At 44.6% G+C, this 51,259-nt stretch overlaps 2 protein-coding genes across 10 annotated transcripts; both read right to left on the minus strand.

Moving 5' to 3' along the window:
* Nucleotides 1-19,642: 19,642 nt before the first annotated feature.
* LOC126981002 (WSC domain-containing protein 1-like) lies at nt 19,643-29,427 on the minus strand. Of its 9 annotated transcripts, XM_050831548.1 has the most exons (11): nt 28,936-29,165; nt 28,722-28,767; nt 28,311-28,398; nt 27,699-27,757; nt 27,518-27,577; nt 22,839-22,935; nt 22,371-22,507; nt 21,841-21,988; nt 21,109-21,284; nt 20,245-20,398; nt 19,643-19,920 (listed from the first exon to the last, which is right to left on the minus strand). In XM_050831548.1, exons 3-11 carry the CDS (start codon nt 28,388-28,390, stop codon nt 19,734-19,736), a joined length of 1,098 nt encoding a protein of 365 aa, XP_050687505.1. In that variant the 5' UTR covers nt 28,391-28,398; nt 28,722-28,767; nt 28,936-29,165; the 3' UTR covers nt 19,643-19,733. The 9 variants fall into 9 exon arrangements, with proteins under 9 accessions (XP_050687505.1, XP_050687501.1, XP_050687508.1 ...); XM_050831544.1 differs by lacking the exons at nt 28,722-28,767; nt 28,936-29,165 and adding an exon at nt 29,291-29,427; XM_050831551.1 differs by lacking the exons at nt 28,722-28,767; nt 28,936-29,165 and adding an exon at nt 29,291-29,425 and having other exon boundaries at nt 21,109-21,188.
* A 5,792-nt stretch (nt 29,428-35,219) lies between these two features.
* Nucleotides 35,220-50,649, minus strand: LOC126981005 (WSC domain-containing protein 1-like). Its single transcript, XM_050831557.1, has 11 exons — nt 50,565-50,649; nt 48,998-49,054; nt 45,335-45,425; nt 44,751-44,809; nt 44,573-44,632; nt 39,861-39,957; nt 39,353-39,489; nt 38,768-38,915; nt 37,231-37,310; nt 36,728-36,881; nt 35,220-36,464 (listed from the first exon to the last, which is right to left on the minus strand). Exons 3-11 carry the CDS (start codon nt 45,415-45,417, stop codon nt 36,284-36,286), a joined length of 999 nt encoding a protein of 332 aa, XP_050687514.1. The 5' UTR covers nt 45,418-45,425; nt 48,998-49,054; nt 50,565-50,649; the 3' UTR covers nt 35,220-36,283.
* Nucleotides 50,650-51,259: the final 610 nt, after the last annotated feature.

Below are 51,259 nucleotides of genomic sequence, written 5' to 3' on the forward strand. Positions count from 1 at the left end.
AGCCAAAGGAAGGGTGCGTGGGTTCTGCTTTCATCTTTAATTAATAAACGCTGCGCCCCCTCGCGATGGCCGACTCCCCGCGTAAGTATAAATATTAATGAACAAATAAATGACACACACCTGGACGACACCTTTAAGAGAGGGCGCCGGAGGAGGAGGAGGAGGAGAAGGGGGGATGAAGGTGATGATGATGATGGGGAAGAATATGAGAAAGTGAAGAGGGTAAAAAGAGGGTGATGAGAGAGAGAGAGAGAGAGAGAGAGAGAGAGACTGAACGTACACACTCCAATGACATGTCTCTTAAGCGTCTGGCACTGCAGTACACTCACTCTCTCTCTCTCTCCATCCATTCCACTTCATTCTCCTTCCTCCCTTACACTTCTCTCTTCTCCTTCCTTCCTCTTCTCCCTTTCCTCTTCACTTCCTCCTCCCCACCCCCATGTCCTTTGGCTTTCCTTCCTTCATCGCTCCCTCACCATCTCCTCCTTCCTCTCTCTCTCTCCCTTTCCAGCAGCCAGCCAGTGTCAGTCAGAGTCAACTAATGAATTGGGTCTGTTTGCTTGTCGAAAGTCTCTCTCTCTCTCTCTCTCTCTCTCTTAATTGCCTACGAAGGAGAGTGGGAGTGAGGGGGGGAGATGGGAGGAGAGTTGAAATGGAAGGAAGGGGGGAACAGGGAAGAACAAAGAATAGGAGGAAGGCAATTGAAGGGAAGAGAGTGGGAAGGGAATGGAGTGAGTGGTCTGAACACGCCGAGGTTGAAAGGCGAATGGTCGAAAGTGAAAAGGAAGGGAAAGAGAGAGGAAGGAAAAGAGAAAAAGGAAGGCAAAGAGAAACGGGAAAGGGAAAGAGAAAGAAGGGAAAGAGGAGGGGAAAGAGAAAAAAAGGGAAAGAAAAAGAGGAAGGGAAAGAGAAAGGGGGATGGAAAAGAGAAAGAAGAAGGGAAATAAGAAGGGAAAGAGGAAGGGAAAGAGAAGGAGGAAGGTAAAGAGAAAGAAAGAGAAAAGAGGAAAGAGAAAAGGGGGAAAACTAAATAACAGATGAGAAATTAAACAAAAAATAAGAAGAAAAATAAAATCAAATAAATAAAAGAGGAGAAAGAAAAAAAAAGAAAGAAAGAAGAAAAAGAGGAAGGGAAAGAGATTAAGGGAAAGAGAAAGGAAGGGAAAGGGAGGATGCAGTGAGTGAAAAGGCAAGAAATGTAGTACGAATGGGGAGAGGGAGGGAGGGAGGGAGAAAGGGAGAAAGGGAGCGCAAAAAACAAATAATGGAAAGATGAAAGAAGTAAAAATTGGAACGAAACAGAGAAAACAGAAGAGAATGCACGATTTATAGAGCAAAGGAAAGGGGGAAGGGAGGAGGGAAGAGAGGGGGAGATGGGAAAGGAAGGAATATACGAAGGAGCAAAAAAGCGAAAGGAAGCAGAAAGAATTGAAGGAGATAGAAGGAAGTGAAAGAGAAGATTGAGTCGGAGTGAAACGAATGAACAGGAGAAAACTAGGACGAGGAAAGAGGAAGTGGGAGGGAAGAAAGAAAGTAGCCAGCGAAATGGAGAGAGAGAGAGAGAGAGAGAGAGAGAGAGAGAGAGAGAGAGAGAGAGAGAGAGAGAGAGAGAGAGAGAGAGAGAGAGAGAGAGAGAGAGAGAGAGAGAGAGAGAGAGAGAGAGAGAGAGAGAGAGAGAGAGAGAGAGAGAGAGAGAGAGAGAGAGAGAGAGAGAGAGAGAGAGAGAGACAGAGAGAGCGAGAGAGAGAGAGAGAGAGAGAGAGAGAGAGAGAGAGAGAGAGAGAGAGAGAGAGAGAGAGAGAGAGAAGGGGGGGAGGAACGTAGGGAGGGAAAAGAGGATTATGACGAAGAGCAAAGAGTGTGAAAGGAGAAATAAATAAAAAGTGTGTGTGTGTGTGTGTGTGTGTGTGTGTGTGTGTGTGTGTGTGTGTGTGTGTGTGTGTGTGTGTGTGTGTGTGTGTGTGTGTGTGTGTGTGTGTGTGTGTGTGTGTGTGTGTGTGTGTGTGTGTGTGTGTGTGTGTGTGTGTGTGTGTGTGTGTGTGTTTGATTTCCTGTTCGTCTGGCTGGCTGTTTGTCTGTCTGTGTCTATCTGTCTGTCTGTCTGTCTGTCTGTCTTTCTGTCTGTCTGTATAAAGCCAGAAATATAAAATAAAAACAAGGCAAACCTGCATGCATTTTATATATTTTCTGTCTGCCTCAGTGAATGTTGCGCTTTCAAGATTTTTTTACAAAGTGACAAAATATAAATTAAAAAAAATAACCCACGTTACAAAACTACACCTTCAAGCAGACATATAAAAATTTAGAATATGTGAACATCAGGAATTTATTGAGGAAACGTATCCGAGTGTTAAGAGGAAATAGACGAATGAAGAATAGAAGAAAGAAAAATTCCGTAAAAGTCTGGTGTCCAAAGAGAGAATAATCAAAGAAATGGTGGATTGAGGTACAAAACTCCCTCCCCCTCCATCCAGACACACACACACACACACACACACACACACACACACACACACACACACACACACACACACACACACACGAGAAAAAAAACACAAAATAAACAAGAGCATGAAAGAAGACATATAAAGGAAAGCAAAGGAAGAGTGGCAGAAATAAAGAATAAGTAGGAATGAATGTAAGAATGGAAGGAAGGTAAGAAGAGTCAAATGATGAGAGTATAGGGAAATAGGTGCGAAAAAGGAGGCAAGAAGGATTGAAATAAGGATACATGGTGTCCAAGGAGGAAGAAAAGAGAAATTAAAGAAGAAAGTAAATGAAAAGAAAGAACAGATACGAAAATAAGGGAAAACAGAGGTGAAAAAGAGGATCAAAGAGGGATACATGAAAGAGAGGAACGATATAGAAGGCGGTGACTGAGTGGTAAGCGTACGGGCGTAGTTTCTTGTAGGACCCGGGTTGAAGTTCCGCTCGCCGGTACGAACTGACAATTTTAAGTCATCGCTGAGTGGCCTAAGCTTACCCACAAGCTGTCCTGACAACCACAAATGAACCCGAGTACTATCGAAACTCTCTAGAAAGGAGGAAAGATGAGTTCCGTGGGTAGGATAACCAAAGCAAAAAGACACCACTATAAAACACTTGCCGGTGACACGAAAGGGGTGGGACCGTAGCCGTACCGGAGCCATAGGACGAACGTTGAAAAAAAGAAGGGATGGTAAAGGAGGGAGGATTGGAGAAGAGGATTAATGAAGGATGGAAGGGAGGCCTAGAGGGAGGAAAAGAAGGAGAGAGGAGAGGATGGAGACGGAGAAAGAAGGACGAAAAAGTGATGCCAATAAAATAACATGTGAGAGGATGCCTGGAGTCAGCATCTGTAAGTCACTCCTGATGCGGCAGGGAATATGAATCCAATCTCTCTCTCTCTCTCTCTCTCTCTCTCTCCAATATCACAGCAGACCAATTTGGGCTATAGATGGTCTGGGACAATGTGGTCTGTTTTGTATATATGACCCCCCCCCCCTTCTCTCTCTCTCTCTCTAAGGATATTTCGCAATCTAAAATGTCATCAGAGAGAGAGAGAGAGAGAGAGAGAGAGAGAGAGAGAGAGAGAGAGAGAGAGAGAGAGAGAGAGAGAGAGAGAGAGAGAGAGATGTACATATCAAGAGGGATTCTGCCAGATGATTCTACGAGTGTCAAAGGTTGAAGTGTGAGAAGAGGGAGAGGAGAGTCGGAAGGAGGAGGAGGAGGAGGAGGACGAAGGTGATGATGATGATGATGATGATGATGATGACTATGATTATGATGACTATGACAACGATTATGAGTGGAGGAGAAGAAGGAGGAGGAGAAGGAGGGATTATGAGAAGTAAGGATAAGTGAAAAAAAGCAAGATTAACGGACGTAGACAGAAATATATGTAGCTTATGATAAAGACAGAAAAAGACACTAGGACATAAATTATAAGGGGAGTATAAATAGTCAAGTTATGGGCCGTGAAACTGAAAACAACACAAAAAAATGAAAGAAGTGAATAAATAAAAGCCTGTAAGAAATTAAGACTGGAAAAATACAAAAATAATGCCAAGTAAAGAGAAAAACAAACCGTGACAAAATAGAAGACTGCCAAAAACACTGATAAATTGTGATAGACTGATTGTAATAGAGAAAAAAAAACAGAAAAAAAAAACATTACTGAAACTGATCAATCACGAACATCCAAGCAGCAAAACATAAACCAAAAAAACAAAACAAAAAATAAAAACAAATACAAAAAAAATCGAGACTATTGAAACAAAATAAATAAAGGAGAAAAGAATAAAGGAGAGGTAGGTATAGAAAGGTGAGGAGGCAACAATTCGCAGCGATAGTGGGGAAGGAGGGAAAGAGTGAGAGTGAGAGCGAGACAGACAAACAGACATACAGACAGCCGGTGTGGGGGACAGACAGACACACGGACGGGGAGCGACAGACACAATCCATCGAGACGCAGAGACACTGGAAGCCACTTTAAGGCAGAAGAGAGTGAAGGGGGAAAGAGGAAGGGAAGGAGGAAGGGAGGGAGGAAGAGGGGAAAGAAGGGAAGGAGGGAATACGGAAGAGAGGAGGGGGTAGAGGAGGAGAACAGAGAGGGAGGGAGGCAGGAGAGAGAAGTAGCAAAAGGAGGAGAAGGGGAGAGATAAGAGAGAAGCAGACAGGGTAGGCAACATGGAGAGAAAGAGGGACAAAATGGAGAGAGAGAAAAAAAAAGAGTCATAGAAGAGATAACAGAGGGAGAAGAAGGCAGGAAAGAGAGAGAAGTAGAGAACGGAGGAGAAAGAGGAAGAAATAAGAGAGAGGAGGGCAGGGTAGATAACACGACGGAAAGAAGGAGCGAAGAAGGGGGACAAAAAAAAGAGAAGGAAGGAAGAGAGAGAAAACAACAATAAGTCTATACAAATAACAAAGACTTGACGGAGGGAGGAGAAGAAGGATGAAGAAAAGGAAAGAAGAAAGCCGTTTAAAGTAGAAGCAAGGAACAGGGAAAAGTGGAAGAAGCGAAGGAGTGGATAGCAGGAAATGTGACGGCGTAGTAATGGAGGAGAGGAAGAAGGAGTAAAAATAAATAGCAAGGGAGTGTGTGTGAAAAGATGTCGAGGGAAATAGAAAGAAATTATGAAGAATGAGAGAGAGCGAGAGAGCAAGAGCAAGAGAGAGGGAGAGAGAGAGAGAGAGGGGGGGGGGGGGGCAACGGAGATGTGTATGGATTTTTGGAGGAAGAGATTGAAGGAAGGAAAATAGAAAAAGGCTGCCGAGGGAGATGGAGGAAGACAAGTGTATACGGACTGGACGGAAGCGGACTAAACAAACACGAATTTACAAGAGAATGAGACGCGCATACATATCAAAACCGTGTGTGTGTGTGTGTGTGTGTGTGTGTGTGTGTGTGTGTGTGTGCGTGCGTGCGCCAATCGTGTCCCTCTCACTCTCTTGATCATCCTTTCTTCCCTGTGTTCCACCTTCTCCTTTCTCCCCACTTCCTCCTCCACCTCCTCCATTTCTTTCTCCCCAATAATATTACCTTCCCTCTTCTCCCTTTCCTCCTCCTCCTTCTCTTCCTCCTCCGTTTTCTCTTCTATTCATCACTCATCTACAGTACCACTTCCTTCTTCCTGTTGCTCCTCCTTTTCGTCCCTCTTTCTCCCTTTTCCTTAATTCTCCATTGCTTTATCTCCCTCATCCCCTCATTCTTCGCCCTCCTCTTCTACTGGTTTCTCTATTCCCTTCCCCTCCATTCTCTCCTCCTAGTCCCCCTCCCTCCCCCTCCTACTTCTCCTCCTACTCCAGGGATCGATCGTGGGCCAATAGGATTATTCGGGCGGGGACGCAAGCCTTGTGCATTGATTTGTGTTTAGCATTTGTCTTCCTCCACTCAGAGCCTCCCTGGGCCCTTAAGGTGACTGTAAATTGAATGGCTAAGCGCGTAGGAGGCGCTAAGAGGAGGAAGAAGACGAGGAACAGGAGGAAGAGGAGGAGGAGGAGGAGGAGGAACAAGAGGAACAGGAAGAAGAAAAGGAGAATGAGGAATGAGACGAAGACGAGAAGGATAAGAAGGAGGAACAGGAAAAGAAACCGGAGGAAGAGGAAGAGGACGAAAGACAATGAGGAGGACGAGGATGAGAAGGAACAGGAAGAAGAACTGAAGGAAGAGATATGAGACGAAGAGGAAGACGAGGAGGACGAGGAGGAGGAGAAACAGGAAGAACAGGAGGAAGAGGAGTGCAACGAAAGATAACTAAGAGGACAAGGAGGAGGAGGAACGGGAAGAAGAACGGAAGAAAGAGGAATAAGACGAAGATGAGGAGGACAAGGAACAAGAAGTAACAGGAGGGAAAGGAATGACACGAAGAGGAGGAGGAGGAAAACGAGGATCAGGAGGGAAGAACAGAAGAAAGAGGAATAAGATGAAGAGGAGGAGAACGTGGAACAAGAGGAGGAAAAGGAGGAATAGGAATAGGACTAAGGGCAATGAGGAGGAGGAGGAGGAGGAGGAGAGCGAGCAGAACGAAGCCTGACTGACCCGCGAGCCATAACATAGACGTTCCCTTGCATTTGTCCGGTTGAATAAAGGAGGAAAGAAAGAGGAAAGAGTGGGTCTCTCGTCTCTCCCTCTCCCTCTCTCTCTCTCTCCCCCTGGCATTACCCCTTCCCTCTCTTCAGTTTCATGCCCTCAAAACGAAAGTAAAATAAATATGACGTCACGTGCCAGTCAGGATGTCAGTCAAGATGGCGCCACTATAAACATTCGCCTGCGTCAGAACGGGCTGGGCCGACCATCAGGACCCACCGGAAAGAAGCCTTGGACCGACCATCAGGATCCACCGGGAAGAAGCCTATCGGCGCAATAGGCCGCAATGAAAAAAAATAATAATAATCTAGGGATATTATTATTGGATGCAGAAGAAGGGTGCAGAGAGGGAAGGGAAGGGAAGGGAAGGGAAGGGAAGGGAAGGGAAGGGATGGGAAGGGATGGGATGGGATGGGATGGGATGGGAAGGGAAGGGCAGGGGACGGTAAGGGAAGAGAAGGGAAGGGATGGGAAGGGAAGGGGAGGGGACGGAAGGGAAGGAAAGGAAACGAAAGGCAAGGCAAGGCAAGGCAAGGCAAGGCAAGGCAAGGCAAGGCAAGAGAAGAGAAGAGAAGAGAAGAGAGAGAGAGAGAGAGAGAGAGAGAGAGAGAGAGAGAGAGAGAGAGAGAGAGAGAGAGAGAGAGAGAGAGAGAGAGAGCGAGAGAGAGAGAGAGAGAGAGAGAGAGAGAGAGAGAGAGAGAGAGAGAGAGAGAGAGAGAGAGAGAGAGAGAGAGAGAGAGAGAGAGAGAGAGAGAGAGAGAGAGAGAGAGAGAGAGAGAGAGAGAGAGAGAGAGAGAGAGAGAGCGTGCAAGACATGGGAAGGGGAAAAGATTACAAAGATTACTGGAAAATATTTGGAATGTAGAAAAAGAGAGACAAAAGGACAAAAGATAGCTATTAAAATTACAATTCTGAATACTCTGTGCGAGATAACAATGATGGTAGAAATGATAATGATAAAAATAGAAAAAAATAATAACAGTAAATAATAATAACAATGGAATGAAAACTGTCAGAGATAAAAGGAAGAATAAGACTGAAAAAAAAAGAGGGATAACTACTAAAATAATGAGAGTTCAAGATAATAACTGATAAATGATACAAGAAGGGAGAAATATACAAACACAAGAGAATCGAACACCACAACTTAACACCATCATCACCACCATAATCACCTCCATTACTGTCACCACCTTCACTGTCACCTCCCACCGCATATCTACCACCACGGACATCACCATCGTTTCTCCTTTCTTCACGACCACCACCACCACCATCACCACCTCCTTTTCAGCACCGTGGGCATTATGACAAACATGATTATAAAAACTACTTACACGCACACACACACACACACACACAAAAAAAAATCTAGCTACACAGTTTATACAGATTTGGACCAGAAACTTTCCATTTACATAAACTATTTGTCTCTACTTTTTACCTCATTCTAAACCAAAAGAAAAACAAAGGGAAAAAAAAGACCTACTATACCTTCCTTATTCCTTCCTCGCTTTCCTTATTCCCGTGCATGCTTGGAAAGGGGGAAAGGGAGAAACGGGAGGTAGGGAGGAGGGAGGGAGGAAAAGAGAGAGAGAGGAAGGAGACAGGGAGGAAGGGAGGAAAGGAGGAGGGGAAGGAGGGAAGAGGGAGAGTATGGTTATCTTGGATGTTTACGAGCAGTGACATAATTACTGCTATGGGAGGCCGGAGGAGGAGGCGGCGGAGGGAGGAAGGTAATGAGTGTATGCAAATCAGGTAGGAAGATCAGGTGTTTCGGCAGCCAGGAGGAGACCTTAAGGTAAATAGCAGTGAACAACGGGCCAATTAAGGTAAGAGGAGGAGGAGGAGGAGGGGGAGGAGGAGTAAGAGGAGAAGTAGCAGTAGTTGGAGGAAGAGGAAGAGAATGAAAACAGGAACAAAAATCGAGGGTGCCGGGGAATGGAAGAGGAATAGAGGAATAAAGAAGAAAATAGTGAAAAGGAATAGGGTATGGAAATTAAAACGGATACAGTAGGAACAATATAAGAGTGAGGGAAAGGAAGAGGAAGAAAAAAAAAGCTTGGACATTGAACATTTAACAGTTGGTGTTGACGGAAAAGAGAAAGATGGAACGAATCATTCACTTCACAAATACATGAAGTTATACTAATAAAAATAACATGGTCAAGGAATTTACCTGATGTGTTTTAGAGTTGCCGGCATGATCCCTGACTCACACACTTAAGCGAACTACAAGGTTTTAGTGCAGAGGAATGCTTTTGAAGTCGTTTTAGAGCATTTACCTTATGCATCAATTTCTCGAAGGCAAAATCTTTCACTAACAAACACAGACACACACACACTCACACACACGTAGGCAAACAAGCTACACCCCGTTAGTAGACAGCGGGTTTGTGAGTTTGCTGTTGTTTGCCGTTTCATTTCCTGGCCTTTCACGTTTTCATCCGCGAGCCTTCCTGACAGTCTCTTCTGACAACACTAAAACGTTCCAAACCAGATTAAGACTCGCGAGAATCAAAACCTCTGAAAACCGTTTACAATTTACCTGCACACACACACACACACACACACACACACACACACACACACACACACACACTGCTACCGTCCTCACCCCGCACAACCACACACAGCCCCCCCCCCCCCACACACACACTGCTACCGTCCTCACCCCGCACAACCACACACAGGCCCCCCCCCCACACACACACACACCCACACCCACGCCGCCACCCACACTGTATCAAACTCTTTACGTCTTCAATGAATCGCAAATGAATCGGGAGACCAGCGTGTAATGTATTCTGAGGCGTAAGTGATTCACGGCGAAATTGTTTGCATTGCGATATAGCCGGAAAGAGTGAGTGATTCATGTCGGGTTTGAATTGGCCGTGATATATTCTGAAATGTATATGCATGTAATTCGTTCGTGTCAAAGTTTCCTGTACTGGGGATTATTATTATTTTTTCATTAAGTGAGCCGTGTAAGGATTCTACATACCATAGTTTATATCGGCAAGGTTAAGTCTTCTTCCGCTCCCCTATTCAAGACATAGAGGAAGGAAGGGCATGTTCAATTCGGTGGAGGTAGTAGTCGGAGCGTGGTGTGGTGTGGTGGTTGTGTGTGTGTTTGCGTGTGTGGGGAGGGAGGCGGGGGTGTTGAGGACATGCCACCACATATTCATTCTCCCGGTAATTGGTCACACTTACAAAAGAAGAAAACTTGGTCCTGTGAAAATTCGTGTTAATAAGTATCTAAAACTAACTTATATCTTAACTAAAACTAAACACACGTAATGTATAAACAAAAAAATAGGCACTTTCAAATTAACTCATGTTCCTGCTAACACATATAGTAGCTAAAGCTATACATTTTTATTACAAGTTACCACTGGAGTAGCGGACAAACCTAATATTCTCTTGGCTGTGTATAACTACGAGACAACATCAAATGACGCGGGAGCATAGGACAAAACAACTCTTCACTGGTTATAGATTTTCACTTGAAGCGGATTGCGGAGGAGGTACATAACAACGAGGGCGAGTCTTGGAAGAAACTCACCCACTTCTCCGCCTTTGACCCGCCCATGAATAGGTCGTGGTTATCAAGTGTCTCATCCTTATTCTGGGAAATCCACACACGCGAGGCAGACTGTAGAAGGGAAGAGAGCAGCTCTCAAAGGATTTAGCATTGAGGTGCAAAGATAAAATGCTGAAAGACGGATGAGTTATATTAAGCTTCGTTAGCAGGATATAGCGTACCCGAGCGTGTTGTTTCCTCGAGTGTCACTAGAGAAAATAATTGCTCAGAGGAAGGCACTCAGACGGACTGAGTGTATATAAACACGGATTATAAGACAGTTGAAGCTGGAGGAGGGTTTTGCGCACTAATAAGAGAGTGGAAAGTCGTAAGCTAAGGGTTCAGAGACCAGCGAGAGAGCGGAGTTCCAGTGACAGAGCCGCAGGGATAAAGTCTGATAGGAGTTACGATGGACAAATAACCATACTTTTGGTACACATAGAAGTATTTTTTTTTTTTTTTAGTCTCACGCAAAATAAACTACAGACAGAAAACACTCACGAAAAAAAAAATAATGACAAAATTAAGGCGATTTACGTAAACTACTAATTATCATCGAGCTCTACGCAATCTAAAAACTGTATTACGAGTATGCCTTGACACGCGCGCACAAGCACCGGGGAAAGGAATCCGACTCTGTGTTACTTTTATCATGATCCCACTCCACTCAAACTTAACCCAATCCATCTCTTGAACCATATTCCGAACTCCATCTGTACCTCTTCTCGTAACACTGTGATGCTAAGTGCAGTGTTATTAAAGAATCACAGGAATTCAGGATCACAGTATTTAGTGTTAATGAGTGAGCAAAGCAAACACGTGCACTTCTACATACATACATTAAGGGAAGATGCTTGAGACATAAAAAAAAAATATAGCTTCCCGCAAAGAAACATAGAGGTTTGGAATAGACTAAGTGAGGAAGTAGTTTCGGCGAATGTGCACAACTTTAAACCAAAACTGGACAAGTACATATATGGAGACGGGACCACACGAGCGTAAGCCCAGCCTGTAAAATTGCAACTAGGTAAATACACACACACACACACACACACACACACACACACACACACACACACACACACACACACACATACATAATGAATGGTATAATAACGTAATCACAATTTATAGCCGTGCATTGTCTGAAGTATATTAATGGTATAATTACGTAACGACAAGTTATATCCGTGCATTGTCTGAAGTATATTTAATTATTCTTATACTCTTTCAGTAAGCAATCCTCGCTAGTCTCATTCTACAATACATAATTATTTAGATCTTGAATCTAATAGAAATTATTCTAAACAGCCTTCTTACATTTTTATTTGCAGTAAGGATGAAAGAAAATACGTAGGAATGAACGGAATGAAGGAATAATGGAGAGAAGGAAGGAAAGGGAAGGAGAGCAAGAAGGAAAGAAGGAAAAGTGGAAGGAAGGAAGAAAGGGACGAACTAACGAAGCAAGATGAAAATCGATGTATACGAAGAAAAGTAAGGAGGGAAGCAAGTGACAATATACTAAATGAAAGAAAGGAGGAAGGAAGGCGGAAGGGAAGAAAGAAAATATAAAAAAAAAGGAGGCATGATTATGAGGGAGAAATGAGGAGAGAAAGCTACATACACGAGATGAAAGGATTGGTAAGTAACGAAGGAGGAAGGAGGCGGAGGAAGGAGAAAAAAAAATAGGTTACGGAAGAAGGAAGAAAGGAGGAGGAGGAAGATAGAGGGGGACCACCGAAAGCTGAAGGACACGGAAGACTAAAAACCTGAAGAAAAAAAAGAAAATGCATGGAGAGAGATGATAGAGGTTCAGAATGCAAGGAGGCATGGCGGAAGGAGGCATGACGATGGAGAAGAAAATATAGTAATGATAATGAGGAAGATGATGATGGTAAGGAAGAGGACGATGCTGAAGATGATGAGGAGGAGGAAGAGCTTAAAAGACGGGATGATGATTGCTGAGATGATACCAATGCTTAACGAAGAAATTAAAGGGAATAGGTAAATGACACAATTGAAAGAAGAAGAAGAAGAAGAAGAAGAAGAACCTCGAATACACTAGAAGAAGAAAAGAACAAGACAATGATGATGTAGATAAAGAAAATAAAGACCTTCACCCACACTAACCGTAAAAATATTCATAAACACATACCTCAGTGCAGACAAGTACTTAGTGGTAAAAAGATGAATGGAGAAAAAAGTAATATGAAAAAAAGATAAATGAAGATAAGTGCTACAAGGAAGAAGAGAAAAACGAGGAGAGCGCATAAGGGAGGAGGAAAGGAGATGAGTGTGTGAGGAGGAGGAGGAGGAGGAGGAGGCAGAAAATTCTCGCCTCTCCCCCAGCGAAGGAGAATGCGCCCAGGTGATAAATGGAGATTGGACAACAGCCTCCGGTGATCCCAGGCGGCGCACAGCTGCTGCCGCCCCCCCATCGCCCCCCCTGCCCTGCCGATGCCCTCCTCACGCCGACACTGTATTATCAACTACGCCTTATGTACTGCCGCTGCTGATGATGCTGGCACTACTACAACTACTTCTACTACTACTACTACTACTAATACTAATACTAATACTGCCGGTGGTCCAACTATTACATTATGTTCCAGAGCATCTAAAAAATTAAGATCGTCATGCACTCGAAGGCTCCTAACCATTCCTTTTGAGTCCTAGGCTTTGTTACAACGTCTACGTGGCACATTTTCGTGCTTGGAGGAACAAATGCAATCTAATATTTTCTTTAACACTGACACATAATGAATAATAATAATAATAATAATAATAATAATAATAATAATAATAATAATAATAATAATAATAATAATAATAATAATAATAATAATAATAATAATAATAATAGCAATAACAGTTAGCTTAGCCTCAGACCACACTATTATTTCCGATTGGGGCAAGAAGAACCTGGTGTCCTTCAACGCCTCAAAAACTCAGTTTCTCCACCTATCCACTCGACACAATCTTCCAAACACCTATCCCCTATTCTTCAACAACACTCAGGTATCACCTTCTTCAACACTAAACATCCTCGGTCTATCCTTAACTCAAAATCTCAACTGGCAACTTCCTATCTCTTTTCTCACTAAATCAGCTTCCTCGAGGCTGGGCGTTCTGTACCGTCTCCGCCAGTCCTTCAGGCTTCTGCTGCTGCCATTTTTAACAGTGTTGGTGGAAGTGATGAAGCTGAAGACGATACTGCTTTTGCTACTACTACTGTTGAGTTTAGCAGCTTAATCAATGTTTAATAATAATAATTAATAATAATAATAATAATAATAATAATAATAATAATAATAATAATAATAATAATAATAATAATAATAATGATAATAGCAATTAAAAGCGTTCCTTCACTTATCAGACTTCAACAACTACTTTTTTTTCACGTTCTGTACTTTTCTGTATTTCACTCTTGTAAACAAACAAACAAACGAGATCCAACCATTCATGAAAGCCTCCCCTTCCCCCCACAAATGCCTTCTTCCTTTATCCCAACTCACCACCTATTTCACACACACACACACACACACACACACACACACACACACACACACGCAATAAACTCATCAATTACTCTTCTCACATATACTTTTCCCGGCGCCGCCCCCTCACCCTCGCCCCACCTCTCTCTCCTTAATTCCTCTCCGTAACAGGTTATTTCCTCCTCCTTCCCCTCGCCTCCCCCAATTACGGCCCCAAACTCACCGCGGCGTGCCCAGGGCGGTCAACTGGCGGCCACGCGCATGATCTCTCTCGCGTCTCCCTGCCGACCCTGTTTAAATTGGTTTTGGGAGATCTCGGCGCCGGGGTAAATATTCGGCACTGCCTGGCTTTCATCTGTTTCTGTTGGTGCCTTTGGTTATGTCTGTCTCTCTTTCTTCGTCTTTTTGCAGGTTTGTCTCTATATGTCATTTTTTTATCTGTTTATGTCTGTCTGTTTATGCTTCCGTCTCTGTCTGTCTTTGTTCGTCTGTCTATCTGTCTACATATCTATCTGTGTCAATGTGTCTGTTTGTCTGTGTTTGTCCGTATACAGTTCCCGTTGTTTTTATTTTGTTTATTTTTTAAAAGTCCCATCATTGCGCTCATCCTCGTGTGTGTGTGTGTGTGTGTGTGTGTGTGTGTGTGTGTGTGTGTGTGTGTTTACGCACGCGCATGCTTCGGGCGAAGATACTCAATTTAGCGACAAATTTAAGGAAATGAGCAAGTTCCTTCCTCCCCGCCGCCCTGCCCAGAAAAAAGTGAAGCAACGCCTCCTCAACACTGTGATAGAGGTGACACAGACACACACACACACACACACACACACACACACACACACACACACACATTTTTACAATACAAGGTGTCGGAAGGTATTACAGCAATAAGCATCAAAATTAATACCTGAACGCGGTAAATTTCACTACAAAAACATTACATTAACACCGTGATATTGGCGTGTTGCAGTTGGTGTCGCTGTTGTTGTTGTTGATGGTGGTGGTGGCTGGGAATTGAAGAGTCAAGTATTCTAATAACATGAAGAAAAATGGATAAATAAATAGGCTGAAAATGTTACACTTCAGCACAGAAAGCCATGATGGAAAATACGGTCTACAAAACGTTATACACCATTTCTCGTTCTTCTCTCTCTCTCTCTCTCTCTCTCATTCCATCGTATTCCTCCTTCATTCTTCCCTCGTTCCCATTTTGCCTGCATTCTTTTTTTCTCCCATTATTCCGTCCTATTTCTCTTCCGTTCTTGCCTCCTTTCCCTCCTTCCTACATTCTTTCTTCTCTCTTTTTATTCCTTGTTATTCCTCCCCCTTCCTTTCCCTCCTTCCTCCTATATTTCTTCTCTTTTAATCATCCGTTTCATGCCTCCTACTTTTTTCTTCTCCTTCCAATCTTCCCTCCTTTTTTCTATTTTGTTTCTTTTCATCCATGCTCATTTATTTTCTCCTAGATCCATGTTCTCTTTTCTTCTCTCCTTATCCTTCATGCTATCCCTCCTATTATCACTCGTATTTTCTTTCATTTCCTTCCACTCAGATTTCTCCTTTCCATCTTATCGATCCTTCATACTCTCCTTTCTTTCGTTCCTGCCTCTCCTACCTTCAATCCGTCCCTACCTTCCACTTACCTTACATTCCTCCATCTTCCTTTACTAACATTCTTCCCCACTTCATCATTGCATCTTTACACTGGGTAAGGCGGACGGGAGCCGCACTGATTTAGCACCTGAAACCTGGGACCCACCTGGATGGTCTGTGGTTCACGTTATGGCCGACGGGTAACACGATTTTGCCAGCTCGTTGATGTGCGCTTCTTCCTACAACTTATAACGTCACAGTGGTTAGGTAGGAAGAAAAGCGGGTAGATAGGAAGAAAAGTGGGTAGGTAAGAGGATAAGTGGGTCGTGTCGGAAGAAAAGTAGGTAGGTAGGAAGAAAAGTGAGTAGGTATCGGAGGAAAAGTGTGTAGGGAGGAAGAAAAATGGTTAACTTAACGCCAGAAAAAGAGTCAAAAACATCGTCTACAGATTCGTAAACACACAATCTCGCTAATTTCTGCCAGCCATTTCCCAAAACTTCCCATGTGTTACAATTCGTCCCAACACAGTTCGTCTCGTCACCCTTTGCCCAGCTCCGCTTAGACCGCACAATGAGGGCCACGATAAGTACCAGCCTCCAGCATCCCCACCGACGTGTATCTGTTGTCTTGGGCTTCAGTGAGTAAGACTTTCTTGTTATTATATTACTGCGGGTATGATTATCTTAGTCCCGCAGGTCACAGGCGTTAAGAAGCGTTTATCCACTCCAAACACACACACACACACACACACACACACACACACACACACCACATAAATCAACTAATCAGTGCATGTTTGTCTACATGGGCGCCACAGCTGCTGGGACCACAAGTGTCGACGCGGAAGGATGTTAAGCTGTTCCGTCATGTTTCCGAAGATGAAAGGAAAAAAAAACTGATTGAAGGAAAAACGTACTTCTCAGACATTAGAAAATCCAACATAGTTCCTAGGCAGTGGCTGAGTGGTTAGGGTGCTGGGCTCACATTCACCACGCCATGGACAACGTCGGTTCGAATCCCAACGCTACCACCTGGGATTTTTCAATCCCCGCCGAGTGGCCTAAGACTACCTACATGCTGTCCAGAAAACCACCCATCAACCAGACCTCTAGAAGAAACAGTCCAGTGAATCAAGATTGAGTTCCGGGGGGCAGCATGAGCCGAGCATAGCGGGCGCCACCATAAAAATTGCCTGCGCCATGACGGGCTTGGGATGACCATCTGGCCCCTGAATAAAGCCTACCGGCGCTATAGGTGGGGATGTAAAATTAAAAAAAAAAAAAAAAAAAAAAAAAAAAAAGGACGGGTCAGAGGATGCAACTGTACCCACGAAGGTAAATCTCAAGAATCACCACTCCACCCCCTACACCACCCCAGCCCTCCCTACCCCCCAAAACAAGCCTGGGGACCTGTGTGGAACCGTTTTTTTTTTGGGGGGGAGCCCAAATCACTGAAAAATGGCTACCAAAATTTTCCTACAAAAATCCCTAAATTAGGGAAAATTCCCTAGTCTCGAAATTAAGGAAAGTCCCTAACGCATACTATTGAAATCTATTACAGTATAACCTAGCAGCCGCCGCAGCCAGTCTGTTGACGAGTGTCGGGCGTGTCATTAGATGCCCAGCGTAGTGGCCGCTGGCGCCCCACTCCGTCCCGCGTAATTTTCGACGGCCCACACCGCATGTCAAATATATTTAAACTACTCCAACCGAACTTTATAACCTAACAGCTAACGGGGGGGGCTTCCCTCCCTCGACTCCCCTGCTATCCACGGGGGCTGTGCCCCCCCTGGACCCCCCCCCCCACAAGAAGGATGCGCCGGAAATCGGTTCTTTAGGGGGGGGTAAGCATATTTAAACTACTTTAACCGAACTTAACCTAACCTAACCTGGACCCTCTTGCTAACCAGAGGGGGGGGCTGTGCCCCCCCTGAAACTCCCCCCACATGTATGATGCGCCGGAAATCGGTTCTTTACGGTCGGTGAGCATATTTAAACTACTCTAACCGAACTTTACATAACCTAACCTCAACCCCCCTGCTAACCAGGGGAGACTGTGCCCCCTCTGGAAACCCCCCCAAATGTATAATGCGCTCGATTAATCCCTGTAGGGATCTGTGGTTTTGGTGGTGGAAGGCCAAATCACTGAAATATGGGCTTCCAAAATGTCCCTAAAAAAAACAGAAATAGGGAAAATTCCCTAGTCTCTACAGTAAAGAAAGTCCCTAACGTATACTCTTGTAAACAATTCCAATAAAACCTAGCAGCCGCCGCAGCTGGTCTGTTGACGGGTAACGGGCGTGTCATTGGATGGTCAGCGTAGTATTTTTGAGTTCCCTACCTTGAGACCCACTAATTTTCTTAGAATATCAAAACACTTATTTAACAAATGATTAAGCCCTGCCAATGTGCTTTAAAAAATGGTGCATAACTTTTCCCTACTCCCAGTAGTTTCGTCGCTAGAGCTCGAAACGTAAACCCTGTCGAGAGCCATTTTGACGAACTCCAGACATTTTGCCGTTTTTGTCTAGTGTGGCCTTGCTATTGCCTCTAGAAGGCTGTAATTTGGCATGTACCCCCTCTTGGCAATGTACTTTGACCAACTCAAACGATGTTTTGGTAGCTTGATTCTACGTTCGTCGTCGAGCCGTCACAATGTATCCTGTGTTTCGGCCCTTTTGCCGCGATTTGGACACGTCTTTGTTTTTTTGCTTATAACGTTTTTATTTATTTGAAGTTTTCTAATTTTTCTTTTCTGATTATTAATCTGTATTAAAGATCTTTCATTTGCCACCAAACACGCCTTCCTAGCTTTAGTAGTTTTCGCTGGAGCTCGACCGGAAATCGCGACGAACATTCCCGAATCTGACTCATTTCACGCGCCACGACGAAAAACCTTCATGACGCCGCAAAAAAAATATATCTGCATAAAAATCCATATATGAACACTTCAATATGTTGACTATCTTGTATTAAAACTATTTTAAGATATCCCTATAAAAAAGTTACTATTGTTATATAATCATTTCACTATATAAATCAACCAATGTAAAGTTCGACGACGAACGTAGAATCGAGCTATCAAAACATCCTTCGAGTTAGTCAGACTGCATTGCCAGGAGGAGCGACGTGCCAAATTACAGTCTTCTAGAGGCAATAGCAAGGGCACACTAGACAAAAACGGCAAAATGTCTGGAGTTCGTCAAAATCGCTCTCGACAGGGTTTACGTTTCGAGCTCCAGCGACGAAACTACTGGGAGTAGGGAAAAGTTATGCACCATTTTGATAAGCACATTGGCAGGGCTAAATCCTTTGTTTAATAAGTTTTTGGAAATTATAGTGCAGACCGTAAATTGATGATATTATTTTGCGATATAAAAGGAAAAATCGATGTTCCTGAAGCTGATCATGTTATAGTATATTGGAATGATTATCGCACATCTGGGAACGTCGCTACACTGCTGCTGCCATCATGCGGCAACTTACCTGAAAACAAGTATGGCGTGTATAGCCACATCTCCTTTATATAGCATTTATAATCACAATATGCACCGCTGTCTCTGCAAGCGCTAACACGAATATCAGGATGTTGTAAGATGTGAGTAAAGATGGTGGTAGGCCCAAGCCTGCAAGATTGTGACATTGGTGCTCAGCTCCATATATATATATATATATATATATATATATATATATATATATATATATATATATATATATATATATATATATATATATATATATATATATATATATTGTGTGTGTGTGTGTGTGTGTGTGTGTGTGTGTGTGTGTGTGTGTGTGTGTGTGTGTGTGCACCAGCCTCATTACCCATACACCAATTAAACTTTACCTTAATTGTCACCGTAAATCAGGTGGCAATCTAACATCACCATTAACATACATAAATTTCCCGCACCAGACCATTAATTACACCCGAAATATTATATTGCCGCTCAGCTTTAATGTAATAATACTTTTCCGTTCATAAATATCGGGCCAAATGAAGAACAGATATTCACGATAAACACTTGGACACACTCATATCTTTGAGCGAATGGCTTCCTGGGTTCAATAAACATCTCACCACTAAAACACGGTACATACTAATAATACTTTCGCCCCACCTTTTCAGTACCTTCTTTTCCGTAACAGGTTGCTGCTTGATCTTGCTTTCCTGTCCATAGTTTCCATTGGTACATACTAATAATACTTTTCACTTTCCGCATTTCCAATACCTTTTGAGGAGGTACTGATGCGCAGGAGACAGATTGTCGGGTAAGCTAATTTGTATTATACAAAACTGTTATTATCCACGAAAAGTACAGAAAACATTCATAAGCGATGTCAAGGACGAATTAGAATATAAAGTTGTGAAGGAGGAATGCAAAATAACATGCAAATCTGAAGGCCACAATGCAATCATGCTTTATGGAAAACTGACCGTACCATCTTATTCTGTGATACGTATATTATTTAAGTTCAGAAGTCTGCACTCAGTGGTAGGTCGGAAGGGGTGGGTAGCCCATCATCAGGAGGGTCCTGTTGACAGCTGCCGCCTCTATCGCCATCGCCGCCTTCTCCTCGGCGGTATAGGGGTCGAAGGCCGCGTTGCCTTTCCTTTTGAAGCTGCCGTCCAAGTGTGAGGCGATGCACTCCATCCTGCCCTCGTCCCAAGGCACCCTGGAGAACAAGAACAGTGCCAAACGTTGATGGTTCTGTGAATCCAAGCAAATTATTTCTCAGTATTATGCATCCTTTAATATGACCTTTACTTTTTTGTAATTGTTTTACATAAGTCTAAGTATCAAGAAAAAGTGCAAAGAACAAGCCATTAAAATGTCTGCATGTGAGGTCCAAATGATGCATTTACTAAGCTGCAAGTTTGATGGGTTTTTGTGCTGCCATAAGAAGTAAACATAGAAATGAGTAAGAAGAAAAAGGTGAAAGAGAGGAGCATGAGTGGCAGGAGATGGGACGAGATGTAGGTGTTGGCAGTAACAGTACCCGAGGAAGGCGAGGAGGGCGGTGAGCTCCTTGATGGGCTCCTGCACCAGACGTTCGTAGTGCATCACGTACAGCGGCGCTTCGGTCCACAGAAGGCGGTCCAGGGCCAGCTCCGTCCAATACCGTATGTTTTTGCTCACAAAGGAGCGGAACGCTGCATGAGATGAAAAAAATATTGAAGGTGGAAGAAAGTTCATATAACTTATTTTACAAGACATTTGTGGCACGCAAATTCTGGTTTGCCATTTTTTTTCAGTGTTCGCCTATAGTGCCGGTAGGCTTTCTTGAGGGCCCTGGTGGTCGGCCCAAGCCCGTCAAGGCACAGGCAGTTTTTTATAGTGGCGTCATTTTTTCTTGGCTCATGCTGCCCCCCGAGACTCATTCTTCATCCACTTGGACGGTTTCTTCTAGAGTCCGGGTTGATGGGTGGTCTTCAGGACCATGTGGGTAGTCTTGGGCCACTCGGCGGTGACTGAAAAATCCCAGGTGGTAGCGTGGGGATTCGAATCCGCGTCGTCCAGCACGCGGTGAATGCAGGGCCCGCACGCTAACCACTCAGCCAACGCCTACCCAAATAATTCTAATGTCTTTGTATATTATTTAATATTTACCAAAAACAAAAATATGAAAAGCACCAAACACTTCGAATATGTCACAAATAAAACTAAATACCTGAAAACAAAGTACCATGGAGTAAGTCTATGATATTTGGGGAAGAATAAATAATCGGTAATATATCATTTGGTCACATTTACAATCATGTTGTGTAGCAATTTCAAGAAACTTAAGCACGAAGAGTTGTGAAGAAAATATCAAAATTACGTATGATTACAGAAAAAAATCAATGAAATGTTTCTTACTCACATTTGCTTTCAAAGTCAGAGACTGGGATCTGCTTTACGTGACTTTTGCTTTCCATCAACTTGTAGTATGCCAAGATGGCACTGTGGGAGGAAGGGTTAGTTGCTTGGACTAGAATAATTGATTGTTTGAAACATTCGATCATGGCGCCGCAACCACCGCGGCCATAAGGCACCAAGCTTGAAAGAGAAGGATTAGTTGTTTGAGGAAAGAGGACTAAAAATAGGAAGAGTCTGCGGGAAGACACCGGGAGGGGAAGGAAGAGCTGTAATTGTAGTTGCATGCTGCTGAGTATGTTACAGTGTTACACATCATGAAGAATGATGATCTGCGGTAAGATACAACTGGATTTGATTACCAGTTTTTCAACAACACTTTTAAACTGTTATGTCTGTCCAGCACCGACTAGGCAGCCAAAGAGTCAACAAGAAGGCGTCGGGCCACCCGGTGCGTCACCTGGGGGGGGGGCTCCCTCCTCCCCCCCGGGCTAGCCTATCCAATCTTCATGTAATTATTTAATTCATATATTTTTTTTTTAGAAAACTGACAACATCCTAAGAGCTGCATGCTTTAGCATTGCTGGAAAAAGAAGTAACAAGACAACGATTTGGCTGTACAACATAAATTGGTTTGCCGTGTTTAAAACCCGATTCGCAAAACATTCGGATTACAGAAGAAAATTTTCCGCCTTCCTGACCCTAAATACGGGCTTAGGAACATGCTTTGGAACCTTACTTGGCCGGATTCCTGAGCAGCAGGACGGTGGGGATCGTTCGGTTGTTTTCCGGGCACATGTTGTCCTTGAGCGTGCATGGTGGAATCTCGTGTATTTTCTGCACAAGGGTTCGCTTGCTGGTAACATCATCATTCTCTCCAAGATAACCTGACAGGCCAAGGGAGAGAAAGATGTTGAAAGTAAAGAAAGACGCACAGGATGTATCGCAAGATAATGTAGCTACATAAAAAAAGAATGCATTGCCAAGGTAACCACATAAAATTGTTATGCCTAGGTAACCACATAAAGAAACAATACACTGCTTTAACACTGAGCCATCTGGGCCAGCTTCAGCATCACAGATCTAATTATCAGCTGAAAACAGACTAGTGTGGCACGATCTGGGAGGACAAGGTGTTTTTATCCTCCTCACATATCTGGCAATTATAAATATATGAATACCATAAACACAAAAAAAAACTACAACGGCAGGAATCATCAGCATTGGAGTGTGGCGCTTAGCACGCACCTGCAATACGACCGTTCTTACCTTTATCAATGAGCCTCTTGTCCCGGTAGATGGAGCCGGTGAAGACGCCCGACGCCGCCTCTAGTAGGTAGCGCGTCCAGGTGTTGCCAGAGCCAGCGAACGAAGCCAGCCACACCGGCGGTAGCCGTTTCCCGAACCTGCGAGAGGGGGGGGGACTTTATCATTTCTTTGCGGGAAACACGCCATTGCCTGCATTTCTGTTGCTGAAATAACACTCATCGGCATACTTTTAAGAGACGCATAATTTGCGTAATCGAGTACTTGTCCCTCAACCATTCACACAACCAGTTAGGTAAGATTGTATGAGATAATATATTAATCACGTTAATTATAAATTTTTGCAAAGTAAGCCGATCATTGTTCTTCTTATAACGACAAAGCCATATTACGTTGTTTTCTTATTTCAAGCAACTAATTAGTTTTCATTATTATCAGTAATGTCAGACGATGCGTTTATAGACGTGTCACCTTGTTTTGTACTTGGAACACGGGCTCCCGTGAGGATCGCTGCCCCAGAGTCTCATCGACTTCTCCTCCCAAGGGTCCACAGGCAGCTGACCGTCAACTGTAACACACAGACGCAGCCGTGAGGTGACGGAGCTCACGTGTCTGGACCCAAGAGGGGCCTGAGGGGGAGGGGGATTAGAGTTCCATTGGTGATGGTGGGCGACATGGAGGCGATCCTATCTGACCTATCCTGCTCCTTCTCATGCTAAGGTCTTTTTGAAATGTCAGTTCCCTCAGCCAATATCTGCTACACGATTACGGATACCCATTACTTTTTTATGTTAGGTGACAGCAAATGTATTCAGGATTCTCGTTTGTTGATGTATTTCACGCATTACACAGAAAATGAAGAACTTTAGTAATTAAGGAAGCCCTGTTGAGTGTCCGCTCTCCAACAGGTTTCACCCAAATCAAATCGGCATAGCTGCCCATCACCATCAACCAATCACCAGCAACAGAGCGGCTGTGCCCTTCCTACATCGCCTATGGGGAGGGACTTCTGGGTTCAACTCGAGGTGGATGGACTATACCAGGACGCCCTCTACTCCCTCCATCTCACCAGCCTACAACACCGCCACAAGACCCTTCTACACCGGTTTGAAGTCAGCCTACTCCACCAGCCCAGACAGACAGATCCTCCCACCCGCAGCGACCTGCCCACAGCAATCAGTCAGGCACTGCAACACTCTTGCTCCGAGACGGCCACGGACTGTGCCCGTAAAGGTCAGATTTAGAAATAATCCAAACAAGGAGCAGCACTTTTTGTACATATTGTAAATATATCCATTAGCAATTATTATCATTATTATTATTATTATTATTATTATTATTATTATTATTATTATTATTATCATTATTATCATTATTATCATTATTATCATTATTATCATTATTATCATTATTATTATTATTATTATTATTATTATTATTATTATTATTATTATTATTATTATCATTATTATTATTATCATTACTATTAGACTATCATCATTACCATTACTAATATTATTGCTATTATTGTTATTTCCATTTTCATTTTTATTATCTACCATATTATTATTTTGTTCATTTGTTCAATTCATTTACTTCCATGTTTGATATCTTCCACTCATGTATATTTTTAGCTCTAGGGCTGCTTGCTTGTCATCATAAAATAAACCGTTTCTTACTATTATCATTATTGTTATTTTTACTATTGCACACACACACACACACACACACACACACACACACACACACACACACACACACACACACACACACAAAGTTTTAAGTCCCCAGTGTCGCCGCAGGTTGGTCAGGAGGTCTTGGAAAAATGAAAGTGAAACACGAGACACACACACACACAAAAAAAAAAAAAAAATAAATAAATAAATAAATAAAAAACTCAAGAACAAAACTGGATGGGTTGGCCTTCAGCTCCAAGCTCTCCCTCTAACCGAACAACAAAAGAAAAGGAATAATTTAAAATCGTGGAATGGTCGCACAGAAACGCAGCAATTAATAGAAAAAAAAAAAAAAAATATATATATATATATATATATATATATATATATATATATATATATATATATATATATATATATATATATATATATATTTAATTGAACACTTAATTTACAATATTTACAAGAAACCCAAGATTACCTGAGATTGCAGTCTCTCTTAAAACACAACAAGCATAACACAGCATTAGTGGGCCAGCCAAAGTTTTTCTTTTTTTACTTTTGAGGGCATCACTTGTTAATAGCATGAATCCATGCCAGATCAATCAATTATAGAGTGAAGAAAAAGGTGTGGGTGGATGCCACCCTGAACTTTGATTTCCAAGGTCATTTTTAAGGTCAAACAGCAAAAGTCAGCAAAAACAGGTAGTTTTTTATTCAATAAAATCAAAGCTTGCTTGGTAATTTTAGGCTTTAGGGTTATATGTTGATTAAAGTGCAATGCACACAAGCCATATACTTATTCTACACACAAATTATCACTCTCAAATATATACATATAAAAAAAGCTTAAAGGTTGCGCTTGTCACAAACACGGTACTTTTTTCTTTTCAATAATTTCAATCAATACAAATATGTTATGCCTTTATGCACTGAATGAACTATATAAGTTCAGATGAACCATTTGCATATTCTGGGGCTGCTGGGTTACAACAGGCTGCTGCATCACACCCACAGGCAGGAGTGCACTTGAGATCTTTCCTGAAGCAGGAGCATCGAGTCGTTCTATATTTAGATTTGCAGTCACAGGTCACAAGCTGAAGACAAGCATCTGGGATAGGAGGAAGTGTTGTCCACACAGGAACCAGGAAATGTTTTTCCTTTATCCAAGCTGATGTGTCCAGTGGAGATGATATCTGGATGTGTTCCTGATCTGCTTGGAGCCAAATCTTTGTCTGGTAGCTGGCACGTAAAATGTGGAGTTGCAGTGCATCCCTAGTTGGAGGCAACATCTCAAGGTCCTTCTTGGCCTTCTTAAAGAGGTGTAGCCTGGCTTGGTTAACATTTCATAATGTAGAAGGGCCAAAGAGAAGGCACACAAACAGCTCAATTAGTGCAAGTTTTCCATCACGGCCAATTCCACTAACCAGGAGTGGTTGACTATGGGCAATTGCCCAACATGTCTTCTTGGCATGGCCGCTGAAAGGAGAGTTAGTGTCACATCCTGTTAGAGCATGAAAACCGAACAGGTTTTCCCTAATAGGTAGTGGGAGTCTCTCAGATACTGTGTGTATTGGATAGCATTTCCTCTTCCTTGCTGTTCCAGAGACCATCCATACTTCAGCTGCCTTGCCTGGCATAAAGTGTAAGAGAAGCAACATCACATCTGTATCACTGGACTTGATAAGCAGCCTTTCATAGCCTTCACTGACTGCCTCACATGAATGGAGAATCAGTCTTGTATCATTTTCTTCATGATTTACTTAAAGTCGGACAGTTTGCCTTCTTGTTGATCTGGCTTCAGTAGCATTGGAGAATCCACCTCCAGTCACAAGCTCAAAGCTAGCTGGAAGATCCACACCGTTCTGCACGATTGCCTCAGACAGGAACCTGACAAAGTCTGCCTTGTTCTCATCCAAGGCAATGAAACTACTCCAAACCTGAAGAAGTGGAACATCTGGGCCATCAGTGGTCTTGCGAATCGGTTTCCTCTTACCCACTCGTTTGATCGAGTAGCAGTCTTAATTGATTCCTCTCCAATATAGCGGTCAAACACAGCATCAACTCTCGTTATGTGTTCTCCAAATTGGTGTGTCACATTGCGTATAAAGACCTCAACATAGTCACCAAATGTTTGGCACCCATGAGGTTTTCAAAGTGTCTGGATAAGTGCATGTCCATCAATCAGCAGACAGGTCTTCATGTCAACAACTGGAACCTCAGTGGGTACACTTATTCCAGACATCAGGATACTGACAAGGTCTGCCTTTGGTGTTGAGGTCACCTGACCTCCAGGCTTAGCCAAGGACAGGGGAACAGGGGACAACTCATGCTTGATAATAGATTCCATTTCCATTGATAGACCTGCAGTGAAAGCATTCAGTAACCGCTGCAACAGCTTGCTGTCATCCTTGATAGATTTCTGCACACACTTCTGAGTGGAAATGGCTACTTTGTACATATCTGCAAAAGTTTTTGAGTGGTGCCTTCTGAGAGCAGCATGGAACTGTACACTTCCATCAATGAGCCGTTTTTAACATTAGCTATGAGATGTTGCTTGCCTCGATCCTCAGCTGTGAGGAGATCAGTGACCACATCAAATGGAGCAATGTCTTTGGTTGCTAATAATAAAAGAGGTACACGTCTCTCCTCTGATTCACCTTCTCCACCTTCTTCATTCAGTATGATGTGTAGTCGGAAAACATTGAATCTTTCCAGTTGCTTTGCAAGCTTCTTCACATCATCAACATCACGATTTGTGTGATGCAAGGTTTTCAGAACGGGTCAAAGGGGCCTCTTCCTCATCATCTTCCAAACAAAAAAGATATCTGGTGTCCTGTGAGATGCGTAATCGATCTGATCATATTATACAGAACTTGTCTCTGGCTTGGTCTTTCCTTGTGATACCTATGATGCCATTCTGCATTTTGCAAGTTCTGGTCACCCACTCCGTGGCCGGATCTGCAGAAGCCTGGTTTTGAAGCCCCTTGTTTTCTTCACAACAAAATTCCCATGGAAATAGTTATACATTAAAAATATGTACATTTTAGGTTTAATTGTGGATTTTAATAATTTAAAATACTAAATCTTCACTTGCAATAGATAAAACAATGTCAGTTTATAAGCTTCTTAAATCAAAGAGGTCCCTATCACAAAACAATCAGACAAAAACCAAATTTTGAACCACAGTGACCTTGATGACCTTCAAAATGACCTTCAAATTCAAATTTTGAGATGGCATCCATCCACATCTTTTTTACCTCCCTACACTGGAAAGATTCCACATAGATGCCTGCTATTAACATGCGATGCCCTGAAAAAAAAACTAGGAGTTTTCCGGGTTCGGCTGGCATGGACAGGCCACGCAGAGTTAACCTCCCACGTGTCAGTGATAAAAAAAAATCAGCCAAAAGGGGCGGGAGTCCTAGCCGTAACAACACACACACACACACACACATACACACACACACTTACCAAGCACTCTCTCAACGCTGCCGTGAAGGAGGCGCATCATATCCGTCACCGCCCCTCCACCTGCGCGATGCGCCAAGGAAAAAGAAACACACTGTAGTACAAGGTGAAGGGCGTGCCCTGAGCATGGCGCTATATCCATCGGCCTCGGAGCAGTGAAAAGCCGCCTAACGATAATACTTGCCTGTGTCGTTGTTCTTCGAGACTTCTTCACTCATTGTGGTGACGCCAGACTGACGGAAGCTGTAACAGACACACGAACCAAGTATACTAATTATAAACTCCCTTATTAATTACATATATGCCTATAAATAAATAAAAATATCGACTGTTATATGTAAATCCTTACTCACCAGCTGTAGAGATAAATAAAACATGTTGCTTATCAACGAGTTGGTACTGGTGTCACAAGAAAATACATAGACAAAACGTCGGTCCGATATTTATTAAGGAACCTTCGTCAGCAACCTCAAGACATCCACATATCGCACACACATCAACACACAAGTCACAGACTCCCAACACACCGAAAACTCCCCATCACCTTTACTACCTCCAAAATTGTAAAATAGGTCATTGTAACGTGAAATAACAAAAAAAAAATACAGCAAGGTCTGAAGAAATTACGAAATTGCTGCATGGATCACCAAAGACAAAATGATGGACCATCCACCAAGCACCAACGCAACTGACTCGGAGAATAGTTGAGAGGCACACCAACAGAGGAAATCAGTCACTCTAAAGAAACACGCAGCGGAAGGGGTGAGCAGCCACGCCACGGCAACGGACAACATACCTTGAGAAATAAAGCAGTACCAGACAGGTGATGGCGACTACCACCACCACTGGGCATAAAAACCGCTTCAGGTTGATCATTGCCTCTCCTGAAATGTAAGTACCTTCGCTATGTAAGGCATTTCATCAATCTTTAACAAAGGCACTACTAATAACATTATCCCACATTAACTCTAGGTTTTCACAAAAGTACCGGTGGAACAATGGCTGTGGCTCCGGGTGGACTAGTGAAGCTGCTGGAGTGACGAAGAGGCGAACCATTTGCCATTATAGTGAATTATGGCGTACCGACACCTTTCCTCGTGTGCCGCATAGGTAGTTATGTGGACGTTTACAGTGTGTGTGTGTGTGTGTGTGTGTGTGTGTGTGTGTGTGAGACTTTCTAGACTATACACCAGATCCTTCAACTCACCAATGTGCAAGTCAGTCAAGTGCAAGACGGCGCCAGCGATTTCAAGCTGCGTTAAACAAAGCGAGTGAAAGAAAATGTCGTATAGTTGACTTTTGCGAGATTGGTAAGAAGAAGCCTATATTAGAGCTTTCGAAGGGAAGTTGATTTTATATTAAGAGAGTTTTGCCCCTTAGCTCACCAAGCGTTTCCATCTAATAAAATAGTCATGTCTTACCGGATAGCGTAAACGGACGCCCGACGGATAGAAACTTTGGAAATGAAAATGATCCGGTGGGGAAATTTGTCTCTGTTGGTGCTCGAGGCTTTCACGACCGGAAGAACACTCGATATGGACCAATAAAATGCACAATGACTTCACAATCACCGAATACAACTTAACCAGAAGCTCCCATCTAAGGCTCTCCGAGAGTCACTCTGTCGGGGAACCCGCAGCTAGTGGCCTCTTGAGTCGTGAATGAAGTCAATCAACACATAGGTGATTAGATACTGTTATCAGCTGATAGCAATATTTTTCATCAAATGCACTGTGCTGTCATTCCCAAGGTGACAATCTTTAGCGCTGCACTCACCTCTTGCCGTCGTCATACCGATGAGGCTGAAGAATACACGCAGCAGGACGAAAGCAAACACTGAATACCCGGAGACGAAAGAGAATCATCACGCACACCTGACCTACAGAGTACACACGGAGCGGCGGGATTCAACAGACGGCGTGATTCCCGTTGAAGCAGGTGACGAAGTTCCGAGCATGGCTTCGAGTCCAGTGTTGGCAAATTTGAACACAGGCTCCCTGCATATTGTCAATAATTATGCTTCTCATTGCCATTGTTTATTTGTTAAGAGAGATAATTAATTGATCGGTTTTGTTCACCTAATCCCATCTGCATTGTGGATAATTGTAACTAACAGGCAGTGCAGGCTAATCAACTGACCGAACAGAGTAGCCTAGTTAGGTCAATTCCTAGCCTGTTGATGTTTAACAAAAAGCGGCATCCTGACAGGGACTGCTGGTGATGCGACCTTGCCACACCGGGCGCGCAATTTTCATGCCCTTTTCATCCCGCCTGGTGGAATCTGACATCACCTGACGTCGTTCTTATCCCGTTCTATGATGACATCTGACAACCGTCACGTCTGGTCCCGTCCGGCCCCGAATTTTTTATTTATTATATTATACTGGGTTTACAGATAGCCGACTTGGCGTCCCGTTTGGCGCCGTTCCGTCCCGATCATTGAAAACGGGACAAAACAAGTGGCATCGTGGACATGGACGGCGGTAGACTTGGATGGGAGCGTGGGGTCACAACCGAGCGGAGGGAAGCGGGAATCCATGGACGGCGGTAAACATGGATGGGAGCGTGGGGTCGCCACCGAGCGGCGGGAAGCGGGAATCCATGGACGGCGGTAAACATGGATGGGAGCGTGGGGTCGCCACCGAGCGGCGGGAAGCGGGAATCCATGGACGGCGGTAAACATGGATGGGAGCGTGGGGTCGCCACCGAGCGGCGGGAAGCGGGAATCCATGGACGGCGGTAAACATGGATGGGAGCGTGGGGTCACAACCGAGCGGCGGGAAGCGGGAATCGGGCCAATTTTGGGAGTGATGGTAAAATAAAAATTGGCTGGGTTCACACATAGTCGATTCATGCGTCCAGATCGGTCCTGTTCCGTCTTGACCTACAAAACGTTGAGGACGGGATCAATCATGGCCGACAACACCCCGTCTCATGCGGTCTTTGGCTGGCCAGAATGTGTCCCCATGGCGCCGGACCTCCGACTCACCCCAACTGAAGCCGGGGTCAAGCGGAGTCAGGAGGGGGTCTGCCTACATCAGGAGGTGGTCCGTCCCCGGCTATGTTACACGAACAGTCACGCTTGACAGGGCCAGCGGTGGCAGGACCAAGCCGGAGCCCCGTTACGACTCCGCCGACGGCGTCCTGACGGGGACTACTTGCGATTCGATGTTGCCACAAGCGGCATCCAGCCGAAGACTGCTGGCGACGCGAGGTTGCCACACGAGGCGCGCAATTCTCATGCCTTTTTCATCCCGTCTAACGCCTTCAGACGGGGGCTCACCCTCACCTGGTGGGGTCTAACCCCGCCTACGGCGTTGTTATCCCGTCTTATGTTGATTTCTTCCAACCGTCCCATCCAGACCCGACCGGTCCCGAATTCTTTTAACATGCTCAAAGAAATCGGCCCGCTTCCCGCTTCCCGCCGTTCGGTGGCGACCCCACGCGCCAACGCACGTTTACCGCCGACCATGGCCACGATGTCACACGTTTTGTCCCGTCTTCACTGGTCGGAACGGAACGGGGCCGAGCGGGATGCCAAGTCGGCTATGTGTGAACCCAGCTTTAGAGGCCCGTCGGGACCGGACGGGACGGTTGTCAGAAATCGGCACAGAACAGGATTAAAACACCGTTAGGCGGGGTCAGACGTCGCCAAGGGGGGATGAGCCCCCGTCTGGAGGCGTTAGACGGGATGAAAATGGCATGAAAATTGCGCGCTCCCTGTGGCAATGTCGCATCGCTAGCACTCTCCGGCAGGACGCCGCTTGTGGCAACGTCGCATCATCGTCAGTACCCGTCAGGACACCGTTGGGTGGTGTCCTGACGGCGTTCCGTCTGGGTCCGGCCGCTGCTTGGCCATGTCAAGCGGGACTGTTAGTGTAACATAGCCTGCGGCGGACCACCGCCTTACACAAGCAGACCTCCGCCTGACCACGCCTGACCTCGCCTGACCCCGGCTTCTGTCGGGGTGAGCCGGGGGTACGGCACCGTGGGGACACGTTCTGGCCAAAGACGGCATGAGACGGGATGTTGTCGGCCACGATTGATCCTGTCCTCTAAATTCACTAGGTCGCGACCGAACGGGACAGGGTAGGTGTGAACCCTACCATAGAAAAATCCGGCCTGCTTCCGGCATGCCGCCGCTTGCTCAATGGCGACTCTACGCTTCCGCCCACGTTTACCGCCGACCATGGCCACAATGCCACACGTGTCCCATTTTCATTGATCAGGACAGAATGGGGCCCAGCGGGGCGCCAAGTTGGCTAGGGCTGAACCCAGGCTAATCCTTGTGCTTGTCATGATGACCTTGCATTCCTTTTCGGGAGGATACTAGCTGGGAGTGGCAGTGTGTGCGTGGGGGTGGGGGGGCGGCAGTATGACGGCGAAAAAGTTACCTAGGATCAGTTGTGATTTATTGTTATCCGCCCACATACTCCATGGTCTGCTGTGTCAATGAGGTATTACTCCATGTGCAGATATATATATATATATATATATATATATATATATATATATATATATATATATATATATATATATATATATATATATATATATATATATATATATATATATATATATATATATATATATATATATATATATATTCTGCTTTTTACAACAAAAGAGTCGACACAAGGACAACAAAAGGAGTGTGCCGCATAGGTTGTCAAGTGGACGTTTACAGTGTGTGTGTGTGTGTGTGTGTGTGTGTGTGTGTGTGTGTGTGTGTTTCTAGACTACACACCAAATCTTTCCCCTTACCAAGGTGCAAGTCAGTCAAGTTCAAGGCGGCGTCAGCGGCTTCAGTTTGCGTTAAACAGAGCGAGTCGAAGAAAATATCATATAGTTGACTTTTTCTTCGCTCACCAAGAGTTTCCTTCTAGATTCATATGGAGAGGGAAACATTCAACGAACACGAGTACAAGTTACCGAAAGCTCCCATCTGATAGAGTAACACTGACTGGGAACCCACCGCCGGTGTGGCCTCGCGATCCACAAGTGTGAGAACAGCTGAACAAATGCTGATAAAGCATAAACGTCATTGGAGATGTAGTTCTCCATCCGGGTGATCTGATAATGTGATCACCTAATTATATCAGTTAAGATCAAGTACAATGTTGCATCCATCCTAGTGTCACGATCTCTAGCGCGACACTCACCTCATGTAGTCGTCACACCATTTTCTTGTTTCATTACCTTATCGCTTTCGCCAAAACCAACACACACTCTCTCTCTCTCTCTCTCTCTCTCTCTCTCTCTCTCTCTCTCTCTCTCTCTCTCTCTCTCTCTCTCTCTCTCTCTCTCTCTCTCTCTCTCTCTCTCTCTCTCTCTCTCGGGCAATTAGTTGAAAAAAATATGTAATTATCGTGGAGCCTCGCTGGAGGAGTTCGGCGCTTCGGGAACTGCCGCACGTGAAGCTCAGGATTACCTCTTTCTCTCTCTCCCTCTCTCTGTGCCACACACACACACACACTCACATAAACGCTCTCCACTTGCTCCCCGCTTTCCTGCATTGTGTCGTTCGTGTGTGTCATATATAATGTGTATAGATAAACCAGCAACCGCCCATCAAGCTTTCCTTCTATCCAAGTTTGTGTATGACACTCCAGCCAGAGGACTATACTGCCATCATGGAGAATAGCTGTGTAGTGTGCAATCGTGAGGTCAGACCCAGGCAAGAGGCCCTTCAGTGTGACCGGTGCAGTATGTGGGAACATCGTACCTGCGAGACCGACATCACCCGTGACTTCAACAGAGCTATGAAGAGAGGAGAGTTAACCCTGTCAGAGTGGTACTATAAAGTCTGTTTTAAGAGAGATCAGGTTAGTGTTGTGTCCGGTGACCGAGCTGTCCGTGCTGCTAGGATCGAGGACAGTGGAGCCGCCATCGCCAAACTCACCCAGTACGTCGCCGAGACCTGGGTCGAGTGTAAGACAATGCCGCCCAGGACCTGGAGTGCCTTCACCCGACCAGTCACAACCAACAATGCCGTCGAGGGCTGGCACCGTAGACTGAACGGCCGCGCCCAGAAGGGTCACCTCCCTTTCTACCTCCTGCTCCAGTTGATGCACGAGGAGGCCAAGACAGTGACAGTGCAGGTTCGCCTAGTCAAGATCGCCAAGCCCAGCAGGTACCAGAAGAAGAGGTACAGAGACCTGCACGGCCGTATCTGGGCAAACTGGAACGCCTTCAAGGAGGGCAAAAAGACAACATATCAGCTCCTAAAGGCATGTTCAACCGTATACGCCCCACACCTGGAGTGAGACAGTACTATAGGTCTACCCGGTGTTACTAACTTGGAATTTTTTTTTTACATATGTGTTTGAGTATATACAATAAATAAAAGTTCATAAAACTTGTTATTTTCTTGCAACAACAAAAAATATGGAATTTTCTTTTGTCGAAAGAAAAAATATAATACAAAATTTTACTGCGTAATTTCCTTCTCCTTATCATGAAAAGCAGTGTTTTTTGTTGGGGCGACTTGTTATGTCGGGCGAGTTTGCATGTGGGGCGACTTGGTTGGGGCGAGTTTGCATGTGGGGCGACTTGACTAGGAAGTGTGTGTGTGTGTGTGTGTGTGTGTGTGTGTGTGTGTGTGTGTGTGTGTGTGTAATGCACTTACAGGGTGTGTAAGAGGGGGTTAAAGGTTGTTCAACTCCATGAATGCGATATATTTATGAAGACTCAATGTTCATGATTCTCACGGAAGGAGTCACACAGATTCCTAAAAACACTTATTGAGAATGGACGCATCCAAAGCTTAAAAGAATTCACTCTATATAAGCTTTGTAAAGATTCATCGTAGACATATTTGGAAAACTCTTCTCATGGCATCACAAGAAGGGATGTCAATCCATGTCGTAGCATAAGCACAAGGTCTTCTAAATCAGAGCACTGCACAAGTTCATTTTTTGAAGTCTCAGAGTCAGGACGAAAGCTTACCACTGCGCACGTCAAAGAGCTGCTGTTAAGGTGTAAATTTTCCATAATTTACTGATTCATGTCAATTTAACAAGGCGTCCTACAACTGCTGCAGAGGTCTTTTTATGTTAATTTTGTTCCATATAGTGTTTGCGAATTCTCTGTATGGTGTATTGTTCGATTCGTCCACACAAAAAACTTCCTTTGTATACCTTAATTTAAACTCTTGTAATTTCATACCTCACCTTTTGCTAAATCTGCTTCCTCCAGGTCAGGCGTCTTTTATCCTCCCCGTAGTTTTTTCCCGTCTTTTTTTCTTTTTTTTTTTACGTTTGGCCAATTCCGCAGGTAAGGTCTCTTGGTAGGACTTGATGGTTTAGCCCCAGCCCGTTGTGGCGCATCCAAGTATTTATAGTGGCGCCACCTTACTTGGCTCAGGCTACCTCCCGAAGCTCATTTTTATTCTATTTTTGAGAGAATCTACATTTCGGGCTGATAGTGGTCGTCAGGACAGCATGTGGGTAATCTTATCCCACTCGGCGACGACTTGAAAAATGTCAGCTTGTTTGTCGCAGCGGACCCTGAGTCTTGTTAAACTCTGCGCCAGCACGCTAACCATTCAGTCATCGCCTCCCCTCTAAAATGCTTCTCATATACAGGGGTTTTGTCCGCCCCCGTATGGAGCATGCATCTCATGGATAGAAGGTGAAGGGAATCAACACACAGAGTCCTACTGGACATAACAAGGGTCAAAGCCATGTCGTCTCGTCAGCTCCGATTCTTTTACCGACATTCTTCATCTACTTTTCAAACTACGCCACAATACTGCACCACTTTTTTCTATCTTTTTTCGATATCTTCATGCTGATTGCTCTTATGAACGCCCCTCCCGGTGGCCTATTTGACAAGACTTCCAAATCTTTCTCATCAATATGTTATTCAAATCCCCTCAGCAAAGGTTAACCAGCATCTTCAGTCTTTCATTTTTTTCGCTAGTAAAGTATGGAACTGCTTTTTTCGTTTAATTCCTCTTGCCTACGACCAAAATGCTCCCAAGACGGAAATATCAAAATACTTCCGAAACCGAGTGTGATGCTCTCTTCTGGACACTCTATCTGATTTCTATTTACAGGAGCAGCGCTTAGCTTTTTTGTATATTTTCTTTAACTTTAACTGCTTCCTTTATGAAAAAAAAGTTACAGAACTATTAACTACAATAAAACTACAAATATTTAATAACATCGAAATACTGAACGTTGATAACTGAATCACTAGAAGTAAACGTAAAATATGCTAACAAAAAAGGCGCCGATGTCAGTGTGTCATTATCTAGTAATTCTAGTATTACTGATAACTACATGTTTATATTAACAGCAGAGACCAGTGACTGCAGAGCAGCGTTACGTGGTAACGATTCATGTCAAAATAGCAAGCATAAAGATATTTGGTGTGTTAACCAAAAGTGTCATGTCAAGCTTTATTGTGTCGATTTACACATACGCCCTGAAGGAAACATAAATCCTATGATTAATATTTTTTATGATTCAAAGATATAAACATGAAGTTTTGAGTAAGTACTGATGCGCAGGAGACAGATTGACGGGTAAGCTAATTTGTAATATACAAAACTGTTTTTATCCCCCCCCCCAAAAAAAAATAAACGTACAGAAAACATCCGTAAAGGATGTCAAGGATGAAATAGAATATAAGCTTGAGAAGGAAGCATGCAAAATAACATACAAATCAGAAGGCCACAATGCTATCATACTTTGTGAAAAACTGACCATACTCTCTTCTTCTGTAATACATATATTTTTTACGTTCACAGGCCTGCACTCAGTGTTAGGTCTGAAGGGGTGGGTAGCCCATCATCAGGAGGGTCCTGTTGACAGCTGCCATCTCCATCGCCATCACCGCCTTCTCCTCCGCGGTGTAGGGGTCGAGGGCCGCGTTGCCTGTCCTTTTGAAGCTGCCATCCAGGTGTGAGGCGATGCACTCCATCCTGCCCTCGTCCCAATGCACTCTACAGAACAAGAACAGTGCCAAGAGTTTGCTGGTTCTGTGAATCAAGGTAATTGGTTTTCTAATATAATACTTAAATGACCTTCACTTTATTGTTAGTGTTCGACATAAATCTAAGTAACAAAAGAATTGCTAAGAACAAGCCATTAAAATGTCTGAATGTGAGTAAACAGAGATATGAGTAGGAAGAAGGTCATTAGGGGAAAGAGAGGAGCATGAGTGGCAGGAGATGGGACGATATGTAGGTGTTTGCAGTGGCAGTACCCGAGGAAGGCGAGGAGGGCGGTGAGCTCCTTGATAGGCTCCTGCACCAGACGTTCGTAGTGCATCACGTACAGCGGCGCTTCGGTCCTCAAAAGGCGGTCCAGGGCCAGCTCCCTCCACGACCTTATATTGTGCCTCACAAAGTAGTGGAACGCTGCATAAGAAGGGGAAAAATCGCTATAAGAATGTAAAGGGATTGAATAACTTCCAATAAGGTGGAGGAAAAAACACCCAACTTATTTTAAAAGGCATTAGGGCCTTGTAAATTCTTTGTATATCATTTAATATTTACCGAAAAACAAATGTGTGGAAACTACTCTATCATTCTGAAAATAAAGTACCAAAGAAATAATATTTAATTATTGGGGAGGATTTTGTGTTCAGTATAATACCATTTGGTCACATTTACAATCGTATAACATTTTCAAGAAACTTAACAACGAAGAGTTGTGAAGATAACGAAATATACGTATGATTACAGAAAAAAAATGTTCCTTACTCACATTTGGTCCGAAAGTCAGAGACTGGGATTTGTTTTGTGTGACTTAAAGTTTTCGTATACTTGTAGTATGATATGATGGCCCTGTGGGAGGAAGGTTTAGTTGCTTGAATAAGATTAATTGATTGATTGAAGCTTTCGATCATGGCGCCACAACCACCGCGGCCATATGGCGCCGAGCTTGAAGAAGGATCAGTTGTTGGGGAGAGAGTACACAACAGAAGGAAGAGTCGGCGGGACGATACCGGGAGGAGAAGGCAGAGTTGTAATTGAAGTTACATTCTGCAATGTTTCACATCGTGAAGAATGATGATACAACTGCATTTCATTTCCAGTTTTTCAACATTTTTAAACTGCTATGTCTGTGCAGCACCGACTAAACAGCCAAAGCGTCAACAAGCAGGCGTCGGGCAGCCCGGTGGTCACCAGCGGGGCGGGGGTGTGGTTTTTACTAATCTCACTACTACATTTATTTTTCTCTACAGTATGTTAACGTGGGAGACGATGTGTGTGTGTGTGTGTGTGTGTGTGTGTGTGTGTGTGTGTGTGTGTGTGTGTGTGTGTGTGTGTGTGTGTGTGTGTGTGTGTGTATCTGTGTGTGTGTGTGTGTGTGTGTGTGTGTAATCACAAACTAACAACAGTGAACGGGTGGGAAATACTGAAAGCCGAATAGGGTCGAAGTAATGAGGTATGTGTGTGAGTGTGAGAGAGAGAGAGAGAGAGAGAGAGAGAGAGAGAGAGAGAGAGAGAGAGAGAGAGAGAGAAATTTTCTCAGGACTAGGCTATCAATAGCTTGTGTAACTTATAGTTATACTCATTTATTAATGTTTATACATTGTTCCGCACTGAACCCCCCCCCCCCCCAACACACACACACACACACACACACACCCACACACACACACACACATACACATATCGTCTCCCACGTTAAAATATTGCAGAGAAAAAGAAAAAAAAATATATATATATATATATATATATATATATATATATATATATATATATATATATATCTATATATATATAGTTGTGGAATTGGTAAAAACATCGATAGGCTAATAAGGTTAAAGTTAAAATGTGTGTGTGTGTGTGTGTGTGTGTGTGTGTGTGTGTGTGTTTGAGAGAGAGAGAGAGAGAGAGAGAGAGAGAGAGAGAGAGAGGTCCACGTGTTTATGTGGGCGGAGTCTAGACGGGTGGGTTGGCCCCGTGGTTGGCCGCGCACGCGCTGTTGTGACATGAGAACTGGAGGCACGGAGGAACCACAGGTACGCCACAGCGGCCTCTCTCCTCCCACCCGGGCCAGCCTACCCACTCTTCGTGGTGTAATTTATATATTTCATATATTCTTATAGAAAAATTACAGCTTCCTTACGCATATCTAGACCTCTGCACTTCAACAGAGCTGGATAAATGAGATAACAAGACGAAGATTTGGATATTCTACATAAATTGATATGAAAAACATTCGGATTACAGAAGGAAATTCTTTGTCTTCCTGACCCTAAATACGGGCTTTAGAGCATGCTTTGGAACTTTACTTAGCCGGATTCCTGAGCAGCAGGACGGTGGGAATCGTTCGGTTGTTTCTAGGGCACTGGCGGTCCTTGGGCGTGCACGGTGTAATCCAGTGTATTTTCTGCACGAGTGTTCGCATGCTGGTAACACTGTCATACTCTCCAAGATAACCTGACAAGCCAAGGGAGAGAAAGATGTTGAAAGTAAGACGCATAAAGATGAATTCCAAATTAATATAACTACACAAAGAAATAATGCACTGCTAGGTAACAACATAACAATACAATGTCTGGGTAACCACATGACAATGCAATGCCTAGGTAACCACATAACAATGCAATGCCAAGGTAACCACAGAAAGAAATAATGCAATGCTTGAGCACTGAGTCACCTGGATCAGCTTAAGCATCATAGGTCTAATTATCAGCTGCAAACGGACTAGTTACCCACGATTTGGGAGGACAGAGTGTTTTTTCCTCTTCATATATCTTGCAACTGTAATGTGAAACTTCCTTAAGTGATAGCTCAGAAAAAAAAACTATAACGGCAGGAGTAATCAGCAGAGGAGTGTGACACTTAACATGCACCTGCAATATGACCGTCCTTACCTCTCTCCATGAGACTTTCGTCGGCGTAGATGGAGCCGGTGAATATGCCCGACGCCGCCTCCAGCAGGTAGCGCACCCAGGTGTTTCCGGAACAAGGGTACGACGACAGCCACACCAACGGCAGCCGCATCCCGAACCTGAGGAGGGGGTGAAACTCTATCATTTCTTTATGGGAAACACGCCCTTGCCTGCAGGAACAGTCTCCATTCAGCTGCATTTCTGTTGCTGAAATAACACTCATCGACATACTTTTTAGAGCCCCATAGTCTGAGTAATCGAGTATTTGTTCCTCAACCAATTTGTCCCTCAACCAATCACACAACCAGTTAGTTAAGATTGTTTCAAAGATAATTTCTCGATTATGGAATTTATAAGATTTTGAAGACTATGTCGATTATTGTTCTTCGCATAACGACGGAGCTATGCTCCTTTGTTTTCTTATTTCAAGCACTCAATCAGTTTTCATTGTCATCAGTAACATCAGAGGATGCATTTATAGACACGTCACCTTGTCTTGTACTTGGAACACCGGCTCCCGGGAGGATCGCTGCCCCAGAGGCTCCACGACTTCTCCTCCTTCGGGTCCACAGGCAGCTGACCGTCAACTGTAACACAAAGACGCAGCCGTGAGGTGAAGGAGCTGTGGTGAATTACACACATACACACACACACACACACTGTCACGGTTTAATTCCCCGCGACTAGTTTCTTGCTCAGTCATGATGATCATGCGCGCACACAGCTGACTTGGCGTCCCGTTAGGCCTCGTGCGGTCCCGACCTAGGAAAATTTTGAGAATGGGATTAATCGTGGCCGACAACACCCCATCTCATGCTTTTTTTGGCCAGAACGTATCCCCACGGCTTCGGACCCCCGACTCACCCCGAATGAAACCGGGGTTAGGCGGGATGAGGCGGGGGCCTGCTTGCGGTTGGCGGGAGTCCGCCGCCGGCTATGTTGCACGAACAGTCTCGCTAGACAGGACCAAGCGGCGGCCGGACACAGGGGAAATCCCGTCAGGACACCGCCAAGCGGCATCCTGACAGGGACTGCTGGTGATGCGACGTTGACACAAGCGGTGTCCTGCCGGAGACTGATGGCGATGCGACCGTGCCACACCGGGAGCGCAATTTTCATGCCGTTTTCATCCCGCCTGACCCCGCCAGACGGGGGCTCACCCCCGCCTAGTGGAATCTAACCCCGCCTGACGGCGTTCTTATCCCGTTCTATGTCGACTTCTGACAACCGTCCCGTCCGGTTCCGATTTTTTTTTTTTATCATATAATACAGGGTTTACACATTGCCGACTTGGCGTCCCGTTCGGTCCCATTCCGTTCCGATAATTGAAAATGCGTGGGATCGTGGCCATGGACGGCGGTAAACGTGGGTGGGCGCGTGGGGTCGCCAACGAGCGGTGGGAAGCGGGCCGGTTATGGGAGGCATGTTAAAAAAAATTGGCTGGGTTCACACGTAGTCGATTTAGGCGTCCCGACCTACAAAATTTTGAGGACGGGATCAGTAGTGGTCGACTACACCCGATCTCATGCGGTCTTTGGCCAGAATGTGTCCCCATGGCGCCGGACCTCCGACTCATCCCCGGGTCTGCCTACATCAGGAGGTGGTCCGTCGCCGGCTATGTTGCACGAACAGTCCCGCTTGACAGGTCCAGCCGTGGCAGGGCCCAGGCGGAGCCCCGTCAGGGCTCCGCCGACGGCGTCCTGACGAGGACTACTTGCAATACTATTTTGCCACGATCGGCATCCTGCCGAAGACTGCTGGCGACGCGACGTTGCCATACGAGGCGCGCAATTTTCATGCCTTTTCATCCCTCCTAACGCCTCCAGACGGGGGCTCACCCTCACCTGGGGAGGGTCTGACCCCGCCTGACGGCGTTGCTATCCCGTCTTATGCCGATTTCTTCCAACCGTCTCGTCCAGTCCCGACCGGCTCCGAATTCTTTTAACATGTTAAAAAAATCGGCCCGCTTCCCGCTTCCCGCTGTTCGGTGGCGACCCCACACGCCTACCCACGTTTACCGCCGACCATGGCCACGATGTCACACGTTTCGTCCCGTCTTCACTGGTCGGGACGGAACGGGGCCGAATGGGATGCCAAGTCGGCTGTGTGTGAACCCAGCTTTAGGGGCCCGTCAGGCCCGGACGGTACGGTTGTCAGAAATCGGCACAGAACGGGAGTAAAACGCCGTCAGGCGGGGTCAGACGCCGTCAGGCGTGGTTAGACATCACCAGGTGGGGGTGAGCCCCCGTCTGGAGGCATTAAGCCCCTATTACACGTATCCGGTTTCCTACGGCCAACCTGGCCTACGGCGCCGTAGGAAAATTCTGGCCTACGGCTAGAGTTATTACACGTATTTGAACGGCCGGTGGCAAGTGGGTCAGTGTAGCACTGGATGTGGTGGAGGAGTGACATGCCTTCTCTCGACGACAATCTCGTTGCTATTGCTCTAGCGTGCTGTTTGAAGGTGAAAACAAGAAAAAGGAAGATTTCTTTATTGGCACTGGGATCAATTTCTTGAAGTTTATTTACTAATTTACCATATGCTGCATTTCTCACTTCTCTGTTTGAATAATCCTTAGATTTAATGAACCACAAACATGGCTCATTTCGATAAATTTCTATGAAGTCACTCAAGAAATCACTGGCGCAAGAGCTTGTCATGGTGGCGACGTTCCACTGTCAGGTGCAGCCTCAGACTGATGTCATACCATACGGTGAGCAATTACACGCTCCGTCCTCAGTCGTGACGTACGACGGCCGTACGGCCAACTTTAGTACTGGCGAAAGTTCATCCGGCCGGCCGTGGGTGAGCGTTCATACGGCCGATTTGCTATCACACGCTCCGGTTTGAACATATGCTAGCGTCGCGACCGACGGCGCCGTAGGAAACCGGATACGTGTAATAGGGGCTTTAGGCGAGATATAAAAAAAAATCCCGCTCACTGTTGTTCTCATATAGCGATTAGTATAGAGTGGCCAAAAGAGAGGTCAATTTCGGATGGAGAGGTGTCTTGATACACTTCTTGAAAGAGGTCAAGTCATAGGCAGGAGGAAATACAGACGAAGGAAGGCTGTTCCAGAGTTTACCAGTGAAAGGGATGAAAGAATGGAGATGCTGGTTAACTCTTGCATAAGGGGTTTGGACAGTATAGGGATGAGCATGAGTAGAAAGTCGTGTGAAGCTGGACCGCGGTAGAGGGGGAGGCATGCAGTTAGCAAGTTCAGAAGAGCAGCCAGCATGAAAATATCGATAGAAGATAGAAAGAGATGCAACATGGCGGCGGAATTTAAGAGGTAGAAGGCTGTCAGTCAGAGGAGGAGAGCTGATGAGACGAAGAGTCTTAGACTCCACTCTGTCCAAGAGAGCTGAGTGAGTGGAGCCCCCCCCACACGTGAGATGCATACCCCATACGAGGGGGGGACAAGACCCTTGTATATGGAAAACATCAGTGCGGGGGAGAAGAACTGGCGGAGACGATACAGAACGCCCAACCTCAAGAAAACTGATTTAGTGAGAGAGGAGATGTGAAGTTTCCAGTTGAGATTTTGAGCTAAGGGTAGATCGAGGATGTTTAGTGTTGAAGAAGGTGACAGCTGAGTGTTGTCGAAGAATAGGGGATAGGTGTTTGGAAAATTGTGTCGAGTTGATAGGTGGAGAAATTGGTTTTTTGAGGCACTTAAGGACACAAGGTTCCTTTTACCCCAATCGGAAATGATAACAAGGTCTGAGGTTAAGCGTTCTGTAGCCTCCAGTCTGGAGTCTCGCAATTCCTGTTGAGAGGGAGCAGATACCACGTGTTCTGCTTGGCAAGGGATCTCGAGCATATGCTACATTCAGCCTTGCGGTTGTACTTTAGCCCGCAACCCCTGCATCTCTAGCCAGAGTTGGGTAAGGTTCAGTGTGTGTGTGTGTGTGTGTGTGTGTGTGTGTGTGTGTGTGTGTGTGTGTGTGTGTGTGTGTTTACAACAAAGGAGGCAGCTCAAGGGCACAAAAAAAAAGGAAACAATAATAAGAAAAACCCAGCTACTCGCTGCTCCTAAAAAAAGAATCATAAGAGGTGGCCGAAAGAGAGGTCAATTTCGGGAGGAGAGGTGTCCTGACACCCTTCTCTTGAAAGAGTTCAGGTCGTAGGCAGGAGGAAATACAGATGAAGGAAGATTGTTCCAGAGTTTACCAGCGTGAGGGATGAAAGAGTGAAGATGCTGGTTAACTCTTGCATAAGGGGTTTGGACAGTATAGGGATGAGCATGAGAAGAAAGTCGTGTGCAGCGGGGCAGCGGGAGGGGTGGAGGCATGCAGTTAGCAAGTTGAGAAGAGCAGTCAGCGTGGAAATATCGATAGAAGATAGAAAGAGAGGCAACATCGCGACGGAATTTAAGAGGTAGAAGACTATCAATAGGAGGAGGAGAGCTGATGAGACGAAAAGCCTTAGACTCCACTCTGTCCAGAAGAGCTGTGTGAGTGGACTCCCCCCACACGTGAGATGCATACTCCATACGAGGGCGGACAAGGCCCCTGTATATGGATAGCAACTGCACGGGGGAGAAGAACTGGCGGAGACGATACAGAACGCCCAACCTCGAGGAGCTGATTTAGCGAGAGAGGAGATGTGAAGTTTCCAGTTGAGATTTTGAGTTAAGGATAGACCGAGGATGTTTAGTGTTGAAGATGGTGATAGCTGAGTGTTGTCGAAGAATAGGGGATAGTTATTTGGAAGATTGTGTCGAGTTGATAGGTGGAGAAATTGAGTTTTTGAGGCATTGAAGGACACCAGGTTCCTTCTGCCCCAATCGGAAATGATAGCAAGGTCTGAGGTTCAGCGTTCTGCAGCCTCCTGTGTGTGTGTGTGTGTGTGTGTGTGTGTGTGTGTGTGTGTGTGTGTGTGTGTGGGTGTGGGTGTGCGTGTGTGTGTGTGCATGTGCGTGTGTGTGTGTGTCCTTTTCAGGCCTCTGATGCGTCTCTTGCAAAACCAGCGAGGAAGGACCACGTGGACGCTCCAAATTGGAGACTTGTGTGAGCGGTGAGTGATACGCGCCTTCAGCGTTTTAGCTCCAGCGTCTCCTCAGTATATACCACTTAATTTACACCACACTTTTACAAACCATATAACTATTATATTATTTTCAATCATACTCTCTGGCTTCTACACTAGTTCCTTGACACACACACACACACACACACACACACACACACACACTTACTCATCACTTTCTCAACGCTGCCGTGAAGTAGGCGCATCATGTCCATCACCGCCCCGCCACCTGCGCGTCGCGCCAAGGAAAAAGAAACACACTGTATAAGGTGAAGGGCGTGCCCTGAGCATGGCGCTATATTTACCAGCCTCGGAGCAGTGAACAGCCGCCTAACAATAATACTTGCCTGCGTCGTTGTTCCTCGAGAATTTCGAACACAATGTTGTGACGCCGGACTGACGGAAGCTGTAACAGACATACGAATCAAGTATATTACTTCTAAATGCCTTTCCATCAATCAAAATACCAACCTTTATATATAAATCCTCACTCACCGGCTGTAGAAATAAATGAAACATGTTGCGTATCAACGACTTTGTACTGAAGCATCACTAAAAAATATATATGAAACAACGCCGGTGTGCTATACATTGAGAAGTCTTCTTCACTAACCTCAAGACATGCACATATCACATACATCAACACACCACTCACAGACTCCCAGCTCACCGAAAACTCCCCAACACCTTTACTACCTCCAAAAGTATGAAATAGGACATTGTAACGAGAAATACCGTGAAAAAATTACAACCAGACCTGAAGAAATGACGAAACTGCTGCATGGATCACATAAGAATTGATTAAACATTCCACCAAGCACCAACACAAATGAGTCGGGAGAACAATTGAGAGGCAGACCAGCAGAGGGCATCAGTCACACTACAGAAACACGCAGCGGAAGGGGTGAGCAGCCACGCCACGGCAACGCACCTTGACAAGTAAAACAGCACCAGGCAGGTGATGGCGACGTAGACCACCGCCATCGGACTTAAAAACTGCTTCATGTTGATCATTGTCTATCCTGTAATATATGAACTGACGCTAAGAACATCATGGTAATGAGAGTACTTAAAATACACAGGAAAAAAGCAATGTTGTCTACATAAATGTTTGTCTACTGTCATCTTCATCTGTTCTGTTTTCTCTTTTTTTTATAATTTATAAGAGCTTTGAGTGCTACTCCACCGGACAAAGTTTATGGATAAATAAGGTTCCCGATCTCTAGGGAATTTTTGTTAGGTGATGCGACTAGGTTTGGTTAGGTTAGGTCAGGTTAGATTAGGTAAGGTCAGGTCAGGTTAGGTTAGGTTAAGATAGCCTTTTTTTTAAGCTATCATCTCCATTCAAGTACCCTAAAATGATCATTTTCGTGTTCCCCGCCGGTTTAGTTTCTTCTCTTCTCGTTGTACAGGAAACACCCAAAGGAAAGAAAATTAGGAAGGCCAACTGGACAGATGACCAGACACTGCACCTACCGGCCCTCATCAAAGAGAGGATAGATATAATCAAGGGCTCTCTGTCATCTGCCTGACTGCAAGGATGAAGCAGCAGGCATGGGATAAGACAGCAACTCTTATCAACACATATCATCCCATGGTAGCCCGCACAAGGGCCGAATGTGAAAAACGGTGGTGCACCGTTCAGTCAGGTGCCGAGTAGGTGACCAGCACAGGAGACCCGAGTCTACTTCTTTGTGTTCCCGTTTACCGTAACTATATCCGACACCGTGGGGGCTCTTTTCTATTTAGCCGTTGTATTATATTTGTCAGTAATTGTAAGTGTTTGTTGGGTGTGTGAAAGATCTACGTGTGATTGAATTGTAATATATATTTATAATTGCTCCAATTCCTTTCTTTCACACCTTTCGGTTTTGTTATGTTCGCCAAACTGAACCCCTTGTATTAACATTTAACCCCTAGACAACAACTCGCCGTAGGTCACTGAACTACCTGCTCTTGGTAACATAACACCTGCACATCCAGTGGTGCTAATATCCCTGTCGGATACGATTGTTTTATAGATGTCTGTGCCTATGCTACGTATGCAAAAGCTTTCTGATTTGTGGCCAACACTTTTGTTAGATTGGTACATACAACTCCTTATTGCCGGTTCATGCTCTGACAGGTGACTGTCTACCAACAGACGTGTTATACTCTTTTCAACAGCTGTCTAAAACAATGCTCTTCATCTAGGGATTTTCTTTGCTAAAATATATATTGCCGTATGTTTTTTTTATTGTTGTTCCTAATGATGGTTGGAATTAAAATGTGTTATGATCATGAGGCATCTCATCAATCCTCACCAAAACTACTGCTAGTAACATGAACCCACATTAACAATAGGTTTCCACAAGAGTACCGGTGGAAAGTTGGAAAGTTTCGTCTAGTCGGCGCAACATCTGTGGTCATATGCCGGAGAGAGACAGAAGGGGAAGGAATTATAGGAGAAGGGAACAGATCCCAGGAGACGGGACACAACCCCCGATTAATACCTGGTACCCATTCACTGCTGGGGGGACAGGGGCGTAGGGTATCGGAAAAGCCGCCCAAATTTATTCCACTCTCTCGGTTGCGAGCCGAGTGTGCTAACCACTGCACCACAAAGCCCCTAGAAGAGGGGGAGGAGGAGGAAGAGGAGAAGAAGGAGGAGAAAACCACAAGAGTACCGGTTTCTTCCATCGTTGACAAATTTATGGAATCAGTTACCCAATGAGATTGTCCTTCCTGCAGACATTTCTACATTAAAGTCTCGTGTGAATGTCTTTTGAAACAGTAATTTTATTTTTCCTTCTTTTGGCTCTGACTGGCCAGTTTTTTAACTATTCGTTGCCTTTACTCCTCTCCAGTACCTTTTGGTATTTTGTGTGGTTCAACTTGTATCTGCACCCTGGAGGGATCCTTTGGTAGCCTATCATAATAATAATAATAATAATAATAATAATAATAATAATAATAATAATAATAATAATAATAATAATAATAATAATAATAGCTAAGCCTGTAACGGACAGGAACTCAGCTCACCAAGTGTTTCCTTCTAAGATTCAAATGGAGAGGGAAATATTCAGCGAAAAGAGTACAACTTACCGGAAGCTCCCACCTGAGGCTCACCGAGAATCACACTGACTGCGAGCCTGCCGCCAGCGTGGCCTCGCGATCCACAAGTGTGTTAGACCAGGTGTAAAGAGTGTTAATAAAGCATAGCATCGTTTAACACATAGGATTCCAACCGGGTGACCGCGTTAAGTTACTCGCAGCGGATGAAATTGACGGCTTTGTGATACGGAAAGCCTATTTTGGGGTCCACGAAAGAGCTAGTGCACTTGCTAGCGATAGAGTACTCAATCGCGCTCCAGGGACAACCCTGGATAAAACCGGCAACCTTATCCCATATCTGGATATATTGGAATCAGGCTGCACTAGAAATTTCGAACCCAACGATGCAGCAAGGAACACATCTGGCAGTCCCGCGCCATCCCACACACACCCCGCCAGCTAATTCCTATCCCAGAGAACTCCCCAGAAGGCCGTGCACTAGCTCTTTCGTGAACACAAAAATAGGCTTTTCATACCTCAAAGCCGTCATTTTAGGTCTCCTCTGAGCTAGTGCACTTGCTATCTACCACTTAGAGAAAGGGGAAGAAGCCCCCTATCCCCGCGGGGAGAGGGAATACAACTGCTCAAGACGCCCAAATGTCCAAAGAAGAACAGGCGAAACAAAAAGTGAGCAGAGAAACAAACGCCTCATCCCAGATACGCCAGAGTAGGAAGAAAGGAAAAGCTAAGGTAAATATCCTGTGACAAATTCAGTATTACAAAATTATATGAATTTAAGATGAAGTACCCCGACCAGGGGTATATATATATATATATATATATATATATATATATATATATATATATATATATATATATATATATATATATATATATATATATATATATATATATATATATATATATATATATATATATATATTCTTCCCAGTGGATCCTGATGGTCGGTCCAAGTAACGGCTTCTGTTCAGGAGGTCCTGATGGTCAGCCCAGCCCGTTCTGGCGCAGGCGAGTGTTTATAGTGGCGCCATCTTGCATTGGCTCATGCTGCCTCCCAGAAGCTCATCTTTGATCCTAGAATCTAGATTCTAGGATGATAGGTGGTCTCTGGACAGCATGGGTAGCCAATGCCACTCGGCGGCAGCTGAAAATCCCAGCTTGGGCACCAGGGCGGATTGAACTCGTCCTCCTGAACACGAGGCCGTTACTTTGACGACTCAGCCACCGGCTGCAATGTATATATATATATATATATATATATATATATATATATATATATATATATATATATATATATATATATATATATATATATATGTATATTTATATATATATATATATATATATATATATATATATATATATAGATATATATATATATATATATATATATACACACACACAAACACACACACACACACACACACTTCATAACCCAAACAAGGTCTTATACTTAGAATGCCTCACCAAATAACACATTAATATTGTCACGTAAAACTGCAAGTATCTGAGAACAAATACACGTGAACACACTCACCCAGCTGTCTCGTCACGGTCCTCCGCGGGAAACTCACCCGGGCCGTGGTGACCGCACCTGCAAGTCGCAGGAGTAGAAAGGTTACTAGTGCGGCCGATGATCTCAGTACATTCACGTCCACCACTACTCAACCACAATGCATTCACGTCCACCACTACTCAGCCACAGTGCATTCACGTCCACCACTACTCAGCCACAATGCATTCACACTTAGTAGTACTCGGTCGACCGCTGAGAACACACCGGGATAGTAAAACTTGCATGGTTTGTTGTTCCTCGATTCGGAAGTGGCAGAGCACGGAGCGTCTTCTGGCAAACCGAATGAAGAAAATATGCTCATTGTCTTGTTAGTTGTCTTCGCACAATCTATCTCATGCTAATTTACTACTCGAGAAAGAAAGACAAACATGAGAAAGTGTTGTTTTTATTTACTTCATTAACTCGAAAGCAACGCCATCATCGCACCAGCGTCACGCCAGCCTGCTATACCGATGCCTACACCCTTGCCAGAGTTGCCTCGTAAAGCACCTACACAATGCCCTCTTAAGATATTGTCGTTATCAATGATGTTTAATGGGTTTAAGGGGTAGAGGGGCCCTGGGCTGCGAGACTCGTCTCGCTCACACCCTGTCAGCCGCCACTGAAGAGGCAAGAAGGCGGCTGACGGCCGAGAGGGGTCATGGATGTTAAATTAAACCTTCTTGGGATTGGCCAGATTGAAATATTTTGGGCTTGTTTTTTGGACAGCTAAACGTTTAGTCTCCTTTCTGTATGTAGGTGACCAAGATGAACAAGTAACCACACCAAAATATATGTAAGATTGTATATCAAGTTTAACCAGTCACATTCCATGTTAACAGCATTTGGGTAGTTCTAGACTCACCCGACCCGCACCTGAGACTTTCCAGACTACACAACAAATCTTTCTCCTTACTAAGATACAAGTCAGTCAAGTGCAAGGCGTCGTCAGTGGTTTCAGGCAGTGTTAAATATAGCAGTGGGGAGGCTGTGGCTGAATGGATAGCGTGACGGCGCCGCGTTCAGGACGACGCGAGTTCAATCCCCGCCCGGTGCCACCAAGCTGGGATTTTTCAGCCGCCGCCGAGTGGCTTAAAACTACCCACATGCTGTCCAGAAGACCACCTATCAACCCGGACTCTAGATTCTAGGATTAAAGATGAGCTCCGGGAGGGCAGCATGAGCCAATGCAAGATGGCGCCACTATAAACACTCGCCTGCGCCAGAACGGGCTGGGCCGACCATCAGGCCCCACCGGGAAGAAGCCTTGGGCCGACCATCAGGATCCACCGGGAAGAAGCCTACCGGTGCAGCAGGCCACGACGTAAAAAAAAAAAAAAAAAAAAAAAAAAAAAAAGTGAAAGAAAATGTCGTATAGTTGACTTTTGGGACGTTGGTATAAAAGAAACCTACATTAAAGCTTCCGAAAATAAGTCGACTTCATATCGGAAAGAGTTAAGCCCGTAACGGACAGGAGCTCAGCTCACCAAGAGTTTCCTTCCAAGATTCAAATGGAGAGGGAAACATTCAACGAAAGAGTACAACTTACCGGAAGCTCCCACCTGAGGCTCACCGAAAATCACACTGACTGAGGAACCGCTGCCGCGTGGCCTCGCGATCCACAAGTGTGTTAGAGCAGGTGTACGAAGTGTTGATAAAGCATAGCATCGTTCAACACGTAGGTTTCTAATTGGTCGAGCGCGTGAAGTTCGCAGTGGATGATGAATATATTACACTGGTCAGCAAAAAATAAATTATTTCATGGTTCTGGTATAAAATGGTCTGATTCTTGGGTAATTGAAGGTGCTGAGTTAAAACATGGCATCAGTAAAGACGTATCAGATCTGTGTTTTTTTTGAGAACCAGTATATTGGTGTATCGAGCTCCCAGGAAGTGACGCATACATTTTTAGTTACCTCAAAAATTTAATTATTTCATGGTTCTGGTATGAAATGGTCTGATTCTAGGGTAATTGAAGGCGATAAATTCGAATATGGCATTATTAAAGATGTATCGGGTCTGGTTTGGAGAACCAATCTATGTATGTATCTAGTTCGATCGATGAAATTTGTGGTTCTGAAATGAAACCGTCTGATTCAAGAGAAAAGGGAAAAGGAGGCATGGGAATAATTCATGAATGACTCACAGAACTATATTGGAAACTACCGTGCAGAAATAGTAGCCACGCATACATCATGAGTGGGAAATCTCTGCAGGCGATGCAGGAGGAAAAGGATCTTGGGG

The sequence above is a fragment of the Eriocheir sinensis genome, chromosome 46, assembly GCF_024679095.1.
Source record: "Eriocheir sinensis breed Jianghai 21 chromosome 46, ASM2467909v1, whole genome shotgun sequence".
Classification (NCBI taxonomy): domain Eukaryota; kingdom Metazoa; phylum Arthropoda; class Malacostraca; order Decapoda; family Varunidae; genus Eriocheir; species Eriocheir sinensis.

Coding starts and splice junctions, on each gene's coding strand:
- LOC126981002 (XM_050831544.1), bottom strand. Junction 20,399..21,108: donor CTCTGACTTTGAAAGCAAAT/GTGAGTAAGAAA, acceptor CATCTCATGCAG/CGTTCCGCTCCTTTGTGAGC. Junction 19,921..20,244: donor GCCCTCCTCGCCTTCCTCGG/GTACTGTTACTG, acceptor CTTGTTCTCCAG/GGTGCCTTGGGACGAGGGCA.
- LOC126981005 (XM_050831557.1), bottom strand. CDS start 45,417: ATGATCAACATGAAGCAGTTTTTAAGTCCGATGGCGGTGGTCTACGTC. Junction 36,882..37,230: donor CTCTGACTTTCGGACCAAAT/GTGAGTAAGGAA, acceptor CTTCTTATGCAG/CGTTCCACTACTTTGTGAGG. Junction 36,465..36,727: donor GCCCTCCTCGCCTTCCTCGG/GTACTGCCACTG, acceptor CTTGTTCTGTAG/AGTGCATTGGGACGAGGGCA.